General features: G+C 37.5%; 1 protein-coding gene across 1 annotated transcript; it reads left to right on the forward strand.

Moving 5' to 3' along the window:
- The first annotated feature begins 25113 nt into the window (after positions 1–25113).
- GORAB (golgin, RAB6 interacting) lies at positions 25114–44987 on the forward strand. The gene is made up of 5 exons (XM_069478331.1): positions 25114–25220; positions 33035–33392; positions 35661–35762; positions 37686–37826; positions 44440–44987. The coding sequence occupies exons 1-5, from the start codon at positions 25160–25162 to the stop codon at positions 44885–44887; spliced, it is 1110 nt and encodes a 369-aa protein (XP_069334432.1). The 5' UTR covers positions 25114–25159; the 3' UTR covers positions 44888–44987.
- Positions 44988–72089: the final 27102 nt, after the last annotated feature.

A 72089-nucleotide genomic window follows, 5' to 3' on the forward strand; every position in this document is an offset into this window, starting at 1 on the left:
ATCATCAGGGAAATGTAAATTAAAACTGCAATGCGTAATCATCTCATCCTAATTAGAATAGTCATTACCAAAAAGACAAAAAGTAACAAATGCTGGCGAGTATGCAGAGAAAGGGGGACTTTTATACACTGTTGGTGAGAATATAGATTACTGCAGCCATTACGGAAAACAGTGTGGAGGTTCCTCAAAAAACTAACAATAAAACTACCATATAATCCAACAAAATGTAATTCCTAACATAAATAGTTGAACTAAACTCAAATGCTAAGCAAACTTAGGACTAATAGTAGTTTAAAATTTCTTTTGCCAAAACGGACCCTCTAACACTAATTGGTCTATTTTAGAATATACAGACAGACACACACACACACACACACACACACACACGCAGAGTCATGTGTTGCTTAACAATGAGGTATGTTCTGAGAAATGCATCATTAGGCAGTTTTGTCATTGTGCAAACATTATAGAGTGTGCTTACACAAACCTAGATGGTATAGCCTACTTCAGATGTAGGCTATATAGTATAGCCTATTGCTCCTAGGCTGCAAACCTGTACAGCATGTTACTGTGCTGAATGCTGTAGGCAATTGGAACACAATGGTAAGTATTTCTGTATCTAAACATAATTGAACATAGAAAAGGTACAGTAAAAATATGGTATTATAATCTTATGGGACCACCATTGTATATGTGGTCCGTCATTGACTTAAACGTTGTTATAAGGTTCATGACTATACACACACACACACACACACACACACACGTGATGGATACCAAAGCACCTGAATTCAAAGCTGTTATACAAAGTAGCCTTATCATTTTACTACCAGTTTTTGAACAACAAAACAGGCAATCTTAATAAGTTTAAAAGTATTGTGAACAATCTGAAATAGCAACAGTCAATATGAAATAAAAGTTATCAGAGCAATAAAGAGAATTTAAGTAAAGGTTGCCTACTGATTTTCAAACAAGACAGAATTCACTATTTGAAATCTTAAGTATATTATTTGGGGCTCTCAACACTGGAAAGCAGAGACTATCTTATAGAATATCATATCCTTAGAGGCCATGACATAGGAGGCACTTGATAAATCTTTGTTGAACGAATGGAGTCTGAAGATTCCACAAGCTTGGCATTCTCGGGCCAGTTAGTACTGACTCCACTGCCATCACAATCCTCTGGCGGCTTTGAGTGTTAATGTCTGGGTTCTTAGATGAATCCACAGAGAAGAGAGCTTTTAGCAACATTAAAAATGTGGTACTTGGCTGGGCATGGTGGGTTATGCCTGTAATCCCAGAACTTTGAGAGTTCAAAGCAAGAAGATTGCTTGGGGCCAGGAGTTCGAGGCCAGCCTGAGCAAGAGCCAGACCCCGAATCTACAAAAACTAGAAATATTAGCTGGGTGTGTTGACAGGTGCCTGCAGTCCCAGCTACTCAGGAGGCTGAGGCAGCAGGATCACTTGAGCCTGGGAGTTTGAGGTTGCAGTGAGCTACGATGATGCCACTGCATCATAGCCCAAGCAACACAGCAGAAAAATGTGGGACTAGTTTTTTGGAGTTGTGTCAGGTGAGCAATGAGCTGAGAAGCAAAGGGAAGAGATGAGGGAGGATATTGTAAATGAAGAATGTATGCCACATTTAACACCGACTAGCTTATATCCACAATTATTTTCTGAGTAAAGGGGATAGCACTTTATTCATTCTTATAAAGAACTACAGCAGTTCCTATCATATATCAGCATTGGCATCATTTAGTAAATGCTTACATGGATTTTTCTTACATATACATGCATACTGGGTAAGGTGAGGTATGCACAAATCAGAATCCAATGAAATTCTACTCATAAATGATAGATTTCCAACAGTCCGACATTAACTTTCAGTGAATAAAAACACTTTTGTGTTTGAAATATACCTATTCATGATATGCAATCTTGTTTTCATGTGAATGAGGTTGGCAATGGGGGAAACAATGGCAAACCTGTCTCCAATTAAAGTAGAACACCACTCCTCGTCTCCAATCCATCTTCTGTTCCCTTGCCCTGCAAAGACAGGCTCCAAGAGAAGGAGCAGTATTAGGATGCCACTGGTGGTGATTGCTGTTGGCTGCATCTTTACCCAAGGGCAGCACATGTCTGTCTACTGGTGGAAATGAGGGTCTCTGCAGCCCAACCAGCCAGTTCTATGCTGCCACTCAGTCTCCAGCACTCATTACTAAGGCCACACGAGGGCAAAACCTTCCATTTCTGTCCTCACTCTCCTCCCCTTGGCTGAGCATGGGATAGGCAGTAAGTAATGCGGAGAGCCTTTCCCCCACTTGAACATTCTCTCACAAGCCCCCTTTGTTCCCTGCCCTCCGCCCAGCTACACGCCGCTGCAGCAGCAGTCGCCCAGATGTTCTCTATCAAAGCCTGAGCAATGCCAGCAAACTTTGGCTTGTATGAAAGTGCACTGAGTACTGGCCCTCCAGAAATACCTTTCCCCCCTCTGATTTCTGCAAATATTTTTAAATGTTAATGGGTTCCACTCACCCACAACCTAGGGGGAGGTTACAGAACAGGGCTCTGTGTGTCCAGCAAATTAGCAGCCTGAGGATACTGCTTGGCGCCTAGGTTCTGTCCCACCCTGGGGCATTGGCTGGGGTTCTCCAACCTTGAACAGTTGAGGCCAGCTTTGCCAGTGCATAGCTTTCTAGTGACAAAGGTTAAATGGTGGTTGACAGAAAACTGCTTCAATCTACAAAAAAAGAAAGGGCTCTATCTTGGTCTGAGGTTTCTCAGAGCACGAGAGATCCTTTAAGCATCACTGAAGTAAGACTGAAATGTTTGTTTTCTTTTGCTACTCATCCTCTCTCTCCTCCTCTTTTTTTCTTCATTTAAACCCATATAATTTTTCTGGTCAGTACATAACCACAGAATAATTTCACCTATGCTTTGGTACTTTGGATATTATATCCCTTTTGAAGCCCCTTAATAATATAAAAAAGTACACTAACAGAAGTCTTGGTGCAAATTTTAATAAAACGGAAATTAGTATCTTCTACATGGAGGTGGGAAAGTGGTATATATTAGGAGAGAGAAGAAAAAAGGTGGATGGGACATACATATATTTTTCCAGGAGACTTATTCATCTTACTGGAATCATGACAGCTGTCTTAGGGCCTGGCAGAAGGCCAGGCAAAAGATAAGTTAAAGCCACCTGCTATGCGCTGGATGTTTGTGTCCCCCCAAAATTCATATGTTGAAACCCTAATCCTGGATATAATGAGATTCTGAGAGAGGGCTCATCTTCCTCTCCCCATGCCCCTCCCCCCTCTGACATATGAGGACACAAGGAAGAGACAGCTATCTATAAACTAGGAAGAGGGCCCTCACCAAGAACCCGACCATACTGGCACCCTGATCTGGGACTTCTAGTCTCCAGAACGGTGAGAAATAAATGTTTGTTATTTGAGCCACCCAGTCACAATATTTTGTTGCAATAGCCCAGAAAAACTAAGACACCACCCTTGAAGATTCTTGTTTTGAATCCTGTCCTGATAGCCTCATTGGTCACTCTGGAAACAAACTGCTTAGATGTTACCACTCAGGGTGCTATGACTGTTTTTCCGCAGCTAAACCTCCCTTTGTTGCTTAAAAAGTTATAATGCTTAAGGTAGGTAGCCCACATGTCTTCCCCTGCCCATGCTAGGAAGTGGAAGGTCTGGCTTTCAGGCCTAGACATGCACTTCAGATAATCACACCATGATCCAAAGACTTTAGAACGTGCCAATTATGCCATTCTGCTTCAGGTGAAATTTTATTCTAGAACTCTGAGGTGAGGAGTAGTAGGCAATGAGGAGGATCCCAGTGACATTTAACAACAGAAAAAATGCAGATTTACACAATCCAGATAACTCTTGAGAACTCAAACCATCTACTCACACACTCAGCCTGAGAACTGAGAAAGGAAACCATACCTTACTGCCTACACCACAATGATTTTGCATTCCACTGTCTTCATTAGCATTTTTTTACTCTTCTGGACTTCCTGTCTAAGCAAATGGATTGAATGCTCATTACAAGAATTTCCAAAAAACCCCACCAACTCTCCAATGGAAAGCACCAACACAAAGTTATGCCTTAGACCCTTTGGATCCCTTGCCTCAAAATCCTCCTCGTTGCTCTTTCTACCAATCCTAGACTGCTGTACCACGATTCTTACACAATCCTAATGAAGTCCCCACATTGAAAGAGCAGATTTAAACCAAACTTTCAATCCCCAAGACATTCTAACCTTACCTTCCCCCCACTCCCCAGACATGGTGAAAGCTTTGTGATGTGGTACTTATCGTACCATAGCAAGCAATAAACTCAGCTTTATCTTACCAACAGATTTTGCTGATGATCTATGGGGAGCCAGCTCTTGACATTGTTTTGTTTAAAAATAATCTGAGAAGGAACTAAAATTTTTAGATTTTTAATTTTATGCTTAAGACTGGGAGAAGCAAGATGGTGTTTTCAATTCTTTATCTTCTCTCTCTCTCTAAAATAAAAATAGTCTTCCCTATTATTTAAAAAGCTTTGATATTACAAAACTAAAATTAAGAGGAATTTCCATTATGAGTTAATTCTAAAATAAGGTTTAAATAATTTAAAAAGCAAAAATTTATTTAACTCTTTCTACTCTTCTAAGTTCTTAGCTGAGAATCCTGTAACAAAAAATAGATTAACAAGAATATAAAGCACACAAATTTATTTAATATAAGTTTTATGTGACCCGGGAGCCTTCATTAAGAAATGAAGACCCCAAGAAGTGGTAAACCTGAGCATTTCTATCCTAGGTTTTTTGAAGAGTGGAAAGTTGTGGAAGAATGTAATAAGACAAAGGGTATGAGCTAAGAGCAGTAAACTAGGGGACACTTGGCAAGCCCTGTTTGTTTAGATTCCTCTCACATGAGGGTCTGATGACCTGCTTCATGAAAGGTTCAGAGAGTTCTCTTATACTTGCCATTTCTCAAATCCCTTTAGTTCAAAATATTCAATAGGCCAAGGTGCCATATCTCGGGGTAGTGTGTCCTGAACCCATAAGTTATAAATGCCTACTATAAGATTGGTGTTTCACCAAAGAATATGATGGTAATTAAACTGACCTCTAAAAGCTCTAGAGGAGAGGTGTGCTGGGCCAAATGGAGGAACAGTGGGATAATCACTACCCTAAGACAGGAATGACTTTCCTATTTATAAATGCTTTTGTTAAAATAGAAAGAAACAAAAAAAGAAAGAAAGAGAGAGAGGAAAGAAGGAAGGAAGGAAAGAAGGAAGGAGGGAAGGAAGGAAGGAAGTCAGTCACTCTAAACACAGTGAAGGTTTTAGGTACAACAGTGTTTCTCATTCTAAGTCAATAGACTCTAGGAGCCTGAAAAAAATTTGAGGACCATTGCTATACACTCTAAATCATTACTGAAGCCAATATAAATAAGATAAGACTTCTGTTTCAAGAAAGCAATCTAAACACAATTGTTCATCTGTTCCACCTACTCAAATCAGAGGAGGCATAAGAGCAAGAACAAATGCATAGCAAGCCTGGAACACCAGGAAGCACAGCATCAGTGTCCATCAACAGAAAGAACTGGGTGGTAAGTGAATTCAGATTGACAGCAAATTTCAGAAGAGCTGAGCTGAAAACAAAACCAAACTTTAATCCCATAAAAAATGAAAGAAAGAATCTACTGAAAATCTGAATCTACCTAGTAGAACCCTAGATTAAATCTGTGAATTAGAGATAGCAGGGGCTATCAGGAATGGGTGACAGATGGGCCAATAATTAAGGGCAGCAGAACATCTGAGCCACTTGCTTTGGTGTTGCTTTAAGCAGAAAGGCATGAATACTGCTCTCCAACAAAAATGGGAGCTCTGATCCAGAAAAGATTTCCAGGGATGTGGGAGGAATATGTGCCCCCCAGCTATCAGGAGGGTTGGGAGATCTCACACAGAAGCTTGACATATCTCTGCTTTGCACAACTAGCACACCCAGGGCTCACGTACTTAGCAAGTACCATAACCCAGACTAATGATATATGCTCTACCAATAACAGTAATCTGTCTAGAATGGGGGTTCTTAACTTATTTTGTGCCATGGACCCTTTTGGTGTCTGATAAAGCTGATGGACCCCTTCTTAGGATAATGTTTTGAAATATAATATATATGTATATATATAAAAATGATTAAAAAGGAGGCCAACTACATCAAAATGAAATCATCAAAATATTTTTAAAATTATAATTATAAGTGTATAAGCAATTATACACTTGCTTCTCTATTACCACATAAAATGACAAGACTAAAGAGTATGTTCTGCCAAGATTTTGAAGCAGGAATGATTATAATCCACATTAATGTGACATGGAAGTATCTGTGATTTCTATCTGTGATCAAGTTGCAGATACTGTTAAAACTCCCATATTGCCTACATTCCTAATGGAAAGAATTGCTAAATTTCGTCTTCAGATTAGTAAAAAAAAAAAAAAAAAAGTAATTTTTCCATCTAAATGCATGGGCTCCCTGAATCCTATCCAGGAACTCCTTAGTGATCTGTGGAGCTCAAGTAAAGAACCTCTAATATAAATCTTCATCTATAAATATAAACATATAAGAAGGTCAACCAAATGTCTTAAAAAGCATAAAACTCCACAAAATAACTAATCCCGGAGGAAATAAAATTATAGGAAATTACAAAGAATAAATAACTAAAATTAGTAATTGCAGGTAGTTTCAAAAGGAAAAGGTGTCAATTAAAAAAATATAGATTATCCAAAATAGGATGCTATGAAAAAGAAACAGAGTTTTTTAGAAATTTTTAAGATTACTAAAATATGGGCTGAGTTGCAGAATTAATGAGACTCAACATTAAATTAGTGAGCTGGAAGGGTAAACAAAAAGAGTCTATCAGAAATCAGTAAAAAGGACAAAAAGATAAAAAGATGAGAGAAAAGATAAAAGAGAGTTAAAATAGATCTAAAAATTTTACTATCCATCTGATAGGAATTCAAGAAAGAATACATAAAAAATAGATGGAAACAAATAAATAATATAAACAATAGCAACCATAAAATTTTCCCCAGGTAAAATCTCTTCATATTGAAAGTACCCGTTAACAGCAGCACATGAATAACATCTAGGCACATTCTATTAAAATATATGAATTCTAACAATAAATAGGAAGTTTTAATAAACTATGAAAGAGAGAAAGAGTATAACCAAATAGAAAGGAAAATTAAAACAGCATCAGACTTCTAATCTGCAACAAAGGATGCTAAATGTCAATGGACTAATTCTTCAAATTAATAAGGGACAAGTAGAATTTATACATCAAGCTAAACTCTCATTTAAAAAGCCAGTCAAATAATAATACACAGTATCTCAAAGTTTAACACCTGTTACTTTGTGAAAAATACAAAATAGGTCAGCACAGTGGCTCATGTCTGTAACCTCAGCATTCTGAGAGGCCAAGGCAGAAGAAATGTTTGAGGACGGGAGTTGGAGACTAGCCTGGGCAACATAGCGAGACCTCTGTCTCTACAAAAAATTTTTTTAAAAAATTAGCCAGGCCTGGTGGCGTGCACCTGCAGTCCCAACTACTCAGGAAGACTGAGGCAGGAGGATCACTTGAGCCCAGGGGTTTGAGGCTGCAGTGAACTATAAGATGGGTGCACTGCACTCCTGAATGGACAACAGAGTGAGACCTCATCTCAAAATAAATAAATAAATAAAAAGAAAAATATAAAATAATGTACTCTAACAAAGTGAAAACTGAACTCAAGAAAGAGGATACAGTAAAGAAAAATGATGAGCAAAGAAAAGATAAAGTCCACAATTGAGCTCAAATAGCAATTGATAATTAACTTTAAAGTTATTAATAGTTCATTTCCTTTTTCATTTCTTGTGTTCTATATCTTTATTTAAAGAATTTCTTTTTTATTATTAATTCAGGATATTATGGAGGTACAAACACTTTGGTTACATGTAATTCGTTTGCCTCGCCCAAGCTAGGACTACAAGTGTGTCCTTCCCCCGTACAGAGTGCTTGGTTTCCATTAGTTGTTGGTTTACCCCCCCCACCCCCATCCACCCCACCTGACTGGCACTTATTGAGTATTATTACCATGTAAACACCTTAGTGTTGGACAGTTAGTACCAATTTGATGGCGAGTACATGCAGTGCATGTTTTTCCATCCTTGTGATACCTTACTTTGAAGGATGGGCTCAATTTCTATCCAGGATAACATAGGAGGTGCTAGTTCACCATTGTCTTTTGTAGTTGAGTAGTATTCCATGGTATACATATACCACATTTTATTAATCCACTCATGTATTGATGGGCACTTGGGTTGTTTCCACATCTTTGCATTGTGAATTGTGCTGCTATAAACATTCGAGTGCAGATGTCTTTATTACAGAATGTCTTTTTTCCCTTTGGACAGATGCCTAGTAGTGGGATTGCTGGATTAAATGGTATTTCTATTTTTAGCTCTTTGAGGTTTCTCCAAATTACTTTCCACAGGGGTTGTACTAATTTGCAGTCCCACCAGCAGTGTAAGTGCTCCGATCTCTCCACATCCATGCCAGCATTTGTTGTTTTGGGACTTTTTGATAAGGGCCATTCTCACTGGAGTGATATCTCATTGTAGTTTTGATTTGCATTTCCCTAATGATTAGAGATGTTGAGCACTTTTTTATATGTTTGCTGGCCATTAGTCTGTCTTCGAAGAAATTATTCCTATGGAATCAGAAAGCAGAAACACAATGAGCAGACAGAAAATAAACACACCTAATTAATCAAAAGGATTCCAAAAGATCTTAAAATGAATCTTGATGGTGTGTTGTTGAAAAGAAAGTATGCTAGAGAATTTGTCTGCTCTTGGACATTGAAGAGATTTATAGATTCTGATTAATTCTTCATGTTAATAGAAAAGTTAATAATATGTCATTTAATTAAAAGGCAGTCACTACAAAAGCACCCAAATTATTAAAAAAAGAAAAGAAAGAATAATGAAAGTCTATGCAATTGTGTTAAAGGCAAGAAAAGAGAAAATTTTAAAACCCTATATTTTAAAAGAAAACATAAATCAAAATGGCAAGCCTAAAACCAAACATATCAATTACTAAAATAAATGCAAATGGACCAAACTCTTCCATTTAAAAAGACAAATTCCCAGATTGGGTTAAAATATACATTTATACATTTATTTTGTTACGTGCTATTTACAAAAAACAACAACAGAAAAAGTTTGAAAATATAGGGATGGAAAAATATATATGCCTGCTAAATATTTCATAAAATAGTCATATTGATATTAGTGCTACAGTAAATAAAATTCAGGGCAAAAAGCATTCACTGGAAAAAGCTACATTTTTATACTATAAAAATCCACAAAGAAAATATAATAGTTGTGAAGTTATGTGCACCTACCATACCAGCTAAATAAAACATTTTGTTAAAAGGGCAAGAAAAAAAAATGGCGTTAAGACATCAATAGTGAAAGATCCACATGTCTCTTTTAGAAATCAAAAAATTAAAGAGATCAAAAATTACGGTTTATTATATTAGAACAACAAAATTAATAAGGTAGATTTAGTAGAGTTTAAGAGAACAGACTTTTGACTAATATCCCCTGGAACATTTACCAAAAATAGCCACATTAGGCTACACAGGAAATCTCAAAACTTCAAAAATTAAGAATCCCTACAGGCTATACTTGCTGAACACAATGCAATAAAACTACATGTTAATAGTAAATGGATATCCAAAAAATAAAACACAATCTCTGTTGGAAAATTATAGGTTAGATAGATAGATGATTGATAGATGGACATAGATAATTAAAAATAAGTTACAGTGAAATACTCTATACACAAAGTTGTTGAATATTTTCAAATTCAGAGGGAAATACATCCTTAAATGAAGTCATTTAACTCAAGATGCTACAAAAAGATAGGGTATTATTTCAAAAAGAGCATGTAAATAGAAGGAAAGTTCCCCACTTGTTATCTGAGGCAAACATAATCCTGATAGAAAGACTAGGATTTCTGCAACTTTGTTCAAAAAGGGGTGGTCATGAAATGATGCTCCACATCAGATGTTATTTGGGAAATGCAAATTAAAATCACAATGAGATACCACTATACATCTGTTAAATGCCTAAAATCCTAACAAATGATAATACCAAGTGCTAACAAAGATGTGGAGCAACTGGAACTCTCATATATTACTGGTAGAAATACAAAACTATAGAAACAGTAATCAAATTTGTGCTTGTCAGGGGCTGGGACTGGGGAAAAAATGTTAACAGTTGTTTATATTCTGTGTGGTAGAAATACAGGTGTATGTTTTATTTATTGTTCTTCTGCTTATTACTTTTCTAATTTCTTCAAAATAAAAATTAAGAAACCAATAAAGAAATGCATACATTGTGCTAGATAAGCTTCATTTGTACTTCCAGATAAATTCCCTACTCTTCTTTCCTCTATTCTGTGCCTGGGAGGCTGACTTCTGTGGACTACTACAATTGGCTCCTTGCCCTCTGACTTCCATTTGGGTTAGGCTAGTGGGAGGCACCAGTGGGAGGTGGAGTCTGGGAGGGAGGAGAAAGAGGATGAGGTATTTATTCCTCCAGCTACCCTCCCTGTCAGGCCACAGGATGGCAGTGGCTGATTTTCTCTGCAGAGGGCCACAGCTCCTGTCAGGGTACCTTCTCCTACAACTACAACCTCAGCAACAGGAGTAAATCTCTCGGATTCCGATTACTACGTCCTCCCCTGGTCTCTACAGACCTTGGTGGTCATGGCTCCTGGCTGCTGCTATCAGTCCTTATTAATTTCCATTAAAGTAGCTTGCAACTTTGTAAACAGCGCCTGCATTAAATTTTCCTCAATTATCCAATTTGAACATGTTTTTTGCATTACATGCTATTATCTTGCTAACTGTAGGTGCTCCATAATTTTAATCAAAAAATTTCTTTCTTTTGGAATCTTTAACAAACCCCATGAGATTAAAAAGTACGAATTATTTCCCAGACTAAAAGTATATGACACAAACTGTGGCACATAATTTCTACCTATGCATCTATCCACATTTTAGCATCAGGTAGAGCCAGATGAAGCTGTGGCTACATGCTGGACTGCATTGTGGTTTTGTTTTGTTTTGTTTTGTTGTTTTTGGCCACTCTGTCTGGCCATAGGATTGTGGTAATGATTGCTATTAAAAAAAAAAAAGTGAAACATGCATTGTACTCTAAATATGTTGAGGATGCTGCTTGCTATATTTCATAACATAATCTTTATTACCACTCACTGGAGAAATTTCTCCCATGCTTATTTTAAGAATCCTGTTTTTGTTTTTGTTACTTTTTAAAAAAAACATATGAACCCTGCATATGTATGTGTACGTATATGTGTGCGTGTACATTGTTAAGGTACCTTTAATTCTTTCTGGCCCAGGCAGCAATATAAAGAGTACAAACGTATAGTTTCTTGACAGATGATTTCTACCAACTAAAAGCAAGGGTGTTGTTTAGCCATATTTCTGTTTAATCTCCATTTTTATTAACATAATCCAAACATTATCTGGCCCAGAATTGTTCTAACCTTAAAATGTTTACCCTTTTCAAACTCTGCCCTTCTAAATATCAGTAACAGCTTCACTATGGCTCTTATCCATGTATGTGGAAAAACTCTTACATAAATTTAATCACTGTAAAGAATTTTAAAATATTCAAAATGATTGGCTAACTGCAGTAAAGACTAGGTTTCCTTAAGAAAACACACACACACTGGCCTGGGGTGGTGGCGCATTCCTGTAGTCCCAGCTACTCGGGAGGCTGAGGCAGGAGGATCACTTGAGCCCAGGAGTTTGAGGTTGCTGTGAGCTATGATGATGCCACGGCACTCTAGCCTGGGCAACAGAGTGACAGTGTCTCTCAAAAAACAAAACACAAACACACACACACAATATTTGAGGCAGAAGAGCATATTTATTAAGACTACAAACGCTTGAGTCCAACTGTCTGGGTTAATCCCAATTACTAGATGTGGCAACTTGGACAAGTTACTTAAAACTCTTTGTTCCTCAGTTTCCTCATATGCAAAATAGGAAGACTAAGAAGGTGGTTGTGAAGATTCAATGAGATAATACATTAGAACAGAGACTGTCAAAATAAATATTAGCTACAATTATTTTAATAACATATTTTCCTGGAAGACATCTTTCCCAGAACCATATTAACATTCTATTTTACAAATTATGATCATTTTGAAGGCTCCAACTCAAAGCTTATTCAGAGCAAAGCAGCAGTAAAGATTCTTTATGAAGAACAAGTAATATAAATAAGACGTCACTGCTTCAATTTTTTCTATTTCTATTCATTTTGTCAAGCCACTTATCCAACAGCTACTTAAGTTTATGACTGGGCATTTGTCCAAAATGCTCCATCTGATAAGGTGACTAAATCCTGTCAAAATTTTCCCAGGTGTCTAGGCCCAAAGTTATGGTCCTAGTCCATGTTACCCAGTTAAACCAATTTTTTCCTGTTAAACTCAGGACTTTGTAGCCGATGGCTTCCATATTGCATGTTTAGCAAATACAAGATATTCCTTCAGTAGTCCGCTGGACCGGTGGCATCAGCTGGTAAGAGGTGATGGTATGTATGTCTACTTAACTCTACAATTCATAGTTACACTATGGAAATCAGCAAATCAGGTTTGTTGTTTTCTTTCTGAAGAGCCTTTTGTTAAACATTACCAGCACATCACTGCATCTAGTCCAAAAGAATAAGCTTTCGTGAAGTCCCAGAGGTAGAATGCCCACATCTTTTATAATTGTATTAAATAGCTTATATTAAGAGCAGGTCTCAGAGGATATCCTGGCTTGCAAATATCAAAGAAATAGTGTTTTTAAAAACAAGAAAACAAAATTGTTTCTATGTGTAATATTCATATTTGTGAATCTACCTTTCTGTTCTGTTTTAAAATGTGAGCATAAATCTTTTCATTTGCAACAGTAACTATTTTGGTAATGATGTGGTTTGATGATTCCACATATCAAATTAACTTGGGAATAATGACAGATGATGTAAGTCCTCTTAGAAATTCAGTCTGTTTTATTCAAAGAAGTATAAATACAGAATATTTTATTTTGTTCTGGAAATTTTATAAAGGCATTTTGCCAAAAGCGTTAAATATTTGATTTTACTTGTTAAGATTTGTAGGAACTGCTTTAAATTTATTATAAAAAATAACAGCTACAGCAACACATTTTCCCCTTTCATTAAGGTAGTGAAAAAAAAAAAGAACTTTAAGAGCTTTTCCATAAAAATGCTCTAAAATATTCCATTAAAATTAAAAGGCAACTGCCATATCACACATGGTCAGATTTAACTATTCAAAGTTATTTTAGGTATATCAGCCCCCAAAGACCAAACTACCTGAGAGTCCAGCTGTGTTCAAAGTACATATTGGTCTATAGAACTCAACCTCTAGAGTTAGATGGGGCTGGTACAAAGAGTTGTTATACCAGGGAAGAGAAGAATAATTCTGGGTTCCATACTAGTATTCTACTCCCAAAAAACCTCACTTCAATTTAGGCTTCTTCAGGAAACAATCATCCTGCAACGGTTAGGGAAAAATCCATGATGGAGCAAGGAACTTAGAACAAAAGCTAAATTCCAACATTAGTAGCATGTGATCCCATATCTGTAACGGTGAGAGAAATAGTAGCATTTCAGTTGAAATCTTAAGCTCTCATAATTATAAAAAAGTATCTTTAAAGTGTTATAATAATGTGCATATTTGTTGTTAACTATTATACTCATTCTCGTATGGTTCTCCTTTCCTAGTTTTCTTTTATAGCAATATTTATGCATTTTTAAATATGGTTCAAACATTAGTGACTGCAAAAATATGTAGCTTCATGCATAAGTAACTTATTACTGTATTTCTTAGGGTGGTCCATTATACATATATTTAGTTAGCCCTGGAATCAGATTGTTAAATATTTGCTTTAATGTCCCAAATATCAAGACATAAAAGAATTCTGTATTTTTCAGGAATTTATTATTGATTCTGTATTAATACTTGAACTTTAATAATCTTTCACCCATAGCCTTGTTAAGGTCTCCCAGAACTCCAACAAATTCACATAACTTACTTTTACCTTAGTACCAGATGCTGATGTTTTTGGAATGTTATCTTTTGGTATAAAAGAGAGTTATCCCCAAAAAAAGGTAAACTAATTACTATAAAATGTTATTTTAATGGACACAAATAATACAGTAACTAAATTAAAAAACAAAAGACTTGCTAATAAGTATTAACATCTTACTTCCTGAATTACTTAGATACAGGATATGGGAGTGGGAATATTTTCATTTTATTTCCTTATTTGTTTAGAGTCCATTGAAAAGCACAGAGCTCAAAACCATACATACTTGGGGTATAATTCTGATTCCTCTGTTTATTTTCTTGACCCTTGAGAAAGTCACTCAACTTCAAGTGACTTCTATGTTTCATCAGATTTCCATTCAGCACCATCAAATGGTCAGAAAACAAAAATAATAATACTTTCATGATCTTATTTGTTCAAATACAGTATAAATACTGGAAAAAGAGTGATGGTAACTTTCAGTTTAGGCCATTGCCGTTCCTTGGAATATCCCTGTTAAGAACTTTTCAACCTCCGCTTTAGAATGATTTCTTATTGTTAAATAAGGCTGTAATGTTACTTGAAGTGAAGGATTTCTTCACATTCACACACACCCTCACTACTTGCTTGTAGGCCAGTGGCCACTGGCTTTTTTTTCCACCTAAATGAAGGAAGGGGCCATTTCCAGTCTATCTGGCTACTCATTTACTGTGAGTTCAACTCTGTTAGTTGGAAAGCTGCCATACATTTATGAGAGCCTAAGGGATATTGGACGGTTGTCGTCTTTTTCCTGCTCCCTCCCACCACACAAAATGCCCTGGCAAGGTTGCTGCACCTGGACACTGATTTCCCTACAGAGCACCTTGTTACCAGAGTTGTGGGAAAGTTGGATGGAGTTCAGAGAAGGGCTACTAAAATGGTTAAGTGACTGAGGGGGCCAATTTATAAGGAACTCAGAAATGTTTGGTTAAGTGGTAATTACCCTAAAAAAGGTGTGGTGACTCTGGCATTAAGTTCAAATTCCAAGCTATACTTGGCAAGAGGCCTCCTTTCAGGTCTCTACACTCAGAAATACTCTGAAGAAGGGGTAGAATCTTACTTGTGCTTAGGCCTCCAACCACTGCACAGACTGCTTGGGTGGTATTCACACTCAAGGGTAGTAACTGCTACAAACAAGCACAGAAGGCAACACCACTAAAGCACAGAGCTCATGTAAGACTAAAGGATGCTTAAAAGGAAAATCTTCCCAGGAATCAGGAAGAACAAGCCTGGGCTATGAAGAGTCAGTCCCCCAATCCCAGTTAAGCACCTATTCACGCCCCAGCACCAATCTCTGCTTGTTGGGTGGTATCATTTAATAACAGCTGCCAACAGAGCTCAAAGTGTGCAAGTCTGTCTAAAACACATTACTGGGAATGTTGATTGCATTACCTGATAAGAATGGGAATTTCCACTTGCCAAAGAGAAAAACCTAACAACAGCTATAATAGTCAAGAAAGCTGAATGATATAATTCCTCCTAACAGCATTTACCAAAATGTCTTCCAGGTGATGTTAATATATTTATACACATTAAAAAGGAAAAAACTGGAATAAATGAAATTAAACCTTTTGTGTGTGTGATGTGTTTGTTTTTTAACAGTAAAACCTCTCAGAGCCATTAATATGCCGAAGTCTACTGTGTCCCACTAAGAGGGGTAGAGTATACACTGTGTCTCAAATTCAGACTGGGCGTGGATTGCTTCACGTCATAAGCACTGTATTCACAGCCACTTCCATAATGCCTTTTACAAGGCTGTGTTCAGTAAATGAACAATGAAACAAATGAGTCAGCCTAGGCTAGAACACAGGTCTTAAATCACAATCCACTCCTCATTCCACCACACTGATATTCTAGTTACTCTTTTTTTTTTTTTTTTGAGACATAGTCTCGCTTTGTTGCCCGGGCTAGAGTGAGTGCCATGGCGTCAGCCTAGCTCACAGCAACCTCAAACTCCTGGGCTTAAGCGATCCTACCGCCTCAGCCTCCCGAGTAGCTGGGACTACAGGCATGCGCCACCATGCCCGGCTAATTTTTTCTATATATATTTTAGTTGGCCAGATAATTTCTTTCTATTTTTAGTAGAGACGGGGTCTCGCTCTTGCTCAGGCTGGTCTCGAACTCCTGACCTTGAGCGATCCACCCGCCTCGGCCTCCCAGAGTGCTAGGATTACAGGCGTGAGCCACCGCGCCCGGCCTAGTTACTCTTTACTTACAATGAATCTTTCAACTTTATATAAATGAAATTAAATTTGTTAACCAAAAGCAAACTGACCTGAAGCTACTAAAGCTTAAGCTTGAGGGCCCCTCCCTTGCTTGAGGCTTCTGACTCCCCATAATTCAATAAATGGATATTTACAATGTTGTATTTTTTTTCTTAAGGAGGCCCCACAGAACTGTATAGCTTTCATGTTCTGCATAACTTCCTGCTACCATATAAGATGCAAATGGGTTTTCAAAGAATTTATAAAGTGTGTTTGAGATGGTCAAATTTAAATTACAGATGATATTATAGATTAAACTTCATTTTGGATTACTCTGGGGTCATCTTTAAGAGATTTCATTCTCCGCTGTAGCTGAAATGTAAATTCAAATAAGAAATAAATCTGAGTTCTTTCTTCCTATACTCTTCATAATTATATTAGCTTCAACCATCTCACTTCTTAGTTTGCCTCTTAAGACATTTATCCCCTCTACTATTCTGTTGTTTTAAATGAGCACCTTATCCAAAGTAGTTTTACATCCAATCTTCCCACTTATTAACATTTTAAGACTATGAATAGCCTCTATGAAATCATCACATTGTAAATATTACCACACTTGGAATTCCTTCTGAAGACCATCTGAAGCTTCTGCATCATTTTTTTTCTATGTAGTAGGGACTGACATTTTTAAACGTGCATCTACAGTACCACAATTTGGCATTCTACTCCAATTCTTTAAAAATTTCATTTATATTGACCTCATCTTTTGGAATTTCCTGTAGGCTGCCTGAGACAAAATAATTTCCAGCCCAATCTTCATCTGGTCTGTTCTCCATTTGACATTATGTGTTCAAAATCAAATCTTAATATTTAACCCAAAACAAAAAGTTTATTCCAGATATTAAATCAATAACATTAATAAATTGACCTTAGTAATCCATTTTTATCATGATTGATAAGCCAGTGTTTAAGGTTTGACTATAGATACCCAAAGCTTAACAGATTCTTTCCAGGCCGTTTATAATTTAACAAGATATTCTAACACCACCATACACAAAAAATCACTATCCAACCACTTTGTGTCTTAGACCAAGTCAGGGTTTTACTCCCTCATTTTTCACAACAAAAATTACAAAATTACAAAATTGAGTGTAAATACCAAAAGTTTTACCTTCCTCTCTCTCCTTCCCATCATCTTACTGAGCTGGTGACAATGAAAACAATGCTGAGCCCAAAATAGCAGTTGTGCACTGCCAGGTCAGCCTCAGTCATTTCCAAGCCAAAGGGGAATTGACAGATACCCGCTTTACAAGTTTAGTGTTTGTAAATATCCAATGAAATGACTTCATTCAGTCAATTATTTCTGGAGAAAGCTGGCAGAATAACACGGTAATTAAACTGAGGACCAATGGAAACCATTAAACAGCAGAGCTATTTTGCCCAGCAGTTCTAGTTAATGCTTTTTATGTGTTTTCATTTTTTAAAAATGCGTGAAATACAGTGCACTTAAAAGAAATTACCTCTTCATTGGAAGACATACTTAAAATATTCCAGTGAAGATAGTACATGGTAAAGGAAGGAAAACCTCAATTTCCCAGTATCTTTTTAGAGTCAGTATGTTTTCTTTAAGTATGATGAATTCTGAAATTAAAAAACAACTATATTCAAATGTAAGTAGAAAACATATCTCCAAACCAGAACATCATATAGTCAAGACTCAATTGCCCTGTTGCTAGGTACTCACTTTATACTGAATATGCTGTTTGCAGCTTATTTTTGCCCAGGACAGTCTCCCTTTGTCTCCTCCAGCTGACCATCAGAATACCTTGATTCATCCATCCATTCATTCATTCAACAATGTTAAGCAACCATCTCAAGCATTGTTCTTTACTTGTAGTGCATGAGTAAACAAACATATAATACCTTCCCACATATCTCTCCTTGCTGCCTAATACTTATACATTCAGGGACAGACAAAAGTCCTAATACAAAGGCACAAATTGGAATCTGAAAGCTGATGGAAAGAGCTCTGAATGCTTCCCAAAGGAAAATGCAAGCTGTTAAATTACTTGCAACACTTCATTTTTAAATGACTCTTATGTATAAATAACCACTATATTTCCCAGTATCCGATGCCATGGGTACAAAGGTTAAAAAAAGGGAAACTTTTAGGCCATCTATAACATTCCTTAAGAGAAGTTGGAGAAAATGAAAAACTTAGGGAAATTGAGCCAGAAAACTCCAAGGTAGAGTGAAACTGGGAGAGCTAATAACTAAAAATAGCCTAGGAAATATTTCTCACTTTTCTTTGTTAGAATACATGATATTTCACTTATTAAATATTCATCTGAATGAATAAGCACATGCTTTTGCAAACACAAATACAACGGGGGTATGGGGTTAAAGACTGTCAGTCATTCACATTCTACTCTGTGAGCTACATAGGAATTTAATGAAATGTTTGCCACAGTTCTTAGTAAACTGAGGAATATTAAAAAAGTAGAATGTCAGCGCAGTTAAGATAATAGATTCTGAAGACATACTGCTCAAGTTTGAATTCCAGCTCTACTCCTACCAAGCTGTGCAAGCTTGGACAACCAACTTAACCTCTTGGTGCCTAGTTTCCTCATCTAGAAAATGGGAATAATGGTTTATACTTATGCTGGGACTCACACTTTTCACCAAAATACAGCAACAGGGACTGAATTTATGCTCCCTTCTAAAACCATCCAAATAGAACATATGAAACAATGGTTTTCAAGACACAGGATATTAGGCAATGATGGACAATGATCCCTGAAAGATGAGAAAAACATGAGGCAAGCCTGATGATTGCCCTGGTTTACTGCCCTGAGAGAGTCTCCAGGCCACAGAATGGTTGTGGTGGAGGCAGGGGAAGATCAGACAAAGCCTGGAGGATTCCTAGTTGAGGAGATGGAATTCAGAGTGTGAGGAGAACAAGGGGGCTAGAATTTGCATAGCAAGCTATCAGAAAGCAGAAAGCTGCATAGAAAATGAACCATGGAGACCAGGAAAGGGTCTCCTTCAAGTATTCACCGAGTGGTGAGCAGTACATGCAAGTGAGGAAACTACATGAAGCCGGGTGCTATGGTTTGAATGTTTGTCCCCTCTAAAAATAATATTAAAATTTAATTGCCTGGTATTGGAAGGTGGAGCCTTTAAGAGGTGATTAGGCCATGAGGGCTGCACCACCATGAGGTGGGGGGTGGGGGTTAATGCCTTCTGGGAATAGGCTCTCCCTCTCTTGGTCCTTCCACTCTTCTCCTTTGGAGGATGCGAGATTTAAGATGCTATCTTGGAAGTGGTGACCAGGCCCTTCCCAGACACCAAACCTGCTGGCACCTTGACCGCAAACTTTTCAGCCTTCAGAAAAGTGCAAAATAAATGTCTATTGTTTATAAATTGCTCAGTGTTCGATATTCTGTTATAGCAACACAAAATTGACTAAGACATCAGGGAAAGAACTATGCAAAAACATCAGAGAGTACAGCAAACAGCATTCATAGACCAGGAATAGTGTCTGTTCCCACAAGCCAAACTGAAAATTCACAATTCCCAGAGTATTTGGTAGAGTATTCAGAAAATACGTGCCTTAGTAGGTAGGAAATAAGTCCTTGACTAATCATTTCTCTGGTTATGTTACAAATTCCAAAAGCAAGACTCAAAAAGATAAAACTATTTCAAGTAACCTAACTGCATCTCAGAACAAAGCTCGAAAATATCTATAGGAAAGCAAAAATAGCACCCAAAAGGTAAAATTGACAATGCCTGGAATCATATAAAAGATTACCATATATGCAAAGAAGTAGGAAAATATGAATAATGAAGGAAAAATTAATCAACTGACACTTATCCAGAACTAACACAGTTACCAGAATCAGCAAAGACATTAATATTTTTCATCCTGTATTCCATATGTTCAAAAAGTTAAGGAAATATATCAAAGATATAAAAAAATACTCAAATTGAACATCTAGAGATGAAAAATACAGTGCCTGTGATGAAAAATATACTAGATGGGATTAACAGAAGATTAGACATTGGAGAAGAAAATACTAAAAATATTAGTGAACTTGAAGATGTAGCCATAGAAACTATACAAAATGAAGCAAAGAGAGAAAAAAGATGTTAAAAAATGCAAGGACCATCAGTGAGCTAACAGAAAACTTTCAGTGGCTAACATATACATGTAATAGAAGCCCCAAAAGAAGAGGAGAAAAAAGGAAGAATAAATAATATATTTAAAGAAATAATGGCCAGAAGTTTTTCAAATTTGATGAAAATTATAAACCCACACATTCAAGTATCTCAAAGGATACCAAGCACAAAAAATATAAACAAAACTACACCATGGCACATCATATTCAAATTGATCAAAAACAGTGATAAAGTAAAAATCTTAAAAGCAGACAGAGAAAAAAGATACATTATGTATAAAGGAACAGAGGAGGATGATAGCAGATTTCTCATCAGAAACAACACAAGCTAGAAGAGTGGAGCAGAATCTATAAAGTACTGAAAGAAAAAAAGTCAAAGTTGAATTTTATACCCAGTGAAATGTCTTTCAAAAACAAAGGCAAAATAAATACTTTTATCATATATATATGCATATTTATAAAAGTTGAAAGAATTCATCACCAGAAGATTTGCACTATAAGAAATTCTAAAAGCAGTCCATCAGGCAGAAGGAATATAATATCCAACAGAAATATCGATCTGCACAAAGAAATGAAGAGCACAAGAAACTGTATCTATAGGGGTAAATATACAAGACTTTCCTATTTAAATATCTTTAAAAGATAACTGTTTAAACAAAAATAACAACATTGTAGTTTGAGTTTTATGACATATGTATAAGTCAAATGTATGAAAAAATAGCATAAAGGCCAGGAGGACGAAGCAATATTATCCTAAAGCAATCACTAAAATAGCAAAACAAAGACTGTGGCTAATAAGTTAAAAAATGAAAAATATAAGGCCGGGCGCGGTGGCTCACGCCTGTAATCCTAGCACTCTGGGAGGCCGAGGCGGGTGGATTGCTCAAGGTCAGGAGTTCGAGACCACCCTGAGCGAGACCCCGTCTCTACTAAAAATAGAAAGACATTATATGGACACCTAAAAATCTATATAGAAAAAATTAGCCGGGCATAGTGGCGCATGCCTGTAGTCCCAGCTACTCGGGAGGCTGAGGCAGTAGGATCGCTTAAGCCCAGGAGTTTGAGGTTGCTGTGAGCTAAGCTGACGCCACGGCACTCACTCTAGCCTGGGCAACAAAGTGAGACTCTGTCTCAACAAAAAAAAAAAAAAAAAAAAAAAAAAAAAAGAAAAATATAAAATCATTAGAAAATGAAAAAGATTTACTGATGCTAATATTTATCAAAAGAAAATTAGAGTGGCTATATTAATATCTGACAAAGTAGATTTCAGACCAAAATTACCAGGGAAGAAGACAGTCATTTCATCATGGTAAATGAGTCAAAGAATTAAGAAGACATACAAACCCAAACATTTATTCACCTAATAACAGAGCTTCAAGACACATGAAACAAAAGTGAGAAAACTGCAAACAGAAATGAACAAATCTGCAATTCTGATAGAAAACTGAAGAAGAGACACTTCCTCTTCCAGAAAATAGAAGAGGAGAGACTATTTCTCAACTCATTCTGTCAGAATATTACCCTGATCCCAAAACTAAAGATATTACAAAAAACAAAATTACAGATCAATATCCCTCATGAGAGCATGCAAAATTTCTAAACAAAATTTTAGTCAATCAAATCCAACATTATATATAAGGAATAATGCATCATGTTTAAGTGAAGTTTATCCCAGGAATGCAAGATTGGTGTCACACTGGCCAATCAATGCAATTGACTATATTAACAATCTGAAAGAGAAAAATCATATGATCATCTCAATAGACTGTACCAAAATTCGTTATCCATTTTAATAAAAATCCTCAGCAAACTAGGACCAAAACCAAATTTCATCAACCTGATAAAGGGCATCTATGAAAAATCTAAAGTTAATTTCATATTAATGAGGAAAGACTTCATGTTTTGCCCTTAAGATCAGAAAAAGGACATGGTATCTGATTTCACTTCTATTCAAAATTGTGCTGGTGGATCTAGCCAGTGCAGTAAGGCAAGAAATTGGGAAAAAAGAAGTAAAACTGTGTTTATTTGCAGATATGATTATCTGTGCAAAAAAATCCAATGAAATCTATCCCCAAGAAAATGCTACTATAACCGTGTTTCACATCGTTAGAGAATACAAGATCAACAGACGTGAGTCAGTTTTATTTCTATATTGTCTTAGTTCATTTGGCTGCTAAAAAGAATACTTTAGACTGGATAACTTACAAACAACAGAAATTTATCACCCACAGTTCTGGAGGCTGGAAAGTCCAAGATCAAGGCACTGGCCAATTTCGTATCTGGTAAGGGCTTGCACTCTGCTTCATAGATGGTGACTTGCTGCTGCACCCTCACATGGCCGAAGGGGCAAGCAGGCTTCCTCAAGCCTCTTTAAAAAGGACACTGATCCCATTCATGAGGGCTCTGTATAGTTACCTCCTAAAGGCCCCACCTCTTAATACTATCACATTGGACACCGACATTCAGATCATAGCACATATAGGTACAAAATAAGTAAAAATTGAAATTAAAAAAATAATATTATAGAAGCATCATGTTATTAACTACTTAAGGATAAATATGACAGATGTGTTTTGAGAGTGCACAGCTAAATTGAGGTCACAGTACCAGAGAGGATAGTAACCCTATCCAACTGAGAAATGAAGAGGAGGCTAGACATGGGTGTTTTGTTTTGTTTTTTTCTTTTTGAGACAGTGTCTCACTCTGTTCCCCAGCTAGAGTGCAACTCTGTCACCATAGCTCACTGAAACCTCAAACTTTTGGGCACAAATGATCCTCCTGTCTCAGCCTCCTAAGTAGCTGGGACTATAGGCATGTGCCATGATGCCTGGCTGATTTTTCTATTTTTTTGTAGAGAAGGGGTCTCGCTCTTGCTCAGGCTGGTCTGGAACTCGTGACCTCAAGCAATCCTGCCACCTTGGCCTCCCAAAGTGCTAGGATTACAAGTATGAGCCATCACGCGCAGCCTGGAAATTATAATTTTCTACAGATGGATTTTATTATCTTTTACTATATCTTGCTCATGCTTTGTTTCTCATTCAAGGCCAATGCAAAACCTTTTAAAATACCTTAATTTCCATCTCTACTAAGATTATGGATAATTCCTAAAATTCCCCCAGAGTAAACTAAAGAAAATTTTGTGTATAAAATTCAACAAGGGGCACAAAGGGTGGTTTAACATTGTTATTAGATGAACTAGATGGCTGTTGCCTGCAAATGGGAAACTGAATCAACGACCAGATTGCCACTGATACTCATCTACTATTTTGGAGCTAGAGAATGCATAGCATTACTTTAAATGTATTTAGTCTATGTTCAAAAACTGAATGAAACTGTCACCTCCAATCCTTTTAGATGGCATTTTAATTTTTAAATGTTACGAAAAATGAGTCCATATTTAAAAGGAAGCACCTATGGCAGCCCTACATTTCAAAAACCACTTTACATTTAAAAGCTCAAAGATTAAATTGATAAATTTGGAATTTCCCAAATATCCTTCACTTTCTGATCATTTACTAAATCTGAAGTACTCATTTTAACTTTTTTCTTGGTGTGGTGTTTTATTTTCCAGTCTACTCCTTCAATTTATTTAAAAATAGCGACACACTGAAGCCAAAAGTCACACCTCGGACTTTTAATGTAAACCAAGATAATGAGGAGTTGTTGTTACTGCAAAACAGTGGAAGGAGAAATGTGAAAAATAGGATAACTGGTCCTTTGTAAATCACAGTGATCTCTGTGTACTTCAAAACATAAAAACTGATGGGAGATCTATTTTTAAGGGGAGATATTAATATAAGACATTCCTTAGGAGAAAGATAACATGTTAGCAAGAATCATTCACACACACACACAAAAAAAAGTCAAGGAAACCCACAAGCAAAAGAAACTGAGGAGACGCTACGGCCTGCGAGAGACCTGGGTATGTCAAACGTATCTGTTTCCTTTCCATGAATTATATCCCAGCCCTCTTAAGTATTTCTTCATCACTAGAAGCCTAAATCGGATCCTTCTCTTGAGTCAATCTGAAGGACGCTTCCAGTGCACTTCACGTTCTCGACCACTCACACGGCTTTCAAAAAACGCCCACGAGGCACGCAGCAGACCGCGGGAACTCTGCAGGCACCGGCCTCTGCCCGGGTGAATTTAGAGGACCCCAGGGGCTGCTCACGCCCTCCCCGCGGCGCCACCGACTCCTAGCCATTTCTTAACTGCCTGTTTATCTTCAGCCTTATCCCCATCGCCATTTCCGCCCTTATCTCTTGAAGCGATTGAGCAACGAGAATGAGACATCGCGAAACAGAGCACAGGCAAGTCACGGACAATGAATGTCTGCGCGGCAAAGTTTCCTTGGGCAAGTTGTCAGGCACTGCTGGAGGCAGCTTCAAAGGGAGCCGGACTCTGATGCCGGTGAGAAAGGGCCTTCTGTCCGAAGCTCGACGAGCTGATTGGCTGGTTGGACTCGGCCGGGGAAGAACCCGGATGTGCCTGGGCAGCTGTGTTGGCAGTCGGGGCTCTGAGATTTGGGCGCTCTGGGGGTGCTGGCAGCTGTGGTACATGGCGCAGGGTTGGGCTGGCTTTTCTGAGGAGGAGCTGAGGAGACTAAAACAGACTAAAGGTAACAGGATGTGTGTGCAGAGGTTTAATTTTTGATTCTGAAGCGGGAGAGGCGGGCTGCAGCTTTTAAGGGGGAAGGGGGCGTGGAAGAGTCTGTGTTTGTGTTAAGGGAAGGAGCTGTTAGTGGGTGGACAGGATTGTGGGGGCTCTAGAGGAGGATGTACTTGGAGTCACGGCGGGAGGGGGAACCCAGAGGGCTGGAGTGTTCTTTTAGGCTAGAGGGTTCAGGAATCCCATTTCAGCGATTTGGCATTTTTCTGTGAAAGGAATGAGATTTGGGAAAGAAAGTGAGCGTACAGCCTGGGTGTCTCCTGTAGGGAGGATTGCTGCACGATTCAGTAGTTGAAAGGTTGGGGTTAGGGTAAAGGAAGGCGGGCACACATCATATTAGAATTATGATGAATTTATAGCAGCAGATGATGATTAGAAAAAAAGAGAGCATAAGGGTCTGAATACAAAACACAAAAATCCAGTGCTTTTCATAAAACATATGGAGTATTGCATTCACTTCTGGCTGCCAGATGATTTTTGCAGTTTTTTCTCATTCTTGAAAGTCAGCAAACCAAAAGGGTCTCTGAAGGGTTACATTTGAAGGCTTCATATATGTGTATGCATATAGCCCTATGGATTTTGGGGTCAGCTAAAATCTTATGCTTCCCTCTCCAGCTTTATAGAGTAATCATTGAATGAGTTTGTACTTTTTTTAAATCTTTTGATGAAGGAATTTAAGTTTGCTGATACTTGTAGAAAATTTTTAGTGATAGCAACTGTGCTTTGGTTGAAATCTCGTAAAGATCTGTGTGGTGATCCCGGTGATTCTTCTTACATAACTTCTGTGACAAGTTTATGCCACTCTTGGTACCATAATTTAAATATTTTACTTTGGAGAAAATTAAATAAATCCTGCCATGCATTTTATTAGAGTTTGTGAGAAAATTAGATGTTAGCATAGATGTGAGAATAATCTAGGACTGCCAAGTGGAAAAGGAAGTTAATTAGTAATATAAGGCCAATGTAGATTATATAGACTGGGAACATTTTTGCTGGTCCAGAGGCCTTATAAACTGTATAATAAAGGTTATACTACACTGTGTGGTTAACTAACTCTATCTTGTTTTATGTACTCAAATTCTTTTGCTCTGTGTTTTCAATGTCCATTCATATATTCTAGTGTACAAAGTACAAGTACCTTGGCCTCTGGTCCGACTCCAATACTTTGGTGAGGAGACAAACCATAAACTAATATGATAGTAGATGTTATACAGAGCTTGCTTCAGAGCTAAGGGGAACCTCACTGTTCTGGGGATTGAATGGAGCTTAGGAAGATTTCACAGAGGTTATGTGCTACACAGGCGAGTTTTCCAGAGTAAAGAAGACTAACTGTAGAAGTCTAAATTAAACAGAACATTCATTATGTAGAAGTATATTTTGAAATATCTCTGTAGTTTGGGGTAGGTAGAGGATGGTAAAGACCTGAACTTAAAGGGCCATGGCTTGAGATGTTAGAGTGTGGACACCAAATCACTAGTCAGTGACCACTTGAGGACAGGAAAAGCATCTTGACATCTTTATGTACCCACAGCCAAACACAATGATTGCCAAATAGAACTCCCAGCCCTGCCTCTAAATATTTCACCTTGAATTTCTCATTTGTAAAACTAGAAGATTTGGATCTTTAATTTTAAAGCCCCTTCTAGCTGTTCTTAAAAATATAATTAGATATCTAGGAAAATGGGGTTTGTTGCCAGCAAAAATAAGGATAGTAGTACTCTAGAAATCCCTGTATGTTCATTGAGGAACATGGTCAAGAACGTTCTTAACAGTCTTGTTTATAATATTAAAGAGCTGGAAGCACCAAAGTGTTTGTTAACAAGGGAGTAGTTAAATTGTGGTATATTTATCTAGTGGGCTACTTTATAGCTCGTGGGAATATATTACTTATGGCTCCATGCATTAACATGTATGTTAATATGTATGTAATTACAGTTAACCCTTGAACAACACAAGTATGAATTATATAGGTCCATTATATGCAGATTTTTTTCAACCAAATGTGGATCAAAAACAAAATATTTGGGGGTTGTGAAACCCAAATATAAGGAAGATTGACCTTTCACATACACAAGTTTCAGGGCCAACTGTAGGCCTTCAATATGCACAGATTTTGGTATATGTGGGGATCCTGGAACCAATCGCCCTAGTATACCGAGGGATGACTCTATATGTAACGTATATAGTCATGTACAGCATAACAGCACATTAGTTAACTATAGACTACATTTACAATGGTGGTCCCATAAGATTATAATAGTGTATCTTTACTGTACCTTTTCTTTGTTTAGATACACAAACACTTAGCATTGTATTACAGTTGCTTACAGTATTCAGTATAGTAACATGTACAGATTTGTAGCCTAGGAGCAATAGACTACACCATATAACAGGTATGTAGTAGGCTATACCATCTGGGATTGTATAAGTACATTCTATGTTGTTTGCAGGACAGAATTGCCTAATGACTCATTTCTCAAAATGTATCCCCGTCTTTAAGTGATGGATGACTGTATATGGTGGGGAGGCAAGGGAATGGGATGAGAAAGGAGCATATACATAGGGAATTTCAGAGGTGTTGGTAATTATGAAATCAGTTTAAGCCAAGTTAAACTGAAGTTACAAACAGCCCTAAAATATCAATTGTTTAAAATAATAAAGATTTATTTTTCCCTGTAGTTTCATGTCTACCATGGGTTAGCATGGGTTGACTCTGTTCCACACTCATTCCACACCATCTTTTGGTGCTGTTATATAGAAGTTCACCAAAGCTGGAAGAAAAGAATATTGAAAATTAGATGTTGGCAATTAAATGCTTAATTTAACAGTGACACCACTAAATGACATGTGTCCCTCCTACATATATTTCGTTTACCAAAAGCAAGTCATATGACTTGGTACACAGGAAATACAATTCTCTTATGTCTTCCAAAAGCAGCGGTTATGTGTATCCTTAACACATTGACTGCCGCACTAGGAAAAAAACAATTTTTCCTTGGGGCCACTGTGTTTTATTATGAAAATAGAATAAAAACTTCAAAAACAAAACTGTCCTTTCTGATTTAATGAAAAATTTTTTACTTTTTATTGTTTTCTGTGTGTGAGTTCTATGCAACTTGAAAAATACTTCACGGGGCTCCCAAGGTAAAGAGACATATGAGTTACATATGCTTCACGTGGCCCCAGGCTCAAAAACTAGCGTGAGTTAAATATAACTCACATGGCAGTTAATATGTTAAAACAGCAGTTATGTCTACTGTAGTCATGTTTTATTTCTTAAACTATGTTATTTTTTTTTTATGGTGAACACTGGGAAAGTGTGTGAGATACATACATACAGATATTTTATATATGACTTATTTCATAATAAAAAAACTGGAAGCAAAAAAATGGTCCAGCCTCATGCTATCAGTTTCTAAAGAAATTATTCATAACAGTTTTTTATTCTTGATAATAGTTCATTGCCAGTTATATTATTAATACCTTCTCCCAGTTTGTAACTTGTCTTTTAACTTTTGATGAACAATGTATTTGATTTTAATATATTCAAAATTGTCAGTCTTTTTTTTAACAGCTGACATTTTCTGTGCCTTAAGAAATCAGTCTCCTATTATAAGGTCTAAAAGATATTAATCTGTGTTTTCTATTAAAATTTTTGTTTTTGTATGATGTGAGGTATGGATCTGATTGTATCTTTTCCACATAGATAACCATTTTTCCCCAGGTCTATTTATTAAATAATCCCGCCTTTTGCTGTTGATTTTACATCCTACCTCTGACATATACCAATGCTTCATACATGTATGAATCAGTTTCTAGGTTTCTTGTTCTGTTCCGTTGGTCATTTTGTCTATTCCTGCACCAATACCACACTGTCTTAAAGCTTCATGATATTCCTGATATCTAGTAGTATAGTTCCCTTGCTCTTCTTCTCTAGAAGTTTACTTACTATTCTTGGATGTTTATCCTTTTATATCAAATTTTTAATAATTTTACCAAACTTCATGGAAAACCCAGTAGGGATTTTGATAGTAATTGCATTAAATCTTTAAATCAGTTACATCTTTACATTATTAACACTACCACGGCTGGGTGCGGTGGCTCACACCTGTAATCCTAGAACTCTGGGAGGCTGAGGTGGGCGGATTGTTTGAGCTCAGGAGTTCAAGACCAGCCTGACCAAGAGCGAGACCCCGTCTCTACTAAAAATAGAAAGAAATTATATGGACAGCTAAAAATATATATGTAGAAAAATTAGCCAGGTATGGTGGCGCATGCCTGTAGTCCCAGCTACTTGAGAGGCTGAGGCAGGAGGATTGCTTGAGCCCAGGAGTTTGAGGTTGCTGTGAGCTAGACTGACGCCACGGAACTCACTCTAGCCCAGGCAACAGAGTGAGACTCTGTCTCAAAAAAAAAAAAAAAAAAAAAAAAACCTACCACTAACATGGCATATGTCTCCATTTATTTAGGTCTTCTTTAATATCTTTTAATAAATTTTAGAGTTTTCCCTGTAGAAGTCTTGAATATTTTTTGTTAGATTTATTTCTAGATACATGATAATTTCTGGCATTGATATATCTTCTCTTTCCTTATGTTTTCTAATTGTTTGCTGCTGATATATAAAAAATGCTGCTGTATGTTAAAAATACAAACAAGCCAAGAGAATAGTCAACAAAAGACATGACTAGATATTTCATAGAAAAGGAAATACGAAAAGATGCTCATCCCCACCAAAGAGCAGAGAATTACAAATCAGGAGCACAGTGAGATACCGTTTTACACCCATTTGATTGACAAAATTAAAATGTCTGACAACATGATTTATTGAAGAGGAAGTACATCCACAGGATCTTATACATTGCTAGAGGGAATACACTTTGGATAGCAGTTTGACATTCCTTCTGAAGTTATGCTTTATAACCCAACAGTTCTTAGATAATATCCAGGGCAAATTCTTGGACATGTAAAAGAGAAGACGTAACAGTGAAATTCACAGAAGCAAAAACCTGAAACCAACCTAGATGTCCATCAGTGGAAGGAGATCAGTAGACTCTGGTTTACTCTCACGTGGAATTTTTTTTTTTTTTTTTTTTGAGACAGAGTCTCACTCTGTTGCCCAGGCTAGAGTGAGTGCCGTGGCGTCAGCCTAGCTCACAGCAACCTCAGACTCCTGGGCTCAAGCGATCCTCCTGCCTCAGCCTCCCGAGTAGCTGGGACTACAGGCATGCACCACCATGCCCGGCTAATTTTTTCTGTATATTTTTAGCTGTCCATATAATTTCTTTCTATTTTAGTAGAGATGGGGTCTCGCTCTTGCTCAGGCTGGTCTCGAACTCCTGAGCTCAAACGATCCGCCCACCTCGGCCTCCCAGAGTGCTAGGATTACAGGCGTGAGCCACCACGCCCGGCCTCACGTGGAATTTTATACAACAAAATCAATGACTACAGCAACATGAACAATATGGAAGACTATTAACAGTATTGAGTAAAAAAAGATTATGTACAGCATGAAATCTTTTTTATAAAGGTTAAATAAAAATTAATACATTTTAGAAATATTTGTAGTTGCAGTATGACTGTTAGAGAAGGAAAGGAATGGTCAACACATGATTCAAATGATAGTTTTGTGTGGAGAGAGCAGGGCTTAAATAAAGGATATGGGGTAGAGATCACAAACTAGTGGCCTATTGGCTTAATTTAACCCAAAAATGTTTTTGGCTTTCATCTTTTCCTCCCTCCTTCCCTGTGTCTGTCTCTCTCTCTCATTACCCAATCTTTAAATTTTCTTTTTAAATTAATAGTGGTAATCATTCGTGCTGTTTGCTTAACCAGCATATGCCAATTGCCCTTGTTTGGGGGCGGGGATATACGACTTTAGCCACTGAATTATGAGCAGAAGTGTTATGTCACCTCTGGGTCAGTTCTGAGCTCTCTTCTCCCCCTGTCATGGTGGCTGACAACACTAACTGGTGACTATACAGTCAGCCTGGAGCCTGAGAGACTAATCAACAGAACCCCCCTGCTGGCCGTTAGTCGGCACCTGGTATTAATGAGAAGTAAACCTTTGCGGTTTAAAACCACCAAGATTTTTTCCCTACAGCATAATCTAGATTTTCCTGAATGATGCAGTTCCCTACATTTAAAAATCAGGATATTTTACATAAAAATCTGAATTTTAATTGTGAAAAATCGAAATGTCTGGCTATACTGACCTAAATTTTTTAATGACAGCAGTTGACTAGAGATGACTGTGAATTGCCCCCTTTACACCAGACTTATGCTCCCCAGTTTACCACAGTCTCCTCGGTATTTGCAGCCCTCAGTACGTGGTATGGAAAACAGTATGTTCTGTTTTTAAGTGGGCTGATTTGTTCATTCTTTTGGAATGAAAAAAATTAGCATTTTCAATCTTATAGGTAGGTTCTGTAAAAATGAAAAAAAATAGAAGCTACAGGAACTGAATTTCAGAGTGACATTAATATTTAATAAATCAGCTAATGAGTTCATCTGGGAGGTAAGCAGGCTTGGTGACATTTTCTGATGGTATGACTAAGGATCAGTAGCCAAGAAAAAGTTCTTGTAGCAAGATACAGGGAGATACTTTATGTTTCTGGCTAAAATCAACAATAACATTTGTTTTTGATAGTACTTCTGTCTTTCTAAAAAATATTTTCTATACATATCTCATTTAATTCTTAAGGCAACTTAATGCATAAAGCATAGCAGGTAATTTTCAACCAGTTTGAAAGATGAGGAAACTGAGGTATTGAATAATTAATTGGCTTGCCTGAAGTCACTGAGCTGGACAGAAGCAAAGCCAGGACTGTGTCCAGAGCTCTTAACTATACTTTGGGAAATTTAAATAATGAGCTTGTGTTGCTTCAAAGGTCAGTATGCAGAATTTAAAATTTCTATTTGTGTTGTTCATTTACAAGGACTCATCATAACTTCTTTTCCCCAGCATTTTATAAAGAATGCTACTTACAGATCTAATATGAATGCGAGTCATATTCTCCAGTTGTCTGCCCTAAGAGGTTAACACTGGCATGGACAATCCAGAAAGTGTAATAGAAGTATTCTTATTTAGTTTATCCTTTAAAATTTTTTTCTTCCAGTTTTATCTTCCTCTATTGCTTTGTTCAAGCTACTATTAAATTACTTTGAATGCATTAATTGGAGCCTGACTAGACTTTGGGGAATACAACCTTGGGTTGTTTCGCAAGATGAAAGAAAATGACTTACGGTTAACTAACATTCCTAGAGATGAGAGACTTCAGTCAATTACATTTCTTTGATAGCATCTAAATATGTATCAAATTGCCCTAAAAGCTGTTAAAATTTAAGAGAGGGGAATCCCATTTGAAAACACAGCTACCATTTCATTTCAGAGGAGCAGACAGAACCATAAATCAAATTTAAGACATACTAGACAATTCAGACATCTCTCTAGTTTGGTCAAAATTACTTGATTCTTTGACAATTATCAAATCAAGTTGAAAAAGAAACCTTGCTTTGTATCCTAAGGCCCAACTCACAGCAATTGGACTTTCTCTAAAGGTAATTTAAGAGCCTGGGCAGCTTTTATTAAATACAGTATGATCTGAGAACTATTGAAACTCTACAGAAAGATGGCTCTCAAGAGAGAGAATGGTGTAGGGGAAACTCTAGAATTATCAAAGTTTAATGTTAATGTTTTATTTGCTTCGAGAAATTCTAATTTATTGCTCATACAAATGAATTTTCCTTCCATTTTCTTTTCTATAGATCGATTTGAATCACAGCAGCGTCTCCTGGTGAAGAAAAGTCGACAACAACTTCAGCGAGAAAAAGCCCTTCTAGAGCAAAGCCAAAAACTTGGGTTACAAGATGGGTCAACCTCAGTACCTCCAGAGCAGTTGCTTTCTGGACCAGAACAGAAATTTAACACTCAAAAACCACATTTTTCTTCCCCTGCTCTTCCTAGTCCTCTTACTCTCACCTCTCCTGTTAGTGATGGAAAACCACAGGATATTGAAAGTCAACCAAAGGAACCAGGACTCAAGAATTCCCATGATGATCACAAAAATGTTGAGGTTCTATCTCCAAAGCCAGATTGCAAATTGGAAAAAAAGAAAGTAGAATTGTTAGTAAGTCTATATACCATGAGACTTTTCATTTTGCCCTTTTTTCCCACTGGGCTTTGAGGAAATATAGTTTGTGTGTTTTAACATTTTTTCTGTTTTATATTTAAGCCAAGAAATGTGATGAATAAACTATTGAAAAATAACTACTACCTAAATATATTATAAACCAGGCACTGTTAGGCATTTTATATGTTTTATGCCATTTAATCTTCATAACAGTTTTACAATGCATGTTTATTATTTTAACTCTATAGATGAAGTATCTGGGACTCAGAAAAGATACTGTCTACCCCTAAAGCTAAAATACAGCTAGTAAGTAGCAGAGTTGTGATTTCATGTAAGTCTGTCGGGATACAAAGTCTGTGCCCTTTACAGTCATCAGAATCAGTCTTACTTGTGTAGTATTTTCCCCCAAATTGACCCCATATTTCAACCTCTAGATTGCATCTCCATTGGCCAAAAACAGGGTACTTGTGAAGGGATGGTCAATGGAGAGAGTATAGGAAATTAAGGGGACTAGTTATATAATTCAGTTGCATCATTAGATTTCTTTTTATTCTTTCTATATTGTCTTTGTATTAAAAAACAGCCTACGTAATTTAATTTAGCCACAGTCTTGTGGAAATAGCCATTGTGTGACTCATGAATTCTTAGAATTTTTTATTTGGTTGCTTATGTTTTAATGCATACTCTTATTTTTTTGTTTCTTCCTGATTTATCACTCACAGGGGAGAAAGGATGGCATTTATTTCTGTTTTCCCTTCTTTGAGTTTTTTCTAAAGTATCTTATATTTTTTCTAATCACTGATATTTTTCTAATCTCTGCTGATCTAGATTCTATACCGTGAGTTTAAAATACATCCTGCCCACTAGGGGTTTACAACTAAGAAATCATTTTGACAAGAGAAATAAAACCACATGAATTATGATACCAACATTGAACAAGTGCTTTAATTTAAACGGCTTTAAGTGTAGTTTACCAGCAAAGGCCTGAGACAAGTGGGAGGTGAGTTTAAATTGAGCTGGACAATTTAGATTGGATGTCATTAGGAAAGTTATTCTTTTTTTAAGGAACTTGAATTTTCATAGAAGACATGTAATCTGAGGAACCATTCCTATAAAGGAGAAATTCTGAGGTGGTAAGAAGGGAAAAGGAAAGCTGTGTTATAGAGAATGCTCAGAGATGACATCTCATTTCTCTGGGAAAGGAAAAGGATAAACCAGAGAACAGTAGAGAATTAAAGTGATGAGGAAGGGCTGGAAGCCTAGCAGGTTCACTCATGCATGGAGATGTGTCCAAGGCCTCGGAGGGGGAAAGGCCTCAATCAAAATAATCATTCGAGAAATTCCAGGCGTCAGTGTTGGAGATCATTTGGGTCAGAGTGCAGGGTAAGCTGGAACTAAGACGCCTGGTGAGGAAATGCCTGCAATATCAAAAATGAGAAATGACCAGCCTGAACTCTAAGGTGGAAGCTGTAGGAATGGAGAGAGAAACACAATTTTGGAAGTGGTTACTAGGTTTGGAAATAGAGACTTGTGGTATAATGGCTGTAAGAAAAGCAGTAATAGGAATAAATAGCTTTGCCATCACCTTGTTTAATTTGAGTTGACAAGGAGTTCATGACTTTATGGAAAATTTTAATATATTTCTTTCAGAATCAGACAGATGGGAAGACAATACATGTTTTCAGATTTTGAGGTTTTTCTTAAGCCTAACATTCCAGTCTTAGCTCATAGTGTTTTACTTTGTTTAAAAATATCTAAGAGTTGGAAAAAAGTAAGCAAATTGAAAGAAAATGTATGAAATAAACATTGGTTATTGTCTGGAGGATAAGATGGTAGAGACTTTCATTATAGAAAACTAAAACATATAAATAATATGACATCAACTACAGACCAATTTATTTTGGTCTCCATTTTGCATATAATACATAATTAACTTATACAAATTCCTTTGTACTCCTAAAAAAATGCCACAGTACTCTGGCTTCCAGTTTGTGGGTTCCTAGATTATATACATATAATGGATTTCAAGGATCCAATTTATGTAAGCCTCTTTACTTCAGATCATAGTCTTTGTTCCTATTAGAACAAAATAATGAACTACAGATGGGTTTCTTTTAAGAGGACTTTTGAAAGAAAATGTACATAAATCTTTTTGATTAAATTTTATACTTAGAGGACTGAGACTGGTAAGGTGTGGGATAGGGTAGCAGTCTCTTTCATAAACTCATTTTTATGTTTTTTTGTTTTTTTTTTCTCCTTAGGCAAGAAAAATCCCGTTGGGAAGTCCTCCAGCAAGAACAACGGCTAATGGAAGAGAAAAATAAACGTAAGAAAGCTCTTTTGGCTAAAGCTATTGCGGAAAGGTGAGGCACTTGAACCAGGAGTGGTTGGTTGTAACCTGCAGTCAGTTCTGTCATATTTTATATTTATTTTCCCATGTCTGTTCTAATAAACTGATACTTTCTCTGCAACTACAACTTTTAAGGCTAATAGATTATGCTTTGTAAGTGATAACAAAATTTTGGTTTTAATTTATTAAGGAGAACTTTCTAAGCATAGAGCATATTTACTTTATAAATACAGTTGCAATTAAAACTTAAGGACCAGCATTAGTGTTTTCAGTTTTAACCATCTACACATTCGTAAGAGAATCAATAAATAGCTCTCAGTATATGTAAATTAGCAACAAATGCAGGTTATAATTTTGATATGGGGAGCCCTTAATCATCTGACATGTAGATGAGAAAGGTTATTCCACATAAGTGACTTACACTCCCACAAATCTTTATTGTGTTTCCTATGGGCATTTTTCTTTAATAATTTACTCTGCCTCCATTCATAGAGGATAGATGATATAATTTAACCTTTGATTGATGACCTGGGGTCACTATTATGAATACTATGTGAGATTGAATTTTTCTCTCATCTCCCAGTGTCTGTCTCACCTCCCTTCTTGTTTCCTGCATTGTACCAGGCCCCAAACAGGAACACCCTTGGAGACACTCTTCTCATCCCCCACCACTCTTGCTGCCCAGTTAGTTTGCAATTTCTATCTAATCTCCTGTGGCCTTAGGAAACAGCTCTGTCAATAAAGCAATGGTTGCAAATAGCCAGAACTAAACGTAAGCAAGTATTCAGTGACATTTTCTTTTTAGACCTCCAGAAAATTCTGGCAAAACTGTTAATGCTTGAAGCTGGAGTATGTGTAGGGGGAGGGAAGGAGTTAGGGGGAAGGTAGGTGAGTATAAGAATAATTCAGAATTTTGTCTACCGAAGGAATGTATGTATTTGAAAAATTTTTTTTTCCTACTACTGGTACACTTTGATCTCTCATGAAGCTTAGGAAATATGCAACTCACAAACTTATGTTTCAAGAAAACAAAACAATGTATAAAAAAGTAGTGTCTTTTTTTTTTTAATCCCACAAGTGATTATTAAAAAATACAGTGTTTTAGTAGTCTTCAATTTGGAAGAGGTGGAGAGGTTGTTTACTGGAGATTTTACAAAAAGATTTATAGGCTCAGGACTACTCTAAGTGATTTTGATTTAGGACAGAAAGCACTGATACAACAAAAATGTAAGGAAATACATGTTTGGATTATTAATAAATGGATAATGAAGTACTTGAAGTAAAAGAATCATACTGGTAAGTGAATTTTTGTAGGCAGAAAGGAAGGGTATTGCATAATGGAATAGAAATCAGAAGAGTGTAAGTCGCAATATAGTGATTTTATGTGGGGGGTTTTCTTCTCCCTTGAGAATGTGTGTGAAATTTTGAAATGAGTGAAATCATGATTAAAGGTTTACTTTTGTATTTGCTTGTTGTGTTTCTTAAGTATATATTGTACTTGGGGGTGGTGAGGGGAGTGAGAGATGATGAAGTTGGTTGTGCTTTTAAACAAGGAAAGAAGAGTGTTTTGTTTTTGAGTCCCACAAAGAATTTTGAGGACCTGTAGTTTTGCCTAGAGACCAAGAATCAAAGGAATAAAAGTTGAGGTCCTAAGAAAGTTAAGACCAAATGGATGTTTTCAGACATATAAAGAATTGTTTAATGCAGGGATCTTTTCTTGATGTCAGGTAAATACCAGACAAACAAAAATGGGCTTAGTGAAAAGAAGAATTTAACAAGCCTAGAAATTTGGATGTTTCAATGTAAAGGGAATACAGATATATTCTTTCAGTGTTTGTTATAATCGTATACGTAATATGTTGCTTTTTCACTTGTATATGGATACGTTGTTTTAAAATGTTTTTATTTTTCCCTACTCACGTTCATGATGTTCTAGATCCAAAAGAACTCAGGCCGAGACCATAAAACTAAAGCGGATCCAGAAGGAGCTACAGGCTTTAGATGACATGGTGTCAGCTGACATTGGAATCCTCAGGAACCGGATCGATCAGGCCAGCCTAGACTATTCATATGCTCGGTGAGTTGGGGAAATTGAACTACAAACAAGGAATACAATTTAATTAATGCTTGTTGCTAACTGGTACAGGAGCTTTTATTTTATGTTTATCATCATTTAAGCCTCATAACAACCCTGTTAGGTGTTGTATTTGTTCCTCTTTTGTGCTGACTCAACTGTCACCTCTTCTGTGAAGTCTTCCTTTCCTCTACCCTACCAGTTAACCTTGTTCACATGCCTGTTAGAGCAGTTCTTGCATTACTTATTTATGTTTTAGTCTTTCCTGCTAAACCATCAGCTATTTAATGTTTGGAACTCTTTTTATTATCGTTCAAGATCTAGCAAAGTAAATGTCTGAGTGACTTGCCCCAAAATTCTATTATTCTAACACCAAGTCTATGTTCTTTCCATTAAAATTTTTGATTATCTGATATGGTCCTTATGTGATTGCAGCCGAGTTCTTACTTAGTTTTCATCAGAGTTAAAGGATCTAGTTATGTTTTAAAAGCTTATGAATATTTTAAAGAAAATACTCTGTTTTGGAAACTTGAAAGTTTCCTCTTATTTTTTTCTTTTCCATTATACTCTGTACGAGATGGTTTGATATCATGTTTTTTAGGTTTCAACCATTGGCATTTTGTTAAAGAGAAAAAAATCATCATGGAGTATTTTTAAAATGAACTAACACATGTAAAGAATTACATGGACTTTGCAGACAGATAAAAGGGCAAAAAATTATGTCCAATTTCAGGGTTTTCAGTTCTTTCAACATTGCTTTAATCATCCTGGTTTGTCTTTTTTCACAAGGGAATGCTGTGTTAATGACTCAGTTTTGCATCTTTCTCTGTAACACTAGAAATCAATCAGAATGCCTCATTAGTCCAGGGTAAACCACAACATCAGAATGTTTATATAACAATTTAATAAAGCGGAAATGCTTGATTGTGGTTTTTAATTCACTGTTTAGTGTTTAAGAAAGAGGTTTGTGGTTGTCCTTGTGATTTTTATAATTGTTGTTTGACCATATGCTATTAGACTTAATGGGTTGTCTTTACTAATTAACTGCCTAAATTAATGCCATCAGTAGCTGATAACTAGAGATTCCAGATTTCTATTAATAAGATCACTAAGGAGGTAACTAAGATTTTATAAGATTAAACTAAGTCTTGATTTTTAACACATTTTATTCTCTGTAACATGTTTGCCAGGGGAACGTTTGTATGCCTTTGTAGCCTTTTATATGAATAATTTATATTATAAGGTACATTACTGGGTACCTCAACAGAAAAGTAATCTGATTATGTTTTAATTTTGTCCTAGTGGAAGCAGGAGAAGGATGCCATTTTGTATTGAATATTATATAAGAAATGTCATAGTGTTTTATCCTTCAAAAAACTATAAAGAAAGTGGGATTACTTGTTAAAGGAGAAAACATCCTATAATATATAAATATTCTTAATGAAATTTTAATAAATGTTTACATCTTTAATAAGCTGAAGATAACAGTTTCTCATGGTACTAATATTAACATAGTTGTATGTAACTAGATGTTGTGTGAGGCTATTTTTAAAAACCTAAGCTCTTGAGTTAAGGCCAGAGACAATTGTGACTAGAACCAGAATTGTCTTGTTCATGCGTAAGATTAAGATAACATTTTCTAAATTTGCATTTGTGGTTATTGAGAAGTTACAGGTCGGTAATATAAAATCATAGTCCAGATTTCTACCAGAAGATAATCCCGTGACTGCTGTGGAGCAGTCAGTTTCTGTGGGAGTTCTCTTTGATTTTTCTTTTTTGAATAAAAATATCTTAGTTCTATAGTGCTTGGTACAGTGCTAATCCATAAAAGGTTCTTGGATAGTGAATAGGCCAGAATTCGCTTTAAAATTGGCTTTTGTAGAGCAGTGTTAGGGTAGACATCATTAAGGGGAACAGCACTTGGAGTGAGCCAATTTAAGAGTGGCTGCTGCTGCTGCTCACAACTATGATTATGATGTTCCCATGTGCTGTGTAGACCAGCTTATAAAATTCAGAGTAGCTGCGTGTAGAACATTTTTTTGAATCACTATTTATCATCCTGGTTTAATAGGTACCGTCATATACACAAACACACACAGAGGCAAATATTTTTAAATCATTTTATGAATAATTTACAGAAGAATACAAGAGATTATATAAAACAACTTTATTTAAAATTTTTAATAAATGTAAACATAGTAACCCTCTTTGTATCAAGTAATGTTTGACTAACAAACATTATAAAAAGCTGAAAGAATATAGTTACATTATTTTAGCTACACAGTATGTTCCTGATATTTGTAAAATACTGGGTGATTAAGTTCTTCCTGTTGAAATGATTAACTCTATGAGAATGTCATATTTCCTTTTTATCCTTAGAAATATATTTTTTCACCCATTTATACTTGAGTTTGAGAAAATTCACCTAGGGTGTGTTTTTCTGAAGACTTATAGTCTGAGATTTTATTTATATGATCAGTTTCACTATCTGGACTTTAGAGTGTGTCTTTCCATTTCTATTAGTTTTCTAGGACTGCCATAACAAATTACCACAAACTGGGTGGCTTAAAACAACAGTTATTTCTTTTCTCATATTTCTGGAGGCCAGACATCCAAGTTCAAGGTATCGGCAGGGTAATGCTTCCTTCAGAGTCTCTGGGGATCAATTTCTTGGCTCTTCCAACTTCTGGTGGCTGGAGGCATTCCTTGGCTTGTGGCCACACTGCTCCATTCTATGCCTCCATAATCATATCACTTCCTCCTCTTCTGTCTCAAAGCTTCCTCTGCTACACTCTTAAAAGGATACATATGATTGCACTTACGGCACAACTGGATAATCTGGAATAAACTCCTCTTGAAATCCTTATCTTGATCACATCTTGTTGCCATATAAGGTAATTTTCACTCTTTTGTCATATAAAGTAATATTCACAGGTTCCAGGAACTAGGAAGTCAGTATCTTTGGGAGGCCATTTTTTTTAGCCTGCCACAGCATTTATCTTTTGATTTGTCTAACAATGGCAAAATGTCTTCCCTGTCTATTTTCTCCACTTTGTTAGTACCATATAGTCAGAAAATGAAAAAATATTAAATCTTAACTGTGTTCAATGTAAACTAAGAACAAGTTACAAAGATGGTATTTTCAGTTTTCTTTTTATACCTTCCGGAGGTCTGTAATACTTTGGATAACACAATAAGGAAACTCAACAATGGTTATTTTATTATTGCCTCAGCCTTATAGGTCATTATATCATTTTCTGGTTTTTTATTTTAATTTTTTAGCATAAATGGGACTAAATGGTGAGTAATGATGAAATAATTCCTAGGGTGGTGAAATGGCAAAATGTTTCAAAATATAGGAAAAATAATAATGTCTATAATCCCATAATGTATCTTAGCTTTATAAAAGGATCCATGGGACCGATCTAGTGATTACAAAATGGAATTCATTTTATTCTGTTTTTTTAAAAATGAGTAAATTTTCTTTTTGTTATTTGACAAACTTTTAAGAAAGATTAAAAATCATAATATGTTAATTCATACAAATAGTTAGAACTGCTCAGAGAAGGAACTGAAAAACTAAAAATGGATCCATGGAACTTGAAGTTATACTGAGGGTTAATGATTGAGTTTTTAAAAATTTCAGGGATACTAAAACCCAGAGACAATTTCCATCCTTTAAATAACATTCATTAAATCAGTCAATGTCCCTTTAAAATAACAAAACAATTCTATAATTATGTTTCCAGTTCACTATGTCTTACTGTGTTATACATAATGCTCTTACTATTTTGCTCCAGAGTATGTTATCATACTCTGGTTTGTATTATCCATCTGACCTATAGGCTGGTAGTGCAGTTTGTAAAACTAATTAATATTTTAAATATAAATCTCTCTGTGGGAGAGTACATATGCATGTTTCTGGCCAGAAGGACTTTAAATAAATAAACAGAATACAAAATCTTCAGTGATTTATCCAGGATGAAAAATCCATGCAAACCTAGGGACCTATTTACAGATGTTAATTTCAATTCAGTATTCATGAACCCAGTCTGTAAATCTCTGCTAATTGACTTTGACTGGCTGAGGGAGACCACGGACTTATAGAGAAGGGAGGTTGAGGGAAGAAGGGTGGGAGGGGGAGGAGCACAGGGTGTTCGTGTGCCTATAGAGAATGTTGTCAGAGCTCTTGGCTTGAAGCAAGAACATTCATAAACAAGGTATGTGGTAAAGTCTGGAAATAAGGGAAGCAGGTATCCAACAGAGTTCCTTTACAACAATTCTTTTAACATAAAAATAACTAGTTCTCTCATTCTTATATTTACTAGGTGACAATAAAAAAAATGAAATCTGATAAATGAACATTATAGAAGTAAGAGTTGTCAAGGATAAATACCAGGTCCCTAAATTTTACATAATCATAAATTTAGATACATGTTTACTAGTGTAGCAACAGTATTTTTTGATCCCAGTGCTCTGAAGGGGAAATTGTGTTTCTTGAGGACCTACCAGGCACTGGGCTAGACATTTGCCCTATTTATACTATTTAATCCTTAACACTCCTATGGGGTATTATTATCTTCACTCTTTTATAGGTAGATGAAGACTCAGCTGAAGTAACTGACTAGAGTCACTGTACTAGAGTTTTCAGTCATTGTGTGCCTCTTCCCCAGGCCTTTCCCCAACCCCTTCCACAGGAACCTGGCTGTGTCTTGTACTCGTGGTGCTGACTCTGGGGCACACCTAGTTAAAACAAGATGGGCTACCAATTCCAGTACATTCCATCCGTAGGCTAAACAGTGGCTCATGGCATGGCCTGATACTATGAGCTCTGTTTAAACTGAAATGAGCCAGGCCAACCTAGGTTCTGCCTCCAAAATTATTGAATTGGATCAATGAGAGATTGAGTGGAGTGAATTTGATGTAGAGTGCAGCTGCTGGCCATATTGGACATGAGTGTAACACAAAAACTGAAGTGAGAGAAACTGTGTGGCTTCTAAGCACTGAAGAGAATAGCCTTTGATTCTGATGGCATGCCTATGAAATTGCTTCTTGTATCCTACAGTGGAACCCTTTTTTTTTTTTTTTTTTTTGACCTGAGCTAGTTTAACTGAATATCTATTCTTTGCATCCAAAGTAAGCCTTGACCAAAATAGATACACACAGAGGAATGGCAGAGGAAAGTTTTGAACCCTGGGTTCTCTAAAATAAAAGCCTTTTATTTTTTTCACTATATTTCATTCTAAAACAAAGAATCTTATATTAGGAGATTTATCTGTTTCTTTATTGCTATAACTCTTATACTAGAAACTACTTATTACATTGAGTTAATGTAGGCAGTCATAACAGGTAAAGCAACATGGCCTTCACAACTATTAGTGGTAATTAAAGTAAAGAACTAGTTGGTAAATGGGAATCAACCTTTTTTCTTGCAAGAGAGGAAGAATCCTCTTGTTGCAAAAAGGAAAGCAACAAATTATCTGGAAAAGGCAAAAGATAATGAACAAAGATATAACTTTTCTTTTTGTACCAACCTTAGGGAGAAGAAAAAGAGGAGATTGCAAAGTGACTTCTCCAGTAGAATTCCCCTACTTCACATAAGACTGGCATTACCTATCAATAGAGTTTATGTATGTGTAAATATATAAAATTTTCTAATAAAAGTGTAACAGTAGTCTGTTGCTGAGTGGAGGAGGGTGAGAACAGCTTAACCCAGGGATTCTCAACTGGGAGCAGTTTTGCCCCTTTAGGAACATTTGGCAGTATCTGGAGACGTTCTTGGTTGTCACAGCATTTGAGTGGTGCTGTCAACTAGTGCTAAAAAGCCAATGGTGCTGTTTACCATCCTACAATGTACAGGACAGCTCCTCACAACAAAGAATGATATAGCCCAAATTGTCAGTAGTGCCAAGGTTGAGAAATCCAGCCTATAGCTGTCCTGAAGTTTTTTATTCTACTTCATATTTACTTCTTGCCCTTACCCAGTATCATTTTGCTGGGTGTGCTCTGTCCCATTTATATGCACCTCCCAGCCACTGTCTATATCCTTCTCTTCCATCAAAATTTTTCTTTTCTAATCTGTTAATCAAGAGGTACAGATTTTCCACTTTCTTCATCTCTTGTTTTACCTCTCATAAATTTAACTAGTGTGCTGGAGCTAGCTTGCATTGGCTCCTGAGAGCAGATTTTGTGTGTCTCCTCCCAATTCTGCATTTAGTGATGTTGCATTGGTAGCTTGAAATTAGTCAGGGTGGTAGTATTTATACCACAGAAACTGGCAAATGCTATAAATCAGGGTTCCTCCCTCACCTGGAAGTTAATACATCCCTGAATTAACCTTCTTAGCCTGCCTTCACTCAAGCACAGCTTTGGAAAGAAGAAATGAGTGCAGAAGAATGTTGTTATCTCAGGGGCATCCAAATAAGGATGTTGTGAAAGTTCAGCAGCCATAACCTAGTTTGTCTAACATGTAGCTTGTTTGTGAAGTATTACTATCCATATCTTCATTATACATTTTTTCCCCAATTTTGTGGTGTAATTATTGTGTCTAGACCCTCTTTTGAATATGTTCTTCAATGGAAAACTAATGGAACAATCTTTGTGCCTATCCTTACAGGAAGCGATTTGACAGGGCTGAAACAGAGTACATTACAGCAAAGCTAGATTTACAGCGCAAGACTGAGATAAAAGAGCAACTCACTGAACATCTTTGTACAATCATACAACAAAATGAGCTCCGAAAGGCCAAGAAGTTGGAGGAGTTGATGCAGCAATTGGATGTACAAGCTGATGAGGAGACTTTGGAGCTTGAAGTGGAGGTAGAAAGATTGTTGCGTGAACAAGAAGCAGATACGAGGAAACAAATAGTTGATTCAGAGAGGCCATTTCAGCCTGCTGGGGAGAATGTGACATTAGGATTTGCTAAAGAGGACAAAAAACATCCAGAACAAGCTGTTTCCCCAAAGGTAGACAAACAGTATGCAAATTCCAATAGTACCCCCCTTCTTAGTCCAGACACCCCAAATCAAAAAATTAATGACATTTCAGCTGCTCTGGGCACATGAAGCGCTAGTGTTCTTTTCAACTAATATGGTATTCAGTAAAGTATAATTTCTGCAGTAGATTATGCCCTGACCTCTGATAAAGGCCTCTTTAAAACAATGTTAATTTCTGAGTCCATGATTAGTTTTAGTAGATTAACATGTTTGACCATTCTAAAGTCCCAAATTATAGTAATTTTATATCTGGGGCATATTTCACCTTGATTTTTGGTCCAGTTCTTTCAGTATTCTTTTTACCCTTATTACTGGGTGAAAATAAGTGACTTAAAAGGATGAGGGGGTGGGGGGCAACGCGGAAACTACATAGTTAGTGTGTTTTCAGACCAGGTAAATATAGAAAAGTAAAATGGAAAATGATTCTCAATACCTAATCGAACTCATTTATCTTCCACTGGGAGAAGTATTGAGAATGGAAGTCCTATTTTATGTAATCAGTAAAAAAAAAAACACAAAAATCACTACGTGAAAAAAAGAAAGGCAGGAAGAAAAAAAAAAGTAGCAGGTTGAATTGTCTATCTGGATCTTACTAGAGCTGCAAAACACATACTAGAAACTGCAGTTAATGTAAAGAACCAGACAACTTAAGCCAATATAATTACTGTTGTCTTCAATTTGCCTTTAAATGGTTTTAGTTTACAATCTGAGGTTTGGTTAGTTGATACACATACTATATAGTAATTTTACTATTAATACATTATCTTTAATCAGTGAATTGATTACATTGAGACAAAACATTTCCAAACTGAAGCTGAGAATAATATAGAAAATGTTATTACAACTTTTACTTATCCAAAAAACTAATGTATTTTCTTTCTAAAGTTATCTATGAATATGTGTTTTATGTGTTAGGCATAAATTATCCTGTCATAAAGCATTTAAATTGTTAAAATGCCGATTTTCTTATTACTTTAATAGTTTATTAAATTCCTATTACTAAACTTGACAACTTCATTGTGTTATATGTGAATGTATAAATAAATATTATAGTTTTGTCACAAAGTCTATGAATATCACATTAAATTATGATCTATTTATCAGAAATTCCAAAAAGTAGAATATTACATTTTAAGTCTTAAAAAAAAGAACTATCATCAAAGAAGATAAGGACAAGCATAATATTGTATCTATAAAAATTTCTGGAAAAGTTAGAGGCATCCTATTTTCGAGTGCGTTTGTCTGAGAGTATTATCTCCTGGTAATACGGATGAGCTTTGTACTTTTTATATTATATAATTTGAGTTGAAAGTTTAACTTTCCATTACTGACTTCTCTAAACAGAAGCATTTATGTAAATAGTTGTGTTTATTTATGAATGACATACATAAAAATCAAAAGCTTCACTGTCCAAAACACTCTTATTTTTCTAAGGAATAAAGTCTTATGTATTTATAGCATGGTCTTTCATTTACCTTAAAAAGGAGTTTCAGTTTTAATAGTGTGTGGTGATAATGCATCTTGGATCTCTATATAGTAGATACAGTTACCTACTTTTATATGACCCTCTATTAAGGCAAATTCATTAATAAGTGAGGTTTTATAATATTGGTTAAAAACAGGTACATATGTACAATCTTAATTCTCTAAGTACTAATAAGATACATGAAAAAGTGAGAACCATGAGAGAAATAGTTGGATGAGACCTCAGAGCTGATCTGATTTAATCACCTTTTTTACAGTGAGGAATCTGAGGGCCAAAGATTTCACTAGCAGCTTTTGTAGGGCACCAAGCTCATTTTAAACTTAAAGTGTTAGTAAAGTTGCAGTTCTACACTCCAGATGTATCTCTTACATATCTCAGGCTGTGAAGATCACTGCATCCCTCCACTTGAAAATTTTGCTTTATAATCCATTCACTTGTAGACCAAGATTGTGTGTGTGTGTGTGTGTGTGTGTGTGATATGCTTTCAAATATTGCTATAAAAGGTCCACTGAAACTGTTACTTTGAAAAACTGTTATCTTGCTGGGCTTTCCCAGGGTGGTATCAGAGTGCTCAGGTGATGATATAAGTGACAAAATTGTATTGCATCAGTTTTATACAAAGGCAGCTGTATCCCATGTGTGGGAGGAATAAGAGCACATGAATGAGAAGTGGGGGCTCATTGGTATGAGGACCATATGCATTGGCTCCAGGATAGCCCTGACATAGATATCTTTTAAAATAAAATATAGCACTTTTGAAAGGCTTTGATATATAAATTCACAAATACATAATAATGGTTAATTTCTGTGGAAGAAAATTATTTGTTCAGAATTACAGCCATGAGTTTATTGGGCACTTTGTAGAGCTGTCCCTCTCTGGTGTTAAACTTCTTTCTTGCTTACATTTCTCAAAGAGTTAAAGCAGAAGGTTATCAGGGTTCTTAATGATGGGAATAATTTAGGAGCCATTTGCTTTGTGTTATCTCATTTGTTCTATTTAAAAGATAGTCTTTACCAAATTGTAGTAAATTTTCACTTACCTTAAAGTGTACGTTCACTTGGGTAAACTTGAATTCCTGAATTTATAGGTTTTCATACCTTGATTCCCTACTACTTTTTAAACGAGCCATTTTGGGGGGTTTCAAAGAAGCAGAATTTCTTGAAGCACAGTTCTCATTGCATTTAAATAAAAATGAGTTTTTCTCAAGTTTTTCACCTCTGCATAATTCTGCTTACAGGTGGTAAATCTTTGTATTCACTGAGCGCACAGCTGGTCTCCAAGTCAGATGATAATCTCTGATAGGAATTCCTACAGCATATTTCATTGCCGAATTGGCATTTGAATTATAGAGTAAAAATTCAGCTATAAACTTCTCATTCTTTGTTTGCATTTAGCAACATAGTACTCTCAAGGAGCTTATCTAAGTATTCAGCCACTTCCTCTTCCATGGCATTGGCACAAAAAGGACTCAAGTTATTCTGACCCAGGCTATTCCCAGTGACCTTTATAAATGATGTTTTGGGTTTTATATTTCTAAGGAGCCAAGTCAGCCTTTTAAAGGGTCTTAATAGATACAACTCAGTCTGCCAGACAAGACCTGGGGCCACTCTGGACCAGGGGTAATTATACCCCTTCTCAACATAGATCTACCCCAGGCCTGATTTGAACTGCTCTCTGGAGGGATGAAGCAGGACTCTATTCTCCACTCTGTTTTTGCCTTAATGTCAGGCTACTTTTGCAATTTCCTAATCCCGAACAGCTGTCTTGAAAATACAATTATTTATTTATGCAATTGATCAAACAACTGAGTGTAGCTTACCTGTATGGAGAGAGCTATGTAAGAGGCATATGATCTGTGCCTTTTGTCCTTAAGAAGCTTATAGTCTAATTGAGGGAATAAGATTTATGCTCATAAAACAAAGGCTGATACAGAACATAATGTCTTATTAGTGTGAAGCAAAATAAGTGGTTAGAACACTGAACATGGATGCATCCTCCAGAAGTCCCAGATTTTTAGAACACCCCTAATTTTAAATATTCTATCCAGTTGTTTTTCAATCTGTGCATGTCATATTTTTCAGTTTGCCTTTAGCACACAGGGGCGGGAGGGGGGCAACACATACAACCAAAATGAAAAATTTTGAGTTAAAAATGTGTAGTCATCAGAGCAAGAGTTGGAAAGAGGGGAGGTTTTTGCATGTCATTGATTTAAAATAGGGAACCCACTGGGATTCATCAATGTAAAGCCCCATCAAGTACTGGAAAAATTAAAGACAGACCTTTCTGACAAAAGAGTTAATAGTATCTTCTTAGGTGGAGAATAGCATAAATGTGAGAGCTCATTACCATTTCTCAGCATGTTATTGAACCAAGGGGCAATAACCATTGCCTAGGCCAGAACAAGATGTAAATGGAACAGACAGTGTGAGCTCAAGGACAGCTCAACATGGAGGCTTGTTCAAAGATCATGCATAAGAGGTCTTCCAAGCCAAATGACTCCAGGAACCTAAAATAGAGCCACAATTAAGCAATAAGACGTGACAGGGATAACATTTCTTAGTGATTATAGCATGCCCCAAGGGATAAGTCAAGAGGCCAAAGGTTCGTACGAGGAGTGAAGTAATAACCCTGCAATGTATAGTGTCACTGCTGTTAGGGGGAGAAGAAGGAAATGAATAATTGGAGTTAGAAGAGTCATTTTATGAGCTATTATTTCAGTTGTTGAGTAATGCTGCCATGTATATAGTGCATGTGGCCATTAGTTGTATCCAGCATTCTCAAGCTGTATATTTATACCAGAGCCTTCACTTAATTTAAAACTCTGCAGAATTGGCTATCTCCTCATTGGCTTAGCTAAGCAAAAACCAGGCCATTCCGCTACAAACCTGAAAATCCCTAGCCGTATATATGGAACTACTGTCTGGTAGAATTATGATTGCAGTTGCTCAGACCTGGCTTTTATAACTGGAAAAAGTTATAAAATCACCCAATATGCTGAAGGCACCATCTTGGGTGATTTTCCATATTTTAGCTCATTTACTTCATGTGCATTTCCCCCAGAAATGGCCAGCAGACACGACTCTAGTGTCACATAGATCCAGAAACATCTCAAGCCTTTTTGTCTGAGCTTCCCTTCCCTACCACTGTGCTGCTGGAGGAAGAGAGGGAGGCTCTAGAGCTAGTGACCAACTAAACCCCACACCATGGTGGGGGCAGGTTTTTTACCAGGATGAGAGAGGAGATGCCCAGGAGCCGTAAGGTGGAGTGAGAAATATCCAAACTCCGACAGAGGCCCCTGAAACCCTGCAGGTAGAAGCAGGGGTTTTATTGCTGTATTCCTCTCCATGTTTCTACGAGTCTTCAGAATATAGAATGAAACTCAGAGAGCAAGGCTTTCTGTGGTCCTTAATATCTCCCATGGCACAGGACAGGGCTGTATGCTGGACAAAAGTCTAGGCAAACAATGGCTTCTCCCAGCCCAGCCTCTCCTTCAGGTGACCAGTGTTCTTGCTCTCTCTTAAAATCTGCTCTTAGGAAACGATCTGGAGACAGTTACTTAGATCTTGGGGAAACTTTAAGACAGTAGGTTACGTCACTCAAAAGGGCCTGCATTTTAATGTAATAGAATATTTTAAAGTAATGTATTTCAGTCTGGGTAGTGGAAGTCTTAGCCCCAGCTAAAGAAATTTCAAGCTTAAGAGCACATGAGAGAATCGGGTAGTGATATGCCTGCAGAGGACTTGAGGACATCCTGAAATCACATCCTGCTGCATGGGCTGAGAAATGAGTCCCTGAAGCCTTTATTGCCTGTGCCATGATAATCCCCATTTGAGGAAAATGACCTCAACCTGTCCTGCTCCTGTGGCTAGTGCCACATGCTGTTAGTGAAGGAAAAATAACTCTGCCATCCTAGCCATATATATCAGTTATTTATGACTGCATAACAAACCACCCCATAATTTAGTATCTTAAAAACCACTCATTTGTTCATGATTCTATGGGTCAGCAATTTGGTCTAGGTTCAGCTGGGAAGTTCTGCTGATCTTGCTGGGGATCACTCATGTGATTGCAGTAACCTGGGGGCTTTGTTGGGCTGGGTGGTCCAAGACAGCCTCATTTACATTCGGGCAGTTGATGATGCCTGTCACCTGGGCCTTTTTCTCCATTTAGTCTCTTATTCTCAGAGGGGCTAGCCTGGGCTTCTCTTTATGGAAGTCCCAAGGTTCCAAGATGGCAAGAGTGGAAGCTCGAGGCTTCTTGAAGTAACATTACTTCTGTTGTCCACTGATGAAAGTAAGTCACAAGACCAACCCAGATTTAAGTGGTGGGGAAATGGACTCCACAACTTGATGGGAAGAGCAGGGAAGTCACAGTGCAAAGGGGTATCATGTAGGAATGAGGGGAATTGCTGTGGCCATCTTTGCAAACAATTTGCCACAGTCTGCCCCCTTGCTATAATCATTCACATCCACTCCAGACGCAAAATGTACTCACTGACTACCCCCAAAGTCTCATCCTATTATGGTTTCAGATGTGGAGTCCAGGATGTATCTCATCATTTAATCAAGTCCAGATGTGAATGAGGCGCTTCAGGCACTGGACCTCTAATGTGACTGCTCTTAATCTAAAGACCTGTGAACGAAAATGAAAATTTGCCTGTCCTCATCACACCTCAATGTACAATGATGAGAAGGACAGGATAGCTTCAGCAGACATTCTCTTTTAAAAGGAAGAGGAACAGGCCGGGCGCGGTGGCTCACGCCTGTAATCCTAGCACTCTGGAAGGCCGAGGTGGGCGGATCGTTTGAGCTCAGGAGTTCGAGACCAGCCTGAGCAAGAGTGAGACCCCATCTCTACTAAAAATAGAAAGAAGTTATATGGACAGTTAAAAATATATATAGAAAAAATTAGCCGGGCATGGTGGCGCATGCCTGTAGTCCCAGCTACTCGGGAAGCTGAGACAGGAGGATTGCTTGAGCTCAGGAGTTTGAGGTTGCTGTGAGCTAGGCTAACGCCACGGCACTCACTCTAGCCTGGGCAACAGAGTGAGACTCTGTCTCAAAAAAAAAAAATAAAATAAAATAAATGGAAGAGGAACAGGAGGCACACAGAAGGCATTCTGAACTCTAGCCTGGGACATGTCAGGACTCCCTTTTCTGGGGACAGGGAGCATAATTACGACCTAGTTCTGCTCTCTGAGAGTGGTTTCCTAGTTCATTGTTCTCCACAGTTCTTGGCTCTGTGCTCTGAAATATGTTTTTTTTCCTTAAGAAACGATCCATGTTTGCAACTTACTAGCTTTCTTGATCTGCTTTCTGTCCATAGAAACTTGATGGTCCAGAAGTCTCTTTTCATTTTGGAAAGTTTCAGTCTCTTTTTGCCCAAGAAGGTGGTACTTTTGTCAATACGACTCTCGTAAACTTTGTAGGTTTTCTTTGAATCTTAGTGAGGTTCATTCATAGCCCCAAAGGCACATTTATAATTATTTTTTATGAAACCTCTCTTAACTTTGTATATATTGTATATATGAGACAACGCCCCTGCTATGGATTGAACTGTGTGCTCCCAAAATTCGTGTTGAAGCCCTAACACCCAATGTGACTGTATTTGGAAACAGGGCCTGTAAGGAAGTAACTAAAGTTTAAATGAGGTCATAAGGGTGGGGCCTTGATCTAATAGGATTAGTGTCCTTATAAGAAAAGACACTAGAAAGCTCACACACGCTCTCTCTTACTTCACTATGTGAGCACACAGCCAGGAGGTGGCCATCTGCAAGCCAGGAAGAGAGCCCTCACCAGAAATTGAATTGGCCAGAACCTTGATCTTAGACTTCCCAGCCTCCAGAACTATGGAAAATAAATTTCTGTTGTCTAAGCCATCCAGCCAGCGGTATTTTATCATGGCAGCCGAAGCTGACTAATGCAGCCACTAAGATTCTTAGAAAGCCTTTTGTCTAGTGCAGAGGTTCTACTAGGTATCACCTTAAATATTTTTGAGGTTTTAACAAAAGATCTTATAGTCACACCATTGGTGCAATTTCCCCTGAGGCTGTTCCTTACATTGATAATCTACCAGCTGGCAAGGCTGGGGATGGGAAACAGTTTTATTTTCCAACCCAGTGAGTCTTAGTCTTTTCTATTTTCTATAAATTCTCTTTGCAAATTGAAACATTTCTGTCTGTTATTGTGGCATCTCTCTCTTGTAATACCTTATTATACACATCTAGCAGCACTCAGTGGACACTTTTCAACATTCTGCCCAGAAATCTCCTTTGCCAGAAATTCATTAGGTACATTTTCTATTTTCCAAATCATCATAGGTGATGTATTTTGCCAGTTGTTCCACTGCTAGATGATGTGGGTTGCCCTTTTTCCAGCTTTCTGTAGTAGTTTCCTCACTGCTTTTGCAGCCTCCACTTGCCTGGTCCCAAAGCCAAAGACATATGTTTTAGGTTTTTGTCACAACAGCATCTCAATCCTAGGGACCAAGTCTTCACAAAAACTCAATGGCTTACATAAACCTGTACACCTAAAAGCATGAATTTCACCCTATGTTAATCATGCCTCAATAAACATGATTTTAAGGAAAAGCAGTTGCTTAAAGCAACCATTTTATTTGTTCACCATTCAGTCCATCAGCAATTTGGGCTAGAATCAAATGGGCAGTTCTGCTGTTCTATCCTCAGAATCAGAAGCAAATAAAATGGTTGTTGTTTTAAGATGTTAAGTTTCTGGGTGGCTTTTTATGCAGCAAGAGGTCATTGGTATGCCACAGTAGGTTGAATCCGGAGCTCTAGCATGTTCCCTGAGGCAACCAAATACGGGCTGACCCACAAGGGAGGTCGGCCATCCTTTGGGTGATTAGCAGAAACTCTGCCCCACAGAGGTGTGTGCCTCATCTACATGATGTCTAAACCATCTAATCAGAGCCTCCATTTGGGGAAGTATTCTGTGCAGAGAACAGAGAGTTGTGGGCCCAACAGGCTCAGATTGTCCCCCGAGGGGAGGCTGAGTTACTTTCCCAGAATTACAAGGTCCTTAGCATTTTCCAGGGCTGCTTCTCAGTTGCTATCGGTCCAGGCTAGCATTCTCTAAGCTGTACGTGGTACCATCGGTGCCTGGTACTCAATCCATGTGGCTTTCATCTTCATCATCCGTTAGACCAGACCTGGCTCTCTCTTGGCCATCTCTACACCTCTCTCAGAGTCGCAGAAAATATTGGTCTCACTTCCCTTACCACTCTGGGACCATGGAAGACTCTCTGAGGAAACCCCAGACCCTTCTGCTCTAGATGTGCCAGGCGGCTTGTCTGGTACAATGCTGGGTCTAGAGGATCTCTCTAAGGTTTGCCATCTCCTGGTTCCAACCAGGAAACAAGGCACAGTTCTTGTTCTCAGAGTCTGAAAAACCCACACTCCTGCCAGGGCTCAGTAAGAGGAGGGAGTAGAAGTGTGCAGGGGCTCCTTCTCAGGGACTCGGCAGCATCTAACTGTCTTGCTTTGCCTTCGAATCTCCTCTTGTATCCCAGCCAGGGGAATTTTTATCTCATGTGGGCAGGAAAAAAATTGGCTCAAATTGATCAAATATTCTTCCAAATCTTTTTTGTCTGAAGCCTGAAACTCAGCTTTTTAAACTCAAAAGCCAAGAATTTGTCTCTTTTGTTCTCTGGTTCGGCTGTGACAACCCTCCCTTGAGGCGAGGAATGACTCATGGTCTAGCTGCCCGAATAGGGGAGGGTCAAGGGTAACAGGAAATCACGGGGAAAAACACATTGGTTAATACCATATTATTACAGTAAAATCAAATATTATTTTGCTATGCTAGGATTTCTATTCTCTTCCTTACCCTCTGCTAAATGGAGATGAACCCGTCCTTTCTTACAAAGCCTTCTGCATTAGATAGGGTTCACAGGGATGTAAGTAATAGAAATCAACTCATTCTTGTGCACCCCCTCCCCCAGAGAAAATGAAATGCAGGTGCTAGGAGAAGGGGTGGGAAGGATGGGAGTCTGAGACAGAAATGTGATCGTGCTTCATGAAAGTACCAAGGATGTGAATTTTCATCAGAACCGTGCTTTCTCGGGTTTCTGCTTGTCTCTGCATGTTGACTTAGCATACTCTCTTTGTGGCTGTCTCTTCTTCTCTATAGATAAGACCTAAATTGGTAGTCCTCCTCCTACCATGCTGAGACTGAAATCCTTTGCTCTGATGTCTGGATTCTAATGTAAGGGCTTCTGATTGGGCCAGTGTGGTTGATGATCAATCAACTGTAGCTGAGAGAGGGAAGGATAGGATCCCGTTTTACAAAATGTTTATGGAGTACTACCAATGGAGGAAAGGAAAAGTCTCAAAAAAGCAGAAGCTGGGCAGATGACCCCTTAGATTTCCAGTTTACCATTCCCTGGATGGAAGTGATTTCCTATTTATTGAACTACCCTGGTAGCTTATCTATACCTACCACATATCATACTGCTTATCATACTACTTATTTTGTAGCTATTTATGGATATGTCTCTCTTTCCAAATAGATCACCAGCAAATTACATTCGAGAACTTAGCTCCCTTTCCCCACAAAGGCAAACACAGTGCATTTATATAGCAGGCACAATTTTGAAAAAATATCCATATACCTTCTGTTATGTAGCATACATACTTGGAATTTTCTCTAGGCAGGGAAAGAGTTAACAGGTTTTGCACTGTGTTCATAGACTTCTGACATGATATAAAACACTACAATTTTGGCTTTTCCATTTTAGCTGACATAGTTTAAGTTGATGAATATTTTGATTTGTGCCAGTCTCAGGCAGTTTTAAATGCTATCCCTGCAGGAGTCAAGAAGCCCAGTCATAATCATAACAATATGCTTGTCAGTCAAAAGCACCGGAAGATTGTTTAGGTGCAAAGAAAGCATTTTCCCCTGAAAGGAAACAGGGCAATTGAAATCACCTACTTTTCAAGGCATTGAAGTCAAAACTGTTACCAGCTTCATGGTGTGAAAATCCAGGTCTGGGTACCCCCTTGGTCAGATTCCAGCATGTCCCAAGGCTATCCAGCCAAAAAAGTTACAGTCTAAAGTTCAGAAGAAATTAGACTAAAGGAAAAGCACAGCGATCAAGGTTGATTTCCCCATCACTATTTGCAGGTCACTATTTCAGCAGGGAATGTATTATGAATTCTCTTCCATCTCTGCAGTCAATGCACCTTGGGGATAGATTTGCAGAGCCAACTAAATCAGAGCATTCATGCAATTATGCAAGATCTGGTCAAAAGAATGATTTTTTTTTTTTTGTCCTGAATAGATGGAGCATATAATACTGGGTAGAATTGACCTAAAGTTTATACTGTAGGAACTGTTTGCACTATAGCAAGTGAAATTTAAAAATCCACATAGAATTGGGTTCATTAGAAAAAGGAGAAAAGCCAGAAACCAGTGTGGGAGAAAGAAAGGAAGAAATGAACAGCCCAGAGAAATGGATTTCAACATTGGAGGCAGCCCAAAATTATTCAGATCTTCGGGTATGTTGATGTCAGGACCTTGTTTTTTCAATGTTAGTGTGACCTTAACAATTCCAGCTGCTCAACAAATTTGCTCAGCAACTGCACCCCACTAGAGGAAAATTAAAACTCAGATATGGTATGCTCCTTCAAATTTTATTGCATTAATAGCAGTTTTTGGCATGGAAATGAACTGGTTAAATAAAAAGTTACTATAATAGTACACCTTTCACCCCCAAAGAATTCCATACACCCCATGCTGATATCAAAAGAATCTCCTCATGGGAAAGTGCAATGTGGAAAGCAGAGAGGAACAAAAATCTGGTGTTCAGAGTCCTCTGGGAGCTTCAGACAAATATGAAACAATGACTTCATGTAGTAGATAAATTTCTCACATTCTTCAACCAGTTTTATTGGCCTAATACTCAAGTAGCCAGTTGTACGAACACAAAGCCTGCCCAAAGAAGAATCTGAGTGGGTATTAAAAAATATATCCAGGATGAAAATCTAATCATATGTTGGTCTTTTTGTCCAGCAATTTACAAATGTTTTTTATTAGTTGGTTATTCCTGAGGTCATCTAAAAATATGTCCATGATTATCCTCTATTTTACAGATAAGAAAGTCATCACTTTGAAAGGGGAAAACCTTTTAGGTAGTAGAGCAGGAGGACTTTACTGTCATGATGGCTACGTCCAACTTTCCCAATTCTCTACTGCCCCAGGGTGCAGTACAAACTGTGGTATGGAAGACACACCACAATTTGTCCCAGACCTCTCCTTTTGGCTCTCTCTCCTAATTCTCTCCTATGAGAATCTTTCTTTTCATTTAAGCTATTTCTACTCATTGTCACTAAATAGGCCATGTACAAGTCTGTCTCTGTATTTTCACTCTGTTTGCTCTCTCTCTCGTCTTGTCTACACTCTGTCTGTCCTTCAGACTCACTGCCTCCAGGAAATTCTCATGAACTTCCCCAGCCCTTGGACAGGTACCACTCATCTGGCACTTCCCAGTTGGCACTTATCCTAGTCTATCTTGCCCTGCGCTATCTTTTATGATTTCATTAGTCTCTAAAGAACACGCGGTATAGTAGAAAGTTTATGAGCTTTGAAATCAGACAGATTTGGTTTGGAATCTAGGCTGTTCCTCTAATAAATGGTGATAATTTAACTGCTATGAAGTTTCTTTTTCTTGTGTGTAAACTAGAAATAATAATATTTAGCTTAGAGAATTCTTGGGAGCATCAAATAGTTACCCATACAAATGTCTAGTGCTTACACGACAAAGAAAGTCAGTCAGGTTTTGTCTCTTGTGTTCGTTCCTTTACCTTTGGCATGTAGAAGAGTTCCTAGGACACAGTAGGTGCTCAATTAATGCTTATTGAATGAATTAATGACTATTGAATACTTAATATGCATTAGTTCTTCTATTATTGTTTTTTTTTTTTTTTCCTTTCCTCTACTAGTCTATAGTTCTTTGGAGGACAGGGCTTGTGCATACACCTCTTGGTATATACACTGCAAGGAGCTTTGATGGATGTTTTCTCATGAGTCCTTGGTCTCTCTATTAACTAGATAACTCTCAATAACATAGAAAGATCCATTTATCATAGCAGTTAACCCATTTGTCTATGAACCTCAATGCTACTTCTCACTAATGGAAGCAATAGTAGAGTAAAAATAATAATAATCTTAGGAAAACAAGAAGCCAGAATAGGGCATTTGAAAAATATGGATTATTTATTAATCTTTTCTACCTGCCTGGCTAAGTATACCATAAAACTTAAAAATAGAAGTCAAACTATCAATAATAAAGGTATTGATGAAGGAAAGAAGAAAAGGAGAAAGGGAGGGAGGGAGAAGGAAGAAAGGAAGATAGAGGGGGAAAGGGAAGGACAGAAAAAGGAAAGAGAAACGGGGAAGAAAAGAGAAAAAGAAGAACAAAAAAGAGGGAAACAGAGCTGTGAACATATTGCTGTTGTCTCGAGGTTGCATGTCTTCTGTTTGTTCCCAGGCCTCTCGTGACCATTCTGGCTGAGGCTGTGAACAGCCCCAGAGGAGTCTGAAATCCCAAAAGGATACTGGTATTTAGAGTCAGTAATCTCATGACAGAATCTCTCTCTCAGAGACTATGCCAAGCCATCATACCATCAGCATCTTCTCTATCAGAACAAAAAACTAGATCTGAGAGCCTAGAGAATCCAGAAGGTCTCTTCTTGATTTGAACCCAGGGACTTATTCAGATTTTTTAAAAACCGAGTTCTCCAAAGGAGAGGCTGTGATGTGCACCAGAGAGATAGCCTGGAGCAGTTAGGACAGGCTTTCCCTTCGCATAATGGAAACCACATGCACCACTATGGATTTCTAGGGCTCCGTTGAGGTGGGTATATGCTGCTTTGAAGAAAACAAAGCCATTTCCATGCACATTTTTCCTGATTTATGCACCAGCCCCCGAAGGTCCAGACAGGTTGGAAAAGGTTTGGTAACTGGAGAAGTGACAGGTAGGGAGAAAGTATATTTTGTCAAAGACTGCAAACTTGACTTTCACTTTAAATCCTTGCCTTGGGCAATGTGTGTGTTACAGAGTTTAAATCATGTTAGTAGTTTAGGTCAGATTGAGGGTGAATGACTGCACAGCTCTATTAATTAGGACTGGATTGTTTTAGTAAAAATATTTTATAGATTGGCCAAACATAAATCATTTCTAACGAGGCACCTGTGATTACTGGCAAGTCTAATGCCCCTCACCACTCTCTACCCGTTCTCATTCCTTTCCTATTTGCATTGTTTTCTAACCAGAAAAGCAGAAAGCAATGAGAATTTTTTTAAAACATATCACACTCAGCCCAGATGACACAGGTGCAGAGCACAGTATACAGGTAACTGCACGAGTCTTAGTAAGGAGGTCAGGATCAGGCAGAATCAGATGATGGACACAGGAGAGCTTTCCATCAGACAGCAGGGAATGGAAGTCCCAGATTTCAGTGTAATGCCCAAGAATTTGCATCAGCTGTCACCTGGCAGCTGGCATTCCACCATTCCACCCCAGGGGGCCTCCATGACTACACACATAGGCTACTCACCTAGAAGCACTTCATCTTTCTCCTTCCCTTACTCTTTGGCCTAAAGATCTTCTTGGTTCAGGGGCTTCTAGTCCCTTATATTTTCAGGTGACGCTTATCTAAAATGATCATATTTAAAAACAAACTTACATAAACAGGATATTCAAATGCTGTATCTGCAACATGATGGTCTTTTATTGTGACATCAACCCTAACAGAATTAGCCACATTTTAAAACATTGTGAAATGGCTAAATAGAGCTAATTAACATGTGCAAAACTTCACTTATTTTTTTTTTTTTTTGTAGTGAGAACACTTAAAATCTACTGTTAGCAATTTTTAAAAATTCATTGTTATTAATTGTAGTCACCATTATATGCAAGAGATCTCTTGAACTTATTTCTCCTATCTAACTGAAATGTTGTATCCTTTGACCACCATCTCCCCAACGCCGCCCTTCCCTCCAGACCCTGGCAACCACTGTTCTAATCTCTGCTTCTATGAGTTCAACTTTTATTAGATTCCACACATAAGTGAGATCATACGATATTCGTCTATGCCTAGCTTATGGCACTTAACATAATGTCTTCCAGGTTCATCCATGTTGTCACAAATTACAGGATTTCCTTCTTTTTTAAAGGCTTTTCTGTTATGTGTATATATACCACATTTTCTTTATCCACATTAGTAGACACTTAGGTTGATTCCCTATCTTGGCTATTGTGAGTAATGCCAAGTACGGTATCTCTTCAACATACTGATTTCATTTCCTTTGGATAAATACCCAGTAGTAGGATTGCTGGATCATATGGTAGTTCCATTTTTAATTTTTTGAGGAATCTCCATACTGTTTTCCATAATGGCAGTACTAATTTACATTCCCACAAACAGTGAACAAGTGTTCCCTTTTCTTCACATCCTTGTCAGCATTTATCTTTCATGTTTTTGATAGTAGCCATTCTAACAGGTGTGATGTGATATCTCATTGTGATTTTAATTTGCTTTTCTCTGATGATTAGTAATGTTGAGCATTTTTTTATATACTTATTGGTCATTCATATCTCTTCTTTTGAGAAACATCTATTCAGGTTCTTTGTCCACTTTTAAATCAGGTTATTTGTTTTCTTGCTATTGCGTTGTTGGAGTTCTTTATATATATTAGATATTAACCTCTTTTCAGAGGTATGATCTGCAAATATTTTTTCACATTGATGATGAGGAAGATAACACCCTGTAATATACATAAAAAAGCTGTGCAATTTTTTTCTATAAGAAATTATATAATTATTCTCACCTTATGATTATACACATGCCTCTATTTTTATCTGATTAACTGTGATGTACTGTTCAGGGTAAATAAAAAAGTATAAATGTTAGGTCTAAAAATTGTGTGCTTCATATAGCTTAGTGTGTAGCCTTAGAGTAAAGCCTGTTCAAGGTCTTTCAGAATAGGAGATGGTTTTAAAAGGTTTAATCCACTACAGTGATATCCTTTGATAAATTTCATTCTTTAAACATACACTTCTTGAATATCTACGGTGTGTTGAGCACTATGATGCTGGAGATACATCAATAAAAATCAACAAAATTTGATCACTTGGCTGAAATAAAAGAAAGTATATTGACACAGGTAGAAAGGGATTGGTGAGAGGAGAGGCAGTAAATGAACAACAATAAACAATAACCATATGCTACTTTTATGTACACTTAGTAATGTGTATGCAAATGTGTTGCAGTTGAATAACAACTAGAATAAAACAGTGGTAATAAGTCAACTGACAATGGGATTGATGTTGAACCTTAAATCTTCTGTCATGTGTGATAATTCTGTTATTTTAATTGGGTTATAATTATTATTTTTATTTTCAAATTAAAATAATAGTCATCTCTCCAACTTCTCAAAGAAAAGGTTAGGAGAAAAGCAAAATCATAAGATTTTGTTTGGTGAGCTGGCATGGGTTTTTGACCTATCTTTACAAGGTTGTGGAGAATATGCTTATGACTACAAATACATCCTCTTAGTCTCCTTGATGTACAGTTATGCTATGCAACTGGAAAGGCTCCTCAGCTATTCCTGGATTGAGAAATTGTGACACAGATAATCCAAGATTTAAAGGGAAAAGTCATTAGTTCTGCCCTTGTTCTTACTTAGCTGATGTATGCTGTTTGTTCTTTCCTGTAGTCACTTTTTTCTGTTTTCTGAAGTTTAATAATTACTGACAACTTCTCCAGCATAATTTGAAAGTATCCGGAAGCTGCCTTTTACTATGAGTAGAGGGTTTAGAATAAGGAGACCCACCCCCAGTGCATGCTATGTTTTCAAGTGTGAAGTTCTCTCTATATATACCCACAGCTATAATCTGAGGAGAATTGGCTTTGAGTATGTAACTTAAAAGTTCTAGTTAAGGCCAGGCGCGGTGGCTCACGCCTGTAATCCTAGGTCAGGAGTTCGAGACCAGCCTGAGCAAGAGCGAGACCCCGTCTCTACTAAAAATAGAAAGAAATTATCTGGCCAACTAAAATATATATAGAAAAAAAATTAGCCGGGCATGGTGGCGCATGCCTGTAGTCCCAGCTACTCGGGAGACTGAGGCAGTAGGATCACTTAAGACCAGGAGTTTGAGGTTGCTGTGAGCTAGGCTGAAGCCACGGCACTCACTCTAGCCCGAGCAACAACGCAAGACTCTATCTCAAAAAAAAAAAAAAAAAAGTTCTAGTTAAGAAAGCTTGAGGTCATGGTGTTATATGATCATTTCTAAGGGGAAGAGAATAGCTCATAGATTGATTAATGGGCTTAGGATTTAGAAAAACCAGTAATAAAGTCTATTGGTAACTGGGCCTGGCCATCACAACTGTCAAACTGTGCCCTACCAAAACATAGCAAGGGCACCCAGCAAATAGTTACCGCAACGCGGCTAGCTCGGATATAAAGCTGTTAGTCATTCTAACTCAAAAACTACATGAGAAAAGTTGTCTTTGGTCCAACTTGTATTTTAGAACTTCTAACCTTCCCTCAATTCTCTCCTTTCCCAAATTTCCAACTAGTTCTAAAATTTCTAAGAGATGCCTCACTACTTCTTCTGAACAAATTCTCTCATACCACCACGCACTACCTGTCATACTCTCTCCTCCTCTATTTCCCTTTAGGGATATTCCTGTGAAGACACGTGAAGGTTCTTCATTGCAGCCACTGAGATACTTCCTGCTGCTCCAGTGGTCCCTCAGGGCCACCCTGTGCCCATTATTGTCCTTCAGAGAGACCCCCTTTCCTGCTTGCACTGAAAAACGTGTATTTGTGTCACCCTCTGTTACCAGGATCTTAAAAGATGGCTGACTTACATTCCTAACTCCTCAGAGGGGTTTCTTATTTGTTTACCATTTTTCTAAGATTCAGACAGTAGTTTATGCAGGTTGTTGAAAAGACCAGTTTTTCAGAAGATTTCATGCTGCCCTGCTGCACAGGCCTTCTAGAAAACATACTCTGATGCAAGAATTAACTACTGATGCTTTATTTGAGAGGTGAGTTAGAGTGAGGAAGAGAGAAGGGAGGAAGGGGAGGCACAGGCAGCAATATTGCGCGGGCCACTGCTTTGCAATGGTAGCGGAGAGACACAGCTGGGCACACAGGGGGTATACCCAGTAGGAACTTTGACAGATAGGCTATATTCTGCTTCAGAGCAGTCCATGGGTCTGAGGACGAAGAGAGAAGTTATCTGGCCAGCTCCCAACTATTTCCTTTCTCGCATTGGTAGAAGTTTGCCTCTTAGGCATGACCTCCCCCATCCTTCTGGATGACATCATCTCAGTGGCTGCTGGGATGTCAGATACCACAGTATGCAGCGTATGTACATACTAGTAAACAGCATGCCTCTGCTGTCCTGTTTATCCTAATCTGAACATGGGGGGAGGACACAGAAACTCTGCACATATGATAGTCAGCTGAGGGCAAGAACTTGGCATTTACAAATAAAGAGACTGCTCATCCCAGCAGGGGAGCCCCCAGGCTAGCTGAGTTGCTAGGCTGTGGCCAAGCAAGGCAAAGTAAGGGGGGGCGCCAGAAAGTGAGCCGCTCCAAGGTAATCCAGAGAGATGCTTAGGATGTGTCAGGTCTCCTCCAAGTCCCTCCCCTCACTCCTCCATCTCCCTTTCCCCCCCAGTCTGTGATCATTCAAACCACTGCCCCCCCGGAACTCCATAATTCAGGCCAAGACTTGATTTACTTTAAGATTTGTGCCACATAAATATGGTCCATTAAATTTTGACAAAGCATCAGGTATGAATTGGTAATGAAGCCATTGACCATATCTTTTTTGGAAAACTGAAGTGCCAATTACATACTTTCTCTGAAGATGAAATAAAGGAAGTATCTGACATCTTACATCATAATCAAGATGGCACAATGAAAACTGCTAAACCAAATAACCTAGAAAAACTCATTTCCATCCCTAAAGCACCTCAGATTCCTTTAAAGAGAGGGAAAATGGATGTTTAAATGTAAATAAACCAAAATAAAAACCAATACAGGGATGGGATTGTTTAGCTCACACAGTGGAATGAAAAGTGGTTTGTGTTTGTTTGGATCTTTTTAGTTTGTTTTATTGTTACCATTTTAAGTTCTCCATGGTTAGAGCTCAAGCAATTTTCTTCTTTTCTATTATAAGTTGCTGGCAAGCTGGTAAAGATTGGGTTTCATTCTAATGTTTGGAGAAAAAGGTCCTTCTGTTCCATATTCAAAGATAAAAATATCTCCCAGCTGAAAAGATTGCCAATGCTGGGGCCAGGTTCCTTTTTAGGAATTTCCTTCCTTGACTTGGCTCTTCAACTTCCAAATTTCAATTGTTTTTCAGCTTTTCAAAAGTGAAAATATTTACCAACAAGGTTTGGTTTTATGATATTGCATCTCCTTTGCCCTGTTTTGATAGTTACATCAGATTGACTGACGCTGAGCAGGGAAAAAGCCAAAAGAAAACCTCTATGCCTCTGTAGGGGAAGGAAGGAAGGAAGGAAGGAAAGAAGGAAGGAAGGAAGGAAGGGAGTACGAATGAGGATAAGTCTTGACTATTTGACATGCACATCAGAATTTCGGGTGCAAGGCCTGAGTATCCAAACAGAGGGGAAAAAGTGTCTAGTTGAAACACCTATGTTGTGATCTTTCTTAGAATATAATTCCTTTTGGCAAAAAACTGTTGTTTTCCATGCCCATTACAAAACCTAACTTTTTATTGCCACTTGATAAGGATAAAACAACAACAATAAAACACTTCTCAATGGTGTTTCATTGGGAAAAAGGATTTGGCAAAATAACTAAATGCTTTTGCCTACTTTCCCTCTATGCCATCCAAACCCTTAATAAACTGATATCAGAGAAATCTGGCAGGACACTTAATGATAGCCCCAAAGTAATGCAAAAGGAGGGAAGAAATAGTCTTTTTGTAGTTTACATCTAATCTCAATTCACACTATGTGAACATTTAATGCTTAGTAATACCAGGGCTGGGGATGATGTTTAAGATGGGATGAGGTGGCGGTAGGGTGAAGAGAGATTGCATCATTTCAATACGTATTTTTTTCTAACAAGAGTGACATCCTTCTGAGAACAGAAAGCACCGTCCAGCCCCAAATGTCAGCACTCCTCGGGGAACAAGGCAGTTTACAAAAGGAAAACATTTTCATCCATGGACTAACCTCAAGGACAGTCTAATATTTGTTAGATCTTCTTTCTTTGTTGAAACTATCCTTAACCCTGAAGAAGGATTATTATTTGATAGGAAAGGAAGGCAAGGCAAAACTAACATGTAAGGAGAGCCCATTACTGATCAGGCAGTCTACTAGATGCTTTACAAATATTGTTTCTTTAGTCTTCATGATAATTGTGCCTGGTTCTGTTATTATCTGCAATTTGGGAATGAGGAAAGTATGGGTTTAGAAGGGCAAAAATTAAGTGTCTTCTCTAAGGTTGCACATCTAGTAAGAGAGAAACTACAACAAGATCCCTCAGAACAGACCCTCTTCATCCTCGTGGTGGACAGTGTGGTGTGTGGTGCACTGCCCAGATGGCCCCTCTGGACTGTGGCACCTCCTGGCCAGCTGCCAGAAGAGTTGGCTGTGAATGGCTCACTGGTGATTGTCTCTCCAAGAGCTGCCCTGGGCTCAAGAGAGTGCCCTGCCAAAATTTCTTTCTTTGGGGTAAGGGGGAAGACAGCCTGCAACCAAAGACTATAGTCGTGCAGGTACAAAGGACTGACCCCCTTGCCTCAATTGGGTTGAACCGGGGGCCAAAACTCCCCGTGGGATCTGCTGAGCCCTTTGTTGTGACTGCATCACAAGCCAACCTCGAGTTGTGCCCAGACCTGCCTTCTTGATTCTCTTTTAATTCTTGTCCTCAAACATACTCTCCAATAGAGTGGTATACACACATCTCCATTTTAGAGTCTATTTCCTGGGAAACCTGACCTGTAACAGCCTTCTGGGGCTGGAATACACACAAAAAGAAAAAATCTAATTGCTAGGACACAGAAAAACTTAAAACAACAACAGCAGAAAACAACCTGCCCCATAATTTCCACATAGTAGCTCAAGTATTCTACATAGGGATACCCAGAAGCGACACTCTTATTACAGGTAGAACTTCATAAATCATAGGATTTTATTCTTCTTGGAAACAAAATGAATGTTAAGGAGACTTCTTTAACCACCCACGCCTATCCACCCCCATATTGCAGTTTATAAAACAAATGAGGCTTAGAAAAAGTAACCAACTTGGCCATGCTCACCCAGCCATTTGGTAGATTAGGACCCAGTGCTGAATCCGAGACATCACTATAAAACACAGCCAAGGTCATATCAAACTTTTAATTTGATTAAAATGAAATGCTTTTATGAAGCGTGCTATGTGCAAGAAAGTACTTAAGTCAAAAATGCTAGGTTTCCCATCCCAATTTTAGAGTTAGTGATATATAACTACTACCCTTAAAAATATAATAAATGAACTCTTAACATCATACATAGAAGCAAACGTTATTTATCTTCTGCTTGAACTGGATCATACTTGACTACTTATTTTAACCAAGTAGTGTCTACGATGTATTCACCTGAGACCGTTGTAATTCACACAGCTTTAAGCAACACATTTTCTCTCTTCCTGTCATCCTGTGCTAATTTTAATTTAAATTTTACCACATTACATGATAAATGATTTATTTTCCTTAAAAAGAACAATTTCAAGTGTGCCTTCCAGAGCCCTGGGAGTTCTTTTTCACTTCAGTTAGCTTGGTTTACAAATGGGGGTCTTGAAAACTGAAAGAAGCTTCAGTCGCAGAAGCGAAAACCTTCCCCTCCACATTTCTGATTCACTACTCTCTGCCCCTGCCCCCCCAAAAAACCCATCCTCCATCAAGAGGTTAAAGGCCCATGGCCTTTTGTTTCATGGGATGGATTAATGTTGCCGGGTTGCTTGGAGGGAGAAAGGACTTTCCAAGCTGTAACACACCGGACGTGTTGAGAGTGCGTGGTTATGTAACACCATATTTTTTAATACAACTGACAGTCTGTCTTGAGATTTAAGTGTTTTTTGACAGTTTTTATGCACCTGTTAATTCAAAGCTCTTAACATATGCCAGTTAAAAAGAGCCAGGCACTAAAACATCTAGCTTTAGAGGCTAAATATGGCTCAGCTGCAATCCCAGGCAGGCAGGCGGGAAGCAGTCAGGCTGACGAAACCAATTCCTTCCTCCAGGATGGAAATCAGCTGTAGCCTCCTCTCTGTGACCTGAACAAACCATTTTGAGGTGGGGTAGTTGGAAATGCTGTTTGATTTCCCCAGGAACAGTTAGCAGGGCCAACTCAGGTCCTCAACGTGGTTGCTTACCCTGGAGAGTGTTCTGTTGTGCTCAGAGGGAGAACTCCGGGCTTGGAAAGACAGTTATGCTCATCATGCCTAAGGTGGTACTCACCTCCTTGGGCCGTGTTTAGTATAGCTCTCCACTACCCCCTGTCCCACAGCCCCCTCCCATACTCACCCACCCACGCCCAGCAAAAGTGAGGGCAAATGCCTACATTTTTCCAATGCTGACTCCATGGTTTTTAAGGAATAAGGCCATGGATTTGCCTATAACAGAAAGAGCAGTATTTCCAGTGTAAATAAAGAAATAATTCTCATGAACCTTAAATAAGGATGATTAAGGGATATTTATTTGAGCACTAGCCTCTGGCCAAAAGATAAATGATCTCTCCATGAATACAAAGTACTTGTAGTCGAAGCCCCAGACCAGGACAGGATGGAAGCTGAATAAGCATTTTGCTTTTATTGGCTCTCTGAGACTATGTGGAGCAAGGTGTGGATTTGATACATTTCAAACATCTGGTGCACTCCACTTTTGAGGTTCCAGAAAAATGCTGTCCAATAGAAATATAACATAAGCTACAAATGTAAGCCATGTATATCATTTAAGAATTTCCAGTAGCCACATTTTAAAAAGTAAAAGGAAACAGGTGAAAATAATTTTAATAATGTATTTATTTAACTCACAATCAAAATATTATCATTTCAATGTGTAATCAATTAATGAGGTATTTTACATTCTTTTTTTCTACCCTGACACGACTTGGTTGAGGTTGGTGCATGGAGGCGAAGACACTCCATTTGGAGTGCAGTGACAAGGGAGAAGCACAGAAAATATATGCTTGTATGCTACCCTTTGAGACAATCATTACTGTTGTTCTTACAATGAGACACTATCCTTGCCTTTGTAACATGTCTATCATAGAAGAAAACAAAAGTTTCTGGCAGCTGTTCTGAGTGAGGGTCTTTGCTTCATTAAGCAAAGACTGCAGGGAGAGGTGCAAGTAAGAATGCCCACACTGTTGCCTTGGCTTTCTGAGCAGTTAAACTCTCCCAGTGCTTTGATTAACAGGGCAGAGGGAAATAATTCAGTTCAAACTGCATTTGTATTTCTTATCCAAAAGGTATTTAATTTAGTATAAGCAAACTTCCCTGTTTCCCTTATGTTTGCTCATTCCAGAACTGTTTCTACAAATTATATATAATTACCTTCCTGGTCAAAGGTGAGAGGGAAATTAGCATCACAATGGCGAGTTTCTCTCCGGGTGTTGCCTGCTCGCACAGTTCCATGGATGATTTGAGTGTGTTAAGCCTCTGCTTACAAGCAGGAAAAGTTCAGCAGAGCCCATGAGGACAGCATTAAAAATTCCTAATCATAGACAAGCATTTCAGACATTCATTACCATACAAGCCATCAGTGGATTAGATCTAATAAGCCAAATACTTGCAGATCTCAGCCTGGGGGCTGTTTAAACTACTCAAAGTAACGCAGATTGAAATCGGCCCACTTTGCACTCTGCCTTCTTTTGAAACTGCTCTGTTTTTGTTACAGTAGACTAAATGAAACAAGCCCGATGGTCCCCTAACTCCTCCTAAGTGAGTGTTAGGAAGCTAGGTGACTGACAGTAGACCCACACATTTGGGTTTTAGTACTCTATGAGGTTAGAGACTATAGGAAGTGATTTAGTGATGTAGCTCAAAAACAACATTTTAAAACTGTAATAAGTTAAAGGAGGTAGACTTTGGGGGAAAGATGGGGGTGATCTCTCCACTATTTAAAAGAAGGAAAATAACTCATCTTTTTCAGTAAAAAGAATTTGCAAAATATCCTTCCAGAAATAAAAATGAAAAACTACATACATACATAAACACACAGGCGCGCGCGCGCGCGCACACACACACACACACACACACACACGAATCTCTTAGATGCCAAGTACTTCTCTGAAGCCATGTGAATTTTTCTCTTGTGCGTTTGTCAGCCTGACTCCAAACCATTTTATTCTTTCCTCATTTCTCGTCTCTGTTCAGTCTGTTTTTAGTTAGTTGCTTCTTGGCATAGCTTCCGTTGGAGCTGAGAGTGCCTGTTCTTTTTTTTTTCCCCCCCTTTTCTATTTTCCCCCCTCTTTCCCTTTCCTTTCCTTTAAAGACTTCTCTTGTGGTGTTATTTCTTCTAGATTCTGTAGTGGCTCTGCAAAAATTGCCAAGACCAGAGTAAACAGAGTCCCTGGAGCCCACACTGTCTACCTACATCAGACCTTCATATAATACTTAAAGAGTAGACGCCAAAGAGTGGCACAGAGACATGTTCCGGCTCCTGTGACCCACTTCTCTGCAAGAGTCTGCAGCTCCCCCAGAACCTTCCCTGTGAACAGACTTACCCCACACCGACATTTTGCACAGAGGACTTCTTTCAGAAGAATCTTCCACGTTGCTTTTAAGAACTAGTTTTTAGACACTCAGAGAATAGAAATTATTGTATTCATTTATTTACAGAGCTATGTTACATTTTATTGGGACTCTCTTTAACTGGCTTTGTTACAATATGTTTCAAGTTGTGCAAAAAAGAAATATATAATCATACTAGTCATGTAGCCATATATAGATCTGCATAAAGGATAATTCTTTTTTTCCCTAAATTTAAGCAAACAAGTTTTATGTGTACATGAAATAAGTTTTAGAGAGAATCATGAATACAATTCTGCAATATAGAATGAAACACACTGTTAGGACATATCTTTGTCCTCATCTTTTTGGTTTGGGGAACTAGTATGAATTTTAGCTGGTCATCAATGTCTGAACAGACTTCAGAAAGACCACTTAACATCAGAACACACTCATAAGTGTACTTCGGATTAGCATGTAAGAAAAAAAGGCAAAGTTAATCTCTCTAACAAATTGAGAGTTAACCTAAATTTGAAGTAGCCCTGTAGTCTAACGGGACAATAGAAACCAGTCTATTTCTTCCTGTGTAGACCTGCTCAAATTCATGGATATTCTGCTTTTTTGAAAGGCTTACTGATGAAGACTCTGTCTTCAGGTCATGCTCGAAATGAGAAGATTCCCTCTCACTGTAACGGGAGTTTATTTTCCGAGATGTAGAAACATAAAACCATTTACTTATGTATGTAGGATTTATGAACAAAAGCAAAATCTCCATTGAGTATAGAATCTAAAAATTAGTACGTTAGTTTCAGGAGCCAAAAATAAAGGAATTAACACATACCAATGCAAAGACTGATGTGGGAGAAAGTCATCTCAGGGTGTAAGATGAGAGATGTGAATTGGAGTGACTTGGCTTGGCTACCTGCAAGAAAAAAAAAAATGTCCAAACTTTCGCCTCTTTAGTTATACTGCCTGGAGAACGTCATTTTCCTCACTTCTTCAGTTATTCCACTGAGGATTTTTGAAATATCCCATTTCTACAGATGATAGGCACCCTCAGCAGAGAGGGATGCCAAACACCTGGATAAAAACTGAAAACATTAGGCCAGTGCTTCAGTGATTTCAGACACTTGGATCCTTGGCATTGTAAAGGGAAACAATCCAGATAGCTAGCTAGATTTTTCAGTTTTCATTCTGATAGCTATGATTGTGTAGTTATAGTCAATGGCTAGATAAGTGTATGTTCTTCCCACGAGAAAAAGAAAAAAGTTATCCTATATGTATGATAGTTGGTCCAAGAGAAGTAAAATTATAAAAAAGACTTACATAAAATAAATAGCTAAATCATGCTGCTGTGGTCACCTATTTATCCTTATCATACACAAACACATAAACACACATATATGCACACACATGCTTAAACACCAATTAAAAAAAAATCATTTCCCCCTCTACTTTTAGTTATTTGATGTGATATCTCAACCTCACTTTTCCATAAGCCAGATAGCTCCTACGAGAATAAAACTTTGCAGAAATACATGATTTTTCCTTGTAAATCTGCAAACCATTTTTCTTTCTATTACTTGTGTTGCTGTGGTTTTGGTTATGTGCAGAGTATATTTTAAAGGCACTGCTTAAGTTCAGAATGCTCTGAATCTCTGTTATTTTAGTGATCATATGGATGCTGAAAAGCAAGAAATTGCTGTGCAATAAAAAAAGAAAATCCCAGCTTTAGTGTCTAAAATATACTTAACTTTTTACAGCAGAAATAATTTTTGTCCAAAGAATATGCAATTAATAATCTTAAATTAATGATCCAAAATCAAGATGATGAGAATATTTTGTGCTTTGGTAGCATAATATATTTGCTAAGGGACTTATCTTAATTTATATTAATTAGGAAATGAGGGAATGCATTTAAGTGAAGAACCATATTACAGTTGACTTTTTAAAATGGATTTTTAATGGTCTCTAAATGTTTTCTAAAATAAATGGAAAAGAAAATGTTTAAACTTTTTGACAAAAGCTGCTTTTAAGAGGCACATAGTGTACTACAGACTTTTTCCCTAAGACTGGCATCCTTAGAAATTCTTTTGGCTATAAGGCATTTTCATAACCCCCAGACCAGTAGAGACATACTTATCGTACCCAACCTTGTTATCATCTCAGCCGTTCATTTTTCAGGAATAATTTCTGCTCCTATTTTAAGTGTGACTGCCTCTAGGTTATACATACATGAAATGGTATTTATTTCCAAGATATTAAATGTCATAACTGAAATCATTTTAAGATTAGAAAGAGTCAGCATTTTTAAGACAATGCACTTGAATTATCCATGCAAAGACAGATGTGTGCTTGAATAAGGTTGGAATTGTATGAGATTATCTATAAAGTTATAAATTACAGTGTTTGAGAAAACATTCAAAATGGGCACTGAGAAACTGTGTAACTCTAAATAAAAATGTAGAGTCTTTGAACATGTTCAGATTAGCGTAAATGGCTTCACAGACATAGATTTCATGTTTTCATTTTATAATAATAGCAATAAAATATTTTGTTTATGTACATTCACTTTAAAACCCAATTTAAAAAACATGGCATATGTAACATTTATGCACATGTTTACCATATATTTAAAGACAGATTTTAATGAAGCATGGCTGGAAATCCATAAAGGTTTGCATGTCAACACTGGTTCCATTATAGAAAATATTTTCCTTCCCTTATTTCATTTCTAAAAATATGAAATGTTTGGAGAGTGTAGAGGGTAAGAATGAAGAAGTGCTTTGAATACATATATACCGATTTTGAAGGAGGGTTAGCTTTCTTTTTTTCTTTTCTTTTTCTTTCTTTTCTATTGAGAACAAAAATAAATACATTTGTGCAGCGCTGAAATTATACAGAAAAGAAGATGTAGAATGCAGAGATAAGGCAGGGATGCTATTAGCAGCTCAGTACTCCTCTATAGCGTGGGGACATTGAGCACGACCTCAGCATGTGTGCTGG

This window comes from Eulemur rufifrons, chromosome 8 (genome assembly GCF_041146395.1).
Source record: "Eulemur rufifrons isolate Redbay chromosome 8, OSU_ERuf_1, whole genome shotgun sequence".
Lineage (NCBI taxonomy): Eukaryota > Metazoa > Chordata > Mammalia > Primates > Lemuridae > Eulemur > Eulemur rufifrons.

Bases quoted from the DNA above. Each gene is read 5' to 3' on its own strand.
- GORAB (XM_069478331.1), top strand. From the start codon at position 25,160: ATGGCGCAGGGTTGGGCTGGCTTTTCTGAGGAGGAGCTGAGGAGACTA. The intron at 25,221-33,034 runs GTAACAGGATGT...TCTTTTCTATAG, and splicing joins GAGACTAAAACAGACTAAAG to ATCGATTTGAATCACAGCAG. The intron at 35,763-37,685 runs GTGAGGCACTTG...ATGATGTTCTAG, and splicing joins GCTAAAGCTATTGCGGAAAG to ATCCAAAAGAACTCAGGCCG.